The sequence below is a fragment of the Cupressus sempervirens genome, chromosome 5, assembly GCF_028749045.1.
Source record: "Cupressus sempervirens isolate cs-2001-9-10 chromosome 5, ASM2874904v1, whole genome shotgun sequence".
In the NCBI taxonomy this organism is placed as follows: Eukaryota; Viridiplantae; Streptophyta; class Pinopsida; order Cupressales; family Cupressaceae; genus Cupressus; species Cupressus sempervirens.
The window spans coordinates 296,152,771-296,213,718 of NC_143122.1; the positions used below are offsets into that span (position 1 = coordinate 296,152,771).

General features: G+C 35.0%; 1 protein-coding gene and 1 long non-coding RNA gene across 2 annotated transcripts; one reads left to right on the forward strand and one right to left on the reverse strand.

The window, feature by feature from the left end:
- Window positions 1-26,698: 26,698 nt before the first annotated feature.
- Window positions 26,699-29,010, forward strand: LOC149555739 (stearoyl-[acyl-carrier-protein] 9-desaturase, chloroplastic-like). Its single transcript, XM_089829885.1, has 3 exons — window positions 26,699-26,964; window positions 27,248-27,749; window positions 27,973-29,010. Exons 1-3 carry the CDS (start codon window positions 26,786-26,788, stop codon window positions 28,531-28,533), a joined length of 1,242 nt encoding a protein of 413 aa, XP_089686011.1. The 5' UTR covers window positions 26,699-26,785; the 3' UTR covers window positions 28,534-29,010.
- Window positions 29,011-33,123: 4,113 nt separating this feature from the next.
- On the reverse strand, window positions 33,124-54,512 carry LOC149555740 (uncharacterized). The gene is made up of 2 exons (XR_016364553.1): window positions 53,935-54,512; window positions 33,124-33,814 (listed from the first exon to the last, which is right to left on the reverse strand). It is a non-coding gene; the product is annotated as an uncharacterized LOC149555740 (long non-coding RNA).
- Window positions 54,513-60,948: the final 6,436 nt, after the last annotated feature.

Consider the following 60,948-nt stretch of genomic DNA (forward strand, 5'->3'; position numbering starts at 1 on the left):
AAGATGCTACATGGATTTCTCAATCTAAGTTGGATTCAACTTAAGTTGTGACATCTCAATGATTCAAGAGAATCATTTCCTTCTACCCTAGTTTTTTAATGTAGGAGCATCCTAAGTTGCATTGTCATCCTTCATATTTTCTTGTTTTTTCTATTGTTGTCAAGTTGGAGTCTTTGTCAAGCTCCAAGTTGGTACTAAATTCTTAGTATGTGTCAAGTTCCTATTGGTGTCTAAGAGTTATAGTTGGTGTCAAGTTCTTAGTATGTGCCAAGTACCTATTGGCATCGAGCTCCTTATTGATGTCAAGTTCCTGTATGTGTCAAGCAGTGTCAAGTGCTAGTTTTGTCTAGATCCTTGTTTGAACGAGTTATTTGTGTCTAGTTCCACTTTGGGCTGACCTTACATGATGGTGTTTAATATTTGATGTGAGACAACTTGTGGCTTGGCTATGCATTTAATGTAAGGATTTATTTAGCTGGCAATTTGTAACAGGTTGACTTGTGTCTGTGCAAGTATTTAAGGAGCTCTAGGATCAAGTTTTGGTTAGTCGAAGGAACTTAAGGATAGTTTTGTCTAGAAGAATGAGATTGTGAAGTCCTTCATCAAAGATCAAAGTTTGAATTGTATTTTTGGTCGTAACCAAGAAAGCCTCATAGTCAGGAATGTATGTGGATTATTTGATGAATCAATAGAAGTGCTTGTTCTCTCTCTCCTTGGTGTTGTTCTCTTTGTTGTTTGCTTCCATTATGTTTACTCTGCAAGGTGGTTTGGATAGATAGGTGTGCCTTTGGCCCTAGTTCTTCATCCCTCCCTACACTACTTAATATCAAATATAGTAATTGCTAAAGAATTCTTTTTGAAATAAAAATCAATTAACTTATTTATCTCATCAATAGATATAGCAGAAGAACCTTGCACACTCATTGCTCGAAGTCATTCAATCATGACTATATAGCCTTGTCTGTAGGCTAATTTCTTGTCCTCTTAAGAAATTCTTTTTTTAAACTCCATAGCCTACATTTTTGCTTGGTATCATGATTTTTTTTTTGTAATCAATTTCATCAAGGCCAAATTGTTTAAAATTTATAAATATTTGCATATAATTTTTCATTTACTTATACTTACAATTCGTGCAACAAGTTTTGAATATCCACCAAAGCTGAACTTATGATGCCCGTGCTTTTGTTTCTTACTTCGATTGTCTTTGATGTGTCAAGCAACCTATGTGAAGTTTGAAATATGTTAGATAACATAAGTATTAAGAGTAATTAGTACATAATTTTATTATTAATATTATGGCATACCTTCTTTCCTCAAGTGGTACTATTTCTCCACCATGTATTATTTTTTCTCAATGGCATCCCTTTTAAGATTCCCCCACTCAATAATAGGAATATAGGGGGGCCACTCATAACAAGGGTTGTTTTTCATTTGGGTCGTATATTTGTACCTAATATACTTCAAAGTTTGGTCTGCTTTCTCAAGGAGCCTAAGTCTTTGAAAGATGTTGGATCCAAAAAGTGTTGTCATGGCATCAATGAGTTTATCCTTTAACTCTTTAGTGTGCAAATTCCACCTTTTAAGAAAAGAAAAAATTGTTAGATTCATAAATGAATTGAAGCTACCTTTTAATTTACTTGAAGAAATTGATCAAAGGAAACATGATCTAGTAACAAAATCAAAATATGATACCCTGTGCATATGATCAACCCATATATGTGCAAACATTCATCATTATGTTTTTCATAAAATAGATTATTCCCTACAAAATAATAATGGGATTAGTAGTTATTGCAAGGAACTTCATGGGAGATTAGTACATTTGATTATGAGTATAAAATTGTATAGTAAAAGAAAGGATCAATCTTTAAAGTACCTGGAGGTTGGGCTACTCTTAGGGGAAGACCATCTTCATTATTCACGAGCAATTGATCACAATTCTTTAGTGTTCTTGTACATCTAACACGGGTATACCCAGGAATGTCCTCATCACCTCCTATATAAAATGAATCCAATATTAAAAAATACCCCCCAAGAAAATAGTTCAAGTGAAACAAACACATGAAAAATGATAGAGAAGAAGAGGAATCTACTTACCAATAGGCATTATCATCACATTTGTGGCCATGCTACATGTTACCGACATTGCAGTCAACATTATCACTAATACAATTGGCATCGATTTGCAACGGCTAAGTGTCGTAATTACAACTGCAATGTGTCGCCACTGCAACAGTAATAGAACTCATTGTTTTTTAGTTGCAAATTATGACGTCTATCCTCTGTTGTCACAATTTTGACACCCATCCGTCACAATGAAACCACTTTATAATGGCACAAATCCCATTGCAATGCATGCAGCATACGTCACAATTTTGACGTTTGCCCCAAGCATTGTGACGGGGTCGCGACAGCATCTGGCCATGGGGTCGTTGTGGCAACGACTGTCCCAATACTTGCTCTAGATGTCGCAATTGCGACGTCCACAGCAATTTGCGATGGGGATGCGTCGGCACCTAGTGACGAGGTCGTTGTGGCGGCAATGCCGACGACCATCACAATGCTTGCATGTACGTCACAATTGTGACGTCCATGCAAGCATTGCGACGGTGCCGCTGTGTCTGTGATGCAAGGGCCATCGCAATGGTCAGGAAGACATCACAATTGCGACATCCACAGCAAGCACTATGATGGGGCCGCTTTGGTGGTGACGCCAACTGCCGTCGCTACCATAGTGACCCTGCCGCAAGCATATTTAGCCTACTGCTTAAGCCACAAACATTAGCAATGTTACACCCATTCTAAACCACACCAGCTGTAATTTATGATGTCTCAGTTTGCTGCACAGAAACACAACCATTTATTTTGTTTGACAGACCCTTTCCACAGGATTTTTGTGGATACTTAGAAGCGAGTAAACATGCAAAACTTTTCACAGTTGGATACTCTTTTCTAGAAGGCATTTTTGTAGAGCGTTTCTACTTAAGAAAAATGTCAGCCTTCTTAAGCTATAACTTTGTGCATTTCTTCCTTTCATTGGATCGTTTCTTCCTCAAAATATGCATTGCTCTTAGAAGAAAATGCCCCCTGAAAGATAATGCTTGTAAAAATTGAGGACATGGAAGATGCTTCATAAGCTTCAATCTGTTTTTACTAACGAGGTAGTGGTTGTCCTCATGGTGTTTTTGGTATTTTTCGCTGGAAATACATTTAGTTTCTTGACTATATTTCTGAAACCTATGTGGATGCATAGCTTTTACACATGACCCATTCATTTCCCTTTCCTTATAGAGAAAAGTACCATTTTTGCCTCCCTGCCAAAAGGAACATATAAAGATTCATTAGGACTAAAAGCAATTTTCTCAAAAACAAACATATACACTGCAGCATTAATACAAAAAACAAGCACCTAAAATAAGGAACCATCTTCCAGGGATAGGAGCTTAGCAGCCTCACTCTCATTATCTATAGAATTGTAGACCACACTACCATTCTCTAGATGCTCACCAACTACAAATTTACCATTTGAATCATTTTTTGGAAGTTTAGTAGCATGATGCCGAGTAATAATACCTGTCAAACCATTTGTAGAATGTTTGACATTCTAATGATCTGTTACCATTAATTTTTGAATAAGCTTCAAAATTTCTACCAATATAGTTCTCATTATCATTGCTCACATCACAATTTTGAGAATGTCTAACAACCATAATATTAAAATTACCCATAGAATTAGTTCCCTTTATTTCAAATTCCTGCTTCTTAACATTATTATTAGACCCATTCGATGTGCATCCATTACTTATGGTATGACTTGACTAGAAGACATTATTTGTTTGAATACCATTGGTTCTTGGAGGCACCATTTGTAATGTAGCATCATGATCTGTTGATAATCTGGATTTACTGCATGACTGGCCAGAACTTGTGTTCTTTTCTAGACTTTTTGAAATGAAATTGACATTTGACAAATTTTCTACCTGTTGGGGTATCTTGTTTACACCTGCAACACTTAAAGAGATTGGTGTCGTTTGGAAAGAATGCATGTTTTCTGTCACCTGGGGGGCATATGAATCTTGTAAGTGGTTTTCCTTTGGATGTCCAATGTTCAATGACACCCTCTTCTTTAGTTTAGAGCCATTATACTAAGATTCAGACCCACCTGCTGTTTGAATGCTAGTTTTCTTATCTCGCATATAGAATAGCATGTAAGCTTTCTGGGAAAGCACACTTTTCTCACTGACTGAATAGACCTAGAGTACAAAATGTCATAACAATAACTTCAATCAGTCTAAGCAACTTCAGTATAATTAGTGTTACCATATAAAGAAAAGGTTCTACATAAAATTGTAGTTCTTTTGTGTATTCTATTATACACAAATTATAATGAGCTTGCTCCACAAAATTAAACATGTCTTCACAACTGTACCAAATGTATACCCAATTATCATCTAAAGCATGCCAGATGCTTGTGGATAAACGAATAAAGTAGAAATAATGACCTAAATGTGTGCTCCAGCCATCATGAACAAGAACACCATAAAGAGTGTACTTAAAATTGCCCTCTTGTGATTGATCAATAGACAGAGAAACTAGAATATCATTCAAATGTGCAAAATTTATTAAAAAACTAGTAGATATTACAAAAACTATATTATTAGATTCCACTAAAAATGTGATCCACTGGCAAATAATATTGTAAGGGCTACTTACATGTAAACTGCTAACAAATGGTTTGAGATCCAACGTACAACCAAAGTCTACTTTTTTGTCAATTTTTCCTCCAGATCCAACTACACTGAAGTGCTTGAGATGAATTGCAAGAACATGTGGTGCTTTATCAATTTTGAGTTGTTTTAGAGCCTTCACTTTTACTTTGCATCGTTCACATTGATCTCTTTTCACACCCCTATCTAACTACTCCACTTCCGTGTAATGGGATAATGCTTTCAACAAGGAATCTGCTTGAATGATCTCTAGGCTCAAATCTAAGAAAGGATCAAATTTATTTGAGCAATAAGAACATTGTGTGCACTTCACCTACAAGCCAGGTTGAAGCAATTGTTAATGAATAAAATACTTTTCTAAGACTATAACCTAGAGTTCCCAACATAAAAATAATTTTAAAAGGTTTAAGTGAGTCAAAAAATCCCATTTATGAAATGAACAATAAATCTTGGAGTTGTCTATAAGCCCCTCTCTATTCCCTCGCTAATATTAAAAAAGATGATGTTTAGATATGAATAACTTCTTCTGATATCTTCTTACATTCACTCATCCTTGTTAACAAAGTATGAAATTTTTTCAAAATATAAACACCTAAAAATCACAACCTGACTTATGAGTCAGCCACCAAATATTTTATGTACTAGACTCTTCTCATAAGCAACAGGTGATTCAATTAAACAATATAGATAAATATACTCATACTGGTGAAAGAAAGTTTTGTGTTTTATGTGTTTTATGTCTACACTCATCAAACACCTACTTTCCTAAACTTTTTGAATGACGAGATTTCATCTTTGGACCACAAACTGGACATGCAAATTTCCCCTTCGTTTGAAGACCTACAAAATAATGATATAATTGGATTATTAAATATGTTGATTTTTACAATTAGAATTATCGTGCGCAACTTGAATTCACTATAACATACCACAAAAATGTGTTAGCTCGGGGCATCATGTATTTTCCATGCAAGTATTGCATGTAATTGAAATTGTCTTTGTCCTATTGGTCTAGACACGTCATACATAGTGACACCGTTCCATAACTCCACCAACTCGTCGATAAGAGGCTCAATATATACATTCATATCTTTAACTTGATATTTACCTACTTGAATGAACAGTAACATTACATAATTATTGTGATTGTTTTACTGCAAGATTTGTAAGTACATGTAAATTAATAACTATCAAATGATAAGATACTTGGAACAATCATTGCCAACATAATGTGCTCCCTCTTTATTGACATCCACGGAGGAATATTATTGTTGATAACAAAAATAGGCCACACCGAGTGAACAGATCTCATCTCTCCAAATGGATTGACACCGTCCGCTGCTAATGAAAGCTTGAGATTATGAGGTTCTTCTTTGAAGCGAAGCCACTTTTCCTCTATGTGCATAAATGTTGAACCATCCGTAGGGATTCGAATAATGTCATCTTGACTTCTATTGTGTGCATGATAATCCATAAATTGAGCCAAGCTACTACACCTGAATAATTGTCGCATCCGTGGATCAATGGGGATGTAACGAAGAACCTTTTGAGGCACCTTTTTTGTTAGTCGATCTATTCGATATCTAGTCGTATGACATACAAGGCATTGTGTTGCAAATTCATGTTCTTTATAATATATAATATGATCATTGGGACAAGCATGTATTGCTTCATGCTCCATTCCAATATCTTTCATAACAGCAAATAATTCTCGATATGAGCGAGGTAGAATATTTGATGGTGGTAATAGAAACTCGCCTATCAATCTACAGCAAAAAATATAAGTTGTTAATATAAACAATATTAGTGGTACATTATTCACCCTTTGTTAACTATAAAGACATATATGGCATACCTTAACATACGTGACATTGTTATGTTGGATAAACCATTCATAACCTTCAAGTTCAACAACAACAATACAGTAGAGAGAAGAGTTGTTTGGGAGTCTTTGTATAGGGGCTTGTATGCCTTCTCAAGTAGAGGTACATCGAGGCTATCATCATCATCATGATCAAATACGCTTGGACTAAATGTTTCATGGATCAATGTATTTATACCATCATCTTCAATTGTGTTTTCTGGCGCATGATCGTCATCTTCCATGGGATCATTATCTTCACCTTGGATATTCGCACCTCCATGTTCCTCCACTTCGAAAACCATATTCTTTGGATTGTTGTGGTTCATATCATGTACTTCCCTAGGGAGATCAACCTATATAAAATTGATCAACATAAATTAACCATGATCATCAACTAATCATCAAGTGATTTCATATGTATATAAATTGTTAAAATGATATAATGAACAACTTACCAGTGGATGATAGTCATGCCCCCCTTCAATGTGACCATTCTCCCTACAATGTCTCTTAACTGTTTTGATTAGCAGTCTTCTACGGTTTAAGCCCTTACAAATTTTGCAAGGACAATAACATTTTCCATCACCTTTTCTTTTCAAGTTAGACCACAATCTATCGATTGTCTCCCTATTTTGTTCTTCACTTATATTATCTGACATGATCATTATTTACAGGAAGCAAAAATCGAGCTATGAAAACTTCGGTCTACAACTTTCACAAACTAAGCAAAACTGTCGAAAGTACACAAATCTTCTTAGACCTGGCTAAATACTTTAATATTTTAAAAATAGTTTCTTAATTGACTTTATTCCTAAGACATTTAACCCAATCACCTTTTATAAAATTCAGTCAATTGCTCTAGGAAAATTTGTGGATAAGATTATTTGTAAAACTTTGACCAACCGCCTGAAGGTCTTATTTCAAGAGACCTTACGACATTAAGCCACTAAAAGAAATTCCAAAACATATAAGCTAAAAGTCTAGTTAAAATATACATTAGATTAAAAAATATACAATTTTCATACTGAGCGCGCGGCTATAACTCGTGCAACGGCCTTCTTGCTTAGCTGTAGAAGCTCTCTAGCAATCAAATTATACAAGTTACAAGGCCTAACAGCTATTTCAAAACATATAAGCTACAAGGCAAGACATATTACATGACATGGCAAAAAGAACAAAATTTACAAGCTTTACCAAGACATATTAAACGACATCATAGTGCTAGAGAGATCACAATTATATGAGTCAAACATAGTCATGAAAAAGCACATAAATTATCTGGTTATTGATTTGTTGACATATTGTTGTTGATAATGTTGTGTTATTATCTGGTTCGAAGATTTGATATATACTCACTGTTGCTGTTTAAATGCTATTTAAATGCATATATTTAATTACATTATTATTATGATGGTTTAAATGGTGATCAGATATGAAAGGGTCAATGTCCTAACATTTGAATATATAAGAATGATTACGTCGTCCAAATGCCCCTTTATTGTTATGTAAAGGGTGATGCTGATATCTTGGACTAGTGTAAATGATCTTTGCAATAATATCTGAAAAAACAGGAAACTTTATTTTTAAATTTTAATTATTAGAATTCGGCATTATTAATTTTAGGAAGATTTTTCAATTATTAATTTCATTCTTCAACATGCTTCTGAATTGTCATGTTGAAAGGCAATGGGTAGTGTGAAGTCGTTTTTCCATTCGTTAAGTCTTAGTTCAGAATCTGGAGTTCTTAGAATTATTGCCTCCATTTCAAATTCTTAAGACAGATCTAACCAAATTCTAATTGGATAATAATGAGTATTTAAATGTCATCTCTTATGTTCTAGACTATTTAGTACTACAACTTGCATTTGCTGGAAGACAAATTATAAATTTACATTGCTTGGTTTACTGATAGAGCATACAAGATCTTGGTTTTTTATTTGACTTTTATATTGAGAGTGTCCCCTCAAGATTAATGAACAAAAGTCTAGAAGTAACATGTTGCTAAGTGTTCACTAATATTGCAATGGGCATTTTGGTATAGGCTTCAACCTATAGTATCCTTGATCTGCATCGAAAACAAAATTTTGCAAGCAAAAGCGCAACAATAACACTGTAAGTTTGGAGTTTCAGTTAAAATATCAAGTTTGCAGATTTCATGGAGCTCAAAGATTGATTAAATATGGATATGTAGGGTAGCGATTCTTCTAGCTGATTTCCTCATAGGTCTAGAAAGGTGTCTCCCATTGGTTATACTAAATTAGAAACTTAATTGTAGCTCATCCTTTGGTACTCCAATTCATGACATGTTGTAGATGGACAGGCTCTCAGACTTCTTGTCAATACTAGATCTAGTTGTCAGTCTCGTCATCTTGATTTCATTTCCAGGTTTATTTTCTTTCTTCATTGATTCAAAGCATTGTTTATAAAGCATCAAGTTGAGAAAGACATTCATAATTAGCCATAGATCCTTAGATCAAATTGCCTCTGCACTCTCTTGAGTGTCCTCAAGGTGGGTCTTCAATTTGGATGGTCCTTAGACCATCGTTGACTTTAAAATAAATGAACTAAGGATTCTCCTTGGGAAGTTGAGGCTATATTGTCAGCAGTTAAAAGTTGAGTTAGATATCAGCATCACCCTTTATCATTGGTTAAAAATTGTTTAATTGGTAAGCAGCTACACTTAATGTGTGTTGTAGTGATGGCAGGTACTTGAAATCAACTCCAACTAGCTTCATAGGTCTACCTATGTCTATATCCCCGACAGTGGTTAGAGGATATAGTCACATTGGCCCTTCATAATCTATAGCTATTATCGTTTCCGTTTAGGTCAATGTATCTTTGTTTAACTAATTGCACCTCTGATTACTGTATATAGGTAAAGTCCATATCAGTTTTATTAATTTCTAAAACTAGTTTTAGGCCATGAATGGCATTTTATTAACACTGGATTTTGTGCATTGTGATATTTTATCCCCATGTGGAGCATTGGGTATAATTGTTGTGGAATTTTCATTTCAGGTGCATTGGGATCTGAACTCTTGGTATAGAGGTCGATTGAGTGTGCATATGTGCATGATTGGACATTTGTCATTTTGAGGTTATATTCTTTGTGGTAATACACTTAAACTTTACATGTGCTATTATATGGCTATGTGATGTGAAATGTACTTTGGATCACTTAGGGATTCATACCCTTGGTTGAGATGCCAACTGAGTATGCTTGTTGCACATTGCCTTTGCTTGTAAAAGGGGATCTATGCGATGTTGTGGATATTGTGATTTGGTATATTAATATATTAGGATATTTCTTGGTAATGTGAGATCTTATTGAGCTCCACCCTCTTGGCATGTTGGCCAATGGAGTCATGTTATTATATTGTAGCCTTCCAATAGATTCTTCCTCAAAGTTTATATATACATTCATTATACATGATGACCTTCTATTATCAATATGAAGCGATGCATAGATTCATACGATATTTCTGAAGAGCAATATTCTAATCATTAGCACTGATCAATAACAACTATGTCCCTGTGCGTATTTAGTCAGATGCCTGGGTATTTCTGTTGTAGTAATTCAGGGGTTCTCATAATAATCTTCAAATTTATCCCACTATGTTTGATAGTCACTATTCCTTCTCCAATCATTGCGTAAAGGTATGTACAGCTACACACGACATGTATATATTTTAATCTCTAAAAACTAGAGTGTTTGAAGTCTTTTCTGTCATACTCTCCAAGTGTAGTTATTTTCAATGATGATGTGGGAACTACTGCCTTTGCTCACCGCTTCAAGTCCATCTACATATTTGAGCAATCGTTATGGATATCTTATACTTGTTTTAGTCTTGTCAATATTTGTCGCAGGTAGAGATTCATATTTTTGTGTATTTGTGGAAAAGTCCACTTGAATTTTTAGAATTGATTGAATTAAAGTCAAATGACAAACTGAACTCCTATATTCGTTGACTGTAGTGTAAGAGATGCTAAGCATGTAATTTCATGCTACCAGTTTTTCCATACCAAAATGGAAGTTCACAATCTTCTTCCTTAAGTTTTTCTCTTTCCAATATCTGACTGTGTGTTAATAGTTCCTTTGGTGAATTTGATCTGTATGAAGAATCGCATAATATGTTGCCATACTATGTTGGTACATATGTTTCAATAGATCACCCCTTGAAAAACTTAACATGAATCCTCCATCGTTAATTATGCTTAGTTGTAATATAGGAATTGCATCTCTTCTAGTCCTCATTTTGACATTGATGCTGACACTTGTGATCTGGCTCACACTTTTGACATTAATAGCAATATTTAATCATGAATCTCTAACATTCTCTTAATCAGTATATTGTTTGAACATAAGTAGTGGGTAAGATCTAAAAATTGATCATTGAGTGCATGCATCAAATTGGTTTTTAGGATTTAGAATGGCAAAAAAATGAGGATTTACATAGTCACACATGAAGATTCTCCCCTTGGCATGGTATAAGGGACTCTAAATGTGCCAAAATTTAGAGTTCCATAATGTGGTCTCACAGATCTAGCATGCCCTGGGACAAGAATACAAAGCGGTCGCTTTGTGCCTCTGACAGGGAAAACAGGTGAGTAGAAGTCAATGATATGTTCATCCAAAACCTAGCTCTGAGGGAAGAGCAACTGTAAGATGTGATCATGAAGATGAGTAGTCTCTCGGAGGTAAAGCGCTAGACAACGTTGATCGATGTATCTAAAGAAGGTCAGCAGGGATGTATAGTGTCTAAAAAGACAATGAAATCTCCCTTTGATCTCATGGTAGGAGGGGCAACAGAAAAAGAAGTGGGTCTCTATTTCCATCTCAAAAGTATGCCGACTTTCACAAGGCTATGATGACTTGTGAGGGTAGTTGTACGATTGAATCTACGAGCCTGTCGTGGGCAGTTTCTCTAGGTTGTGAGTGACTTGTGAGGACAGTACGCATAATAGAATCCCCAAGCATGCCATACATGCTTTTACAAGGCTATGGGTGACTTCTGAGGGTAGTATGCATAATAGAATCCTCGAGCACACCATAAGCGGTTTCTCAAGGCTATGGCTGAATTGTGAGGGTAGTTTCACAATTAAATCCCCAAGAATACCAAGAGTGCTACCTCAAGGCAATGGGCGACTTGTGAGGGTAGTTTCACAATTAAATCCATGAGCATAATACCATGAGCACTTCCTCAAGGCAATGGGTGACTTGTGAGGATAGTTGACACATGTATGGGCATGTGATGACATTCCCTATGCACTGTACTCAACCACTGAAGTCCTAGTAGTAGGAATAGCACCTCTTGGGTATTGGTTGATTGAGTGTGTTTAGATATTGCATTGTGGTCATTGCTTCATGTTGTGTTGCTCCATGTTTTCTCTTAAATAAGCCTATGATTTATTTGCACTCTATATACATTGATTGGTGTGAGTATGCTTATACCTCCTTGTATGCCTTGTGTTCTTGTTTGGGGCTATGTGACTATCTCCACAAGCATAGTGAGGCGGACCTAAGAGTACCACATGATTGAGTGGTGTGACAAGGCACTGTTGGGGACCGGTGTAAAAGTATTAAATCAAATTTAGTGGCACCTACATGAGTTCCTTTTGCACCTCTCTCTCTCTCTCTCTCTCTCTCTCTCTCTCTCTTCCAATTTTAGTAAGAGTCATGCATGTATTCATGGATATTGTAATGTAGCAAATTGATGTATATGTATGTTGTTATACTCAAGTGATTTGGCCTTGACAATCATGTTATTGGACCCTAACTGAAGAGGATGTTATGTATTCAGCCATATGTTGGAGTTAGCACAGTCTTGGGTGAATATTAACTCATCTTGTGGGCAAGTTTGCTAGATTAATGTCTCCACCAATATTTCAAGACATACATTAATCAGTGCCTCCAACTGGTAATTGGCACCTTCATCCCTACTAGTCCGAGAATAGGCCATTTGTGTCAGGCAAAACAATGGAATGTGGGAACAGTTTAGGGGTCCTTGGTTGTAATGCACAAGCACAAAGTGATAGTGATTTTTTGTTCATTTTTGTTCATGTTGTTAGCATTGTTGTCCTAATTTAAGTGTGTAATGATGCAATTGCTTTAGCAATTGTAATGAACCCGATTTAGGGGTCCATCGTTTATTTCTGACTTAATCTCTTATTTGTATCCTTGTATTATATTTTCTCCAATCCATGCTCTACGGTCTCCTCAATATTGTTCTTTCATCATCACCGAAGCTTGTTCTGCATCTTCAACAATGGTGAGCCATGTATTTTGTTTTAGAGAATAGGTTTGGGAAGAAGGTGGAATTTTCAGCAAGCACAAATCTGTCAAGTCTTTTGGCAATGAATTGCTTGCCAGATCTTTGCTGGTCCAAGAATATTTTCCTTTGATAGGAGGGATTTAACCATGTTTAAATGAATCCATAATATCTGCCACTGATTCACCATTTAGATTCTTCACTTGAAAACTTCCTTTTTTCCAAAAAAATTTAGAACTATTTAGGCATGTGACAATTTTAGCATACTTGAAGAGATTCCAACAATGTTCTTTTCATAGTTGGTGGCATAAATGTTAACAATGGTAAAGGGGATGTTGACTTCTTAGAGTTTGAGACTGTTCAACGTGTTGAGCATGCTCCTTAGAGTAGGCAGTGAAAAGACTTCTAGAAGCTCTTTTCCTTCAATGATATGTATGAAACTGATTTTCCATGGAACTCAGAATACAAGAGACAAGAGACGGTAGAAGGGTCCATTATTAGATTTTTCTACATGGGGCAAGGAATTAAGGTGTGATATGTTATATTGTCCCCATACTTCCAATGTTCGGCATTTATGCAATTTGATAACTTTAGTAGCCTAAAATTATATTCAACGTCTGACAAAATTGGAGATACTATTATTTGGAGAAACATTTCAGTCACATTTTATCAAAGGTAGACTCTTGGAGGCGTGATATATTTTTTAAAATGCATTGATGTGAATGGCCATTTGTGAAGAATCAAACCTTAAATGCTGAACACTATAGTGGTTGGCAATAAATTAGGTCCAACAATTATTAGGGCTATTTGGATGGTTTAGAACTTCAGCATCTGCATTATTCATCGATTGCATCTGAGTTTCATTTGATTATATTGATTGGTGTTGATGTCTATATTATGTTCACCCACAAAGGTTTGAATGCACTGCAAAATCCCTCAAGTCTTCATTTCAGCATGCAAGAAGTTCCCAAATGCACCAATGTACCCAGAATTGTGACATTTTTCACCATAGGTCCCACCTATTCTCTTAAACAACTTAAAGCTTCAGTGACAGTTTGATTTGACCCTACAACTACTAGATTCAATTTGAAGGCTCCAAGAAAATTGTCCTTTATGTGGTTGGCATGAAGTTGAAGAAAAATTGATGCTCATCCATGCCACATTTATTAGTGCATGACCCAAAGATTTACATATCATCTCTAGGCCACTGTTTCAGCTTCTTTTTTTCCAATGATTTCATCATCATTGCACAAAATTTAACACACCATCAAGGGTATGGTGAATGTATAGGAGGCTCTTCTAACAGGCAACAAGTGAGATTGCAGATTTTCACATGTAGACACTGGTGTTTACAACTGTTTGTGCACAAGCACAAAGTGATAGTATTTTTAGTTCATTTTTGTTCATGTTGTTAGCATTGTTGTCCTAATTTAAGTGTGTAATGATGCAATTGCTTTAACAAAATCCCCTACATGTTTTACACTTAGTTCCAAGGGTTCCTTGGCGGGGCACTACATAGCCAGTACAACCAAAATACTTTCAAATAGAAACTATTTAGTAACCAGGACAGAAATTTTTTCTAATAGAGAACACTACATAGAACCAGATCTAAGACACTATCATGCATAGAACTGAATGTTATGGTTGTGATCTTCTTTTCAAATCTATGCAGCACAAAACATTATACTTATGTGTATAGACGCACTTCCTGTATGCGATCCAAAGCTGGTATGTTATCAAGTGTGTCCAATGATGGGGAGAGACATCCGTGCAAGCAAAAGATCTGCAATGAAACAAAAGAAAAGAAAAATTTCTTATAGTAAGAACAAGTTTGTTGTGCTGCACAGGGTACCAAAAAAATAGTGTATAATATCTTTTTCTTTACCTAGCTTTCAATAAGGGCTGTCAGTGGCAAGTAATCAAAGAGATCTATAAAATACTTCCATACATTTGCATTTCCATATTTTCTCAGACATTCATCGTAAAATCCATACCTGAAATTGCAAGAAAACAAAATAATTCTTGAACACAGTCGAAAAATTAAGATAAATTACAAATAGATTGACAAATTTTGGTCAGCTTTCTAATCTTCCATTCAGATATTAATATTTTGCCTCCCATAATTTAGATATAGCCTCAAATGGCAAACAATGTACGTGTCTACTTTAAGCATGATGATACGAAGAAATACTATAGTTAGTGTATGTATCTGCCTTGTCAAATATCAAGGGTATGAAGGGGCTTTCAAATTTCCATTCTGTGATTTTTATCTAGAAAACTTGATTCTGAAGGACATGATTTATGGTCTTCGCTTAGCTATTATTAGTTTTCTCTTCAAATGGTCACTGAGGGGTGTTGTTGCTTGTACAATCATTCTCAAAATCATCACTTTATCCTAGATATTGACTGTATCAAATTAATACCAACAATAGTTTCTATCTTGGATTCTTTTGTGCCAGATAACACCAAGGGACCAATGCCCAAGCATCAGTTTTTAATATTATCTAACAATCTCACAAGGATGGAAAAGTTTATAATAGCTCCTTGATTCACAATGTTAGAAGACAAAAGATCAATTTCCAAGAAAAAGGAAGAAAATTGGTTGGTGATCAAGTTTTCGACTCTTTGACTGCTGAGTTATATCTTTCCCACTTTACCAGTTGCAAATAACCTATGGTGAATGCGAATTTGCCATGGGATAAATGTAGGTTAGCCACTTCTGCTGATCATTTAATATTGTTCTTTTGGTGGCTGTCACTGTTGCATATGGATTCATAGTGAGGCGCCTTTTGTATTGAAATGGCACTATTTTTCGAAAGCATATCTCAATATGCAATCAACTTTAACTTTTTATTCAATCTTCATATTCATCTTGCCCTTGATATAATCGTATTTGCTAGGTTTGGTTGAACAAATATGTCTTCTTTATGGAATAATAATAATGATGATTGGAGAAAAAAGGATTCTAAGAGTAATGGGTTTGTTTGTTTTGCACCTTGCCATCATCCTCCTCTGAATGTTGCCCTTGGCCCTTTCACCGCAGAGATCGCCATAGAATAGTAGGGCAAGCAAGCAGTTAGCAGATGCGGGTCTCTACCCCTCTCAATGCCTCAAGTTGAGGGAGATAGATGTAGGCTAGAACGAGAAGTCTGGACGTAGATGGTGATCAGGCTTTTGCATTGAGTCAACTCATTGCTGAAGTCTCCCGCCTTTCCTTTTCGAAGAACCAAGATACAATGAACGTCGGTCCCTGTGTCGATTTCAAATGAGCATTTTTGGTTTTTTTTTTCCTGCTTCTCTAACATCCTTGCTGCGGAATAGCAACGTTTAGAGCGCCATTAGGCATTTACTCATAAACAAGCAGCCTCTGAAAGCCCTCTGCATAGAATCCTCGAAGACTAACCAAATTTTCAAATGAGCATTTTTGGTTTTTTTTTTTCTCTTATATCATATTAGCATCGCAATTGCGACATTTTCGACTTATAGTTGAAAAAAAAGGGTCAAAAATCACATAACATTTTTTGCCATCGCAATTCCACTCCATTTGTATTGGAGATAGCGTCGCAATTGCAACGGCATCAGGCTAAAATTGAAAAAAAAAAAGCCAAAAACACATTACACTTGAAAATGAGATTGTTAGAGTTATTTAAAAAAATATTGTTCGAGAAAAACACAAGTGTAACATAGAACATGTGATGTACTTAAAACACCTAAAGTATCATCCTCTGGGACATTGTCCTTGAACCTCTTCAGCATCCTCTGTAAATAACACATGTGCATTTTATTTAACGACATAAATAAAAGAGTATACTATAAAAACTATTATTGGACTTTTGTTATAATTAATAACTACATTAATACTTACTGTATATGTCTCAACTAGGTGCATCAACTCATCCTCCCTCTGTTGTATTTTAGGATTCTAAGGTCGAATTGATGCCAATTGCTTTAACCTTAATGATAAATAATGAAGCACCTTTTGCACTACAGTCATAGGATCAACAACTGATGCAAAATCAATCATGAATTCATTTGGATCATCATGTGGCTCCTCATGAACTAGTTTTGCCTTTCCCTTTTCATGATCAGCATTTGTTTGTGAGAACAATATTATTAGCGTTATATTTAAAATCAATCCAAAATAGTAGTGAAGAATAAAACATTAAACAAATACGCATTAACATATTTTTTGCATCTTAATTTGTACAACAATAATGAGTTTTACTTGTCAGGAAGAAGTCCTCTGAGAACCATCGTCATCGTGTGTATCCTATGGTTGTTGATCCATACTATAGCCCTATATTTTTTTAAAAAAATTGAGACATGTTAAAACACGTGTTATTATTCTAAGTTAGAAAAACAAATAAAAAAATTAATTGTGTTGGATTCATTGATTGGGATTGATTTTAAATGTGCATAGTACCACCTCGCCCATGATAGTGGCTTTTTTTGTATCTATGTGATTCAAATTGTAATCAATAATAAACTCTTTGCCTCCATGTATTGATTTTATTACACATACAAATGATCGATTTCTCTCACATGCCTCAAATATGCAATTGGATCGCTTCTTAGTTGATGCAAGTCATATACTATTTATAAAACCTGCAATATTCCTAATGCTTTTGACCTTCCATCAATGTATATAGCTAATATTTTACTTTGTTTACTAACTTTTGGTTGTATATAATTTTCTGCGACTTCATGCCTACACATACTTTTTTTATATCTAACAATCTGCATCCAACTACTCTAATTATAGCAAGGTCCAACATACTCCATCAATTCAACAACCTTGTTGTAAGAGACCTTTATGTCATCCATGAAAAATAGGCCCAAATCATGTAATGAGGATGGTGTTATGCAATATATCCTCTCTCTAACACCAAAATTAGTGTTTATTGGAGGAAGTTCGTTGGGGACCCATTGTTTCTATAGATGTTTATACCTAAAGGGCACATTGAAGTCACCTTCACTATCATCATCATAAGAAGATGACCCCCCTTGAGAAAAGAAATGCTTCATGCGCTTATTGAATTTCTTTCTGATATTTTGACCTAGAGTTGATCTCTTTGATTTAGACATACTAAATGTCTCACTTTCTTCTTCCATTCCTACATTTTCGTCGCTCAAGGAAGACAAATCTGACAAATACCTATTTGCCGGTACTTGCACTCCATGAAATGAGAGAGATATTTTACAAATTGTTAAAGATATTAATCTCTATGTGTTGTATTAACTTATACTTGATGATCCATAAGATTGTGTGTGATGCTCGTGAAAGGGCTTTGGGTTTCTGCATATGTAAATCAATTTTCTTATGTTAGCTTAAAAAATTATGATACATATACTCAAAATTACATCAAAATTAGCATCACATATGAGTTACAAATAGTGAAAGGTACATGACAAGTTAATCAAATTAATCATTGATCTATCAAGAACTAAATATTGAATAACATAGGCATTGATCACATAACTATACATTTCATTTTTGTCATTGATAATCAAACCCCCTCCAATGTTAGCTAATCCAAACCCCCCCTTGGTCATTGATATTATTCTTAATCCATCTCATCATCAAGATCATCGTCATCGTTGACATCGTCACCACCACTATCATTGTCATCATCATCGTCATCGTCGTCATCATCATCATCATCATTATCATCTTTGTGATCATTAGAAACATCATCATCATGATCAGTAGCAGCATCAAGAGCATCATCAACTAACTCTCGATCATGATCCACTTCTTCCTCTTCCTCGATATCTTCTTCTTCCATCGCACTATGCTTTATCGACCTTCCTCTTGGATCATGTCTAACAAAAAAAGACCAACCCAATTTATGTGGAACCTCTGAGTAAAATACCTACTCACATTGGCCTGGAAGAACGTTAGGATCATCCCCAACTGGCTCAAATAACCTTGTATTAAATATTGGAAATCCATTCTTATGTTCAATAATAGTTATATCAAGATCATTTTGATTGAGTCGTAGTATGTATTATTTGATGACGAAGAGAACTAATTTGAAGAAATTAAAGTCACAGTCAAGTATATCAACCAAAATTCCATAGTATCGATTTTGATATTCTCGAGGATGTAAGTCATTTCTAGATGAAATATTGACCACCTGGAAGACTACACTTAATCACAAATTTTCTTTATGTCATCAAAATATTTGATGTGTAATTTATAACCATTGCATAACATAGCCTTGTGGTGTTTCACCTACAATAATGTCAAACATGTATAAATTATTGCATCGTGAGTTCAAAAACATATAGGTGATTAACAAACTTATAAGTACCTTGAGATCTCTTAAACCATATGCAAATCTATTTCCTTTTCTATAACATTGGGATCTCCATTACAATGGGCTTGTATAACCAATGAAGACACAGATTCTCATTTTAATCTATGACCAGAATGTTGACATCATTCAATCCATACCGCCATCCAATCTTGATTGTTTGCAATAAATAAATGTATTGCATCTCACTCTTTAGTAACTGTACAAAAGTAAATAGATGACTTACAAAAGATTTATTTTGAATATTAAGAATTAAATAAATACAATAATATCTCATAATTTATTACCTTTCACTTTCCTAAATCTATTGTTCCCCACCAAATACTCCCCTTCGAATTTTTTAATGGAGTCGAGATCCCAAATGCAATCTATTTGGGTCTTTGTTGCAAGATTAGGAAGATATTGAGAAACATACACTATCATATGTTATACCATATATCCCTCAACCATAGAACCTTTGAGACGTGCTCTTTGTTGAACCAAACCCTTCAAAAAAATTAAGTGTCTCTCAACCATCCACATTGACCTAGGTTGTACAGGTCCACACAATTCAATATCCTCAACTTGGTGTATGAGGTAGTGTTCTTGTGCATTGAAAAAAGTTGAAGGTAAACACTTTTGCATTTCACACATTAGTAGACAAATTCTTTTCTTCCAATATTTTATATCTTTTTTATGGATTTCTTTAGGTGACAACCACCTACAAGGGATTCAAGACACAAAAACATATAAATATGAGGCTTTACAATATATTACTTATTTGATATATTGAACAAATATCACTGCTTACCTCATGTATTTTTCAAGATCATATATCACTTGTTTGATATTATTTTTGAAGTTGTCTGGGAGCGATAGAGGTAGCACATACTGCAACAGTTGTCAACTGATCATTTCATTATTTTCTAACGTAATACAATGAAAATTGAATGTTGTTTCACAAATATATTGTAAATACAAAAGATCATGACTTACCTTGATGAAGGTATGCCAATCATGTGTTTTCAACCCTGGCCCAAATTCACCTTTCTTTGATATGAGATTGCTAATATTCATAAGAAATCTTGTAGGAAACCAAATTTTTTGTATGACTTCTTTTATGGAATTAATTTTTTGCTTCAATAATAACCAAGGAAGGGCACTTGCATTAATCTAGTCTCCATTACTATTTGATTCAATGATATTTTTCATTGCATGACTGGAATCATGAATGTCACTACAAATTTTGGTAATTTTTTCTTTGTCATGCCGTCCATCCAATATTTTTCACAATGTCTCTATTACATTCTTTCCAATACGCATAGTATCAAAAAAATGCACAATTTGTAGTTGATCGCAGTAGGGCAACCTACTAAATTCTTTGTGATAATAGTTCAGTCCCTTTGGAAGGTGGTTAGTGATGCCTTGATGACCTTCATGATCATCAATTACATAATTAGCCAACAAAACACAATCAAAATATATAATTTCCAAATATAAACAATTAGGTGGAGCGATACTAGCTCGAATTCTATTATATTCCAACTACCATAGGTGAGGTGTCATTCTTCGTAGCTTTGATGTAGTCTCTTCTTTCCCATTGAAAAGATATTTTTCAACACTTTGATACTTATGATTTCTGTGGAGGAAGTGCCTATTCTCATCAAACACTTGTTTTCTTAAACTTTTGGAATGATGAGAGTTCATCTTTGGACCACACATTAGACATGCAAATTTTTCCTTTGTTTGAAGACCTACAAGATAACGATACAATTAGATTAGATATGTTCATTTTTGGAATTATTATTATCGCGTACAACTAGATTTTAGCATAACATACCATAGAAATGTGTCAACCCTGGGGCATCATGAATTGTCCACACAAGCATTGCATGGAATTGGAATTATTTTTGTCCAATTGGTCTAGAGATATCATACATAATGAAACCATTTCATGACACCAGCAACTCATTGATAAGAGGCGCAATATATGCATTCATATCTTTCACTTGGTACTTCTCAATTGAATGAACAACATCAAATAATTATTGTGAACATTTCACACCAAGAATCATAATTACATGTAGATAACAATAAAATAATAAAATATCTAGGCAATCATTGCCAACATAATGTGCTCCCTCTTTATTGACATCCATTGAGGAAGGTTATTGCTGATAACAAAAACAGAGCACGCCGAGTAAACATATCCCATCTCTCCAAATGGATTGACATCGTTAGTTGCCAAAGAAAGCTTGAGATTTTGAGGTTGTTTAAAGTGTGGTCACTTTTCCTCTATGTCCATAAATGATGAACCATCTGTAGGCATTCAAATAATGTCATCTTGACTTCTATTTGATGCATGGCAATCCGTAAATTGTGCCAAGCTATTACCCTTGAATAATCACTTAAGGTGTGGAATAATGGCGATATAATGAAGAACCTTACGAGGCACCTTTTTTGTCACTTGATCATCTCGATATTTGTTTGTATGGCATTCGAGGCATTCTGTTGCATTTTCATGTTCTTTATTATAAATAACTTGATCTTTAGAACAAGCATATATTGGTTGATACTCCATTCCAATATGTTTCATAGTGGCACATAATTCTTAGTACGAGCGAGGGAGAACATTTGATGGTGGTAACAAATAGTCACCTATCAATCTACAGCAAAAAATATAAGTTGTTAGTATAAACAATCTTAATGGTACATATTTACCTTTTATAGACTATAATGACGTATATGACAAACCTTAGCATATGTGACATTGTTATGTTGGATAAACCATTCATAACCTTCAAATTCACCAACAATGATACAATAAAGAGAAGATTTGATTGGGATCCTCCATACAGGGTCGTGTTTGCCTGGTCAAGTAGAGGTATATCATGGATGACTTCAATGGCATCCTCATCATTGTCATCATCATCATCATCATCAACACCAGCACCAGTATCAAATGTTTCATGGATCAATGGATTCATACCATCATCTTCAAATGTGTTTTTTGGCACATGATCATCATCTTCCATGGGATCATGGTCTTCTTCTTCAATACTCACACCTCCATGTTCATCCATATTCACACCTCCATGTTCCTCCAAGATGTGGTGATCCATATCTATACTATCCTGGGGAGATCGACCTATATAAAAATGATGATAATCAAACCACCCTTCAATGTGACCATTCTCCCTACAATGTCTCTTAGATTTTTTGATTTTGATTCTTCTTGTCTTTAAGTCATTACAACTCTTGCAATGACAATAACATTTGTCATCGCCTTCTCTTTGAAAGTTAGACAACAATCTAGCAATTATCTCCCTATTTTGATCAAATTCCCTTGTATTATTTGACATGATCCTTCTTCATGGGAATAACTTATTTGTACCCTTATTGAGTTGGTTGTACTTAATGTTTCATATCTACACATGGTTTAAAAAGAAAAAATTGGTGTACTTAATGTGTATATCTACAAAAATATTGGAGGTGTTATACTTAATGTTTACATATGCACATGGTTTTGAAAGAAAAAATTAGTGTAATTAATGTGTATATCTGCAAAAATATTGGAAATATTGTACTTAATGTTTATATCTGCACATATGGTTTTGAAAGAAATATTTTGTGTAATTAATGTATATATCTACAAATATATTGGACAAGTTGTACTTAATGTTTATATCTGCACATATGGTTTTGAAAGAAAAATTTGGTCACCTTGCTCAAATTCACCATTATTCCTTTTCAACATCTCTCCTTTGCATTTCATCCTTATTCATCACATTTCTCGCCCAATGATCGACCCATCTCACCCCTATAAATATTCTCCATTTATATCTCCATCTACGACATCAACAGAACTCCCATTTCATATTGATTACTTATTTGGACCATCTTTCTCCCATTGATAAGTTTTAATAGTGGTAGAGAACTAATTATCTTAGTTGTTGATGAGAACCAATAGACATTATTGTCTAGCTTGGGGACATAACGAGAAGATATGGGTGCTATGAAGGAAATGTCATAATTTGTGTTTCATTTATGCCTCTTCATTTTAATTTTGTTCAAGGGAAGCCCGTCAATGCTAATAGAAAACAACAATGCATTTTCTAAGAGTTTACAACTGTTCAACAAAATTAATCTTTCGCAAGAAAATGCACCTAAAGAACTGTTAGCTCAGAAGCAAGAACATGGTGTTGAAACAGTACAGAAAGTGCTTGACATGAGAGGTCCGCAAGTGAGGGTGTGGACCAATCTTGAAAACTTGAATGCTAAAATGAAAGCTATCGAGGATCAAATACCTATGCCAAAGTTAGAACATAATGTGAAGTTGATTTTAGATATGGTAGAGGCAGATATTCAGAAGTTTGATAAAAAAATTAAGGCGTGAGAGAGAGTATGTGGCAATATACCAGAAGGAGAAGAAGCGGCTTTAGAAATAGACTACATGGCAGAAACAACAGCTAGACAACATAGAGTATATTATAGGAGCACTGGATAGAATCTAGGAAAGTGTTGTGGTAGGTACTATGACATTGGAATCACTTGCAAGTGTCTTTGAGAATTTATAGTCCAAATATCGGGAGGACTACAAGTTGTGCAATTTGTCATGTATTGCATCTGTTTTTACTTTGTCATTCCTTATAAGAGTGTTTCAAGGTTGGGAACCACTTCAACATCCTCTGCATGGTTTAGAGCTAATGTCATTGTGGCATAAGCTTCTGCAAGGGAATAAGCCTCGTGATTATGGCATTCACATAGAAGCAGAAATTGCTTCTTCAACTCCTTACACTCAACTCTTCATGGAAGTTATTCTTCTAGCATTGTGAATAGTTGCTACAAATTCCTAGGAGCCAAGGGATCATGAACCTATGCTACATTTTATGGAGACATGGGAGAAGTTACTATAGGTTTTAGTAATTCATAACATTCTAGATTATATAGTGATGCCTAAATTAACAATAGTAGTAGATACTTGGGATCCTAGCAGGGAGACTGCGCCAATAAATGCATGGTTACATCCTTGGCTTCCATTGTTGGGTCAATGTATGGAGCCTTTATATCCAACCATTCATTATAAGTTGGGGAATGTGCTTCATGCTTGGCATGCAAGTGATGCATCTGCATATGCAAATTTATCACCTTGGAAAATTGTATTTGATCCTACTAGCTGGAAATAGTTGATTGTTCATTTTATTGTACCTAATTTGATGACAATTCTATAAGAATTTGTAATCAACCCAACTAATTAACAACTAGACCAGTTTAACTAGGTTATGGCTTGTTTCTTTCTAAAAATATCTACTATGATATGTTTTTGTGAAATTTCTTGCAAACTCTGCTCATTTTTCCTAGTTTGCATTATTTTTGTGCAGGATCTTGAGGTAAGTCACTTAGCACAAGTTGAGTGAGTTTTATTGTTTTATTATTTGGTTTCTGGAATATGCATGCAACTAGATCAATTTTCTATTGTGCTAAGATGTAATAAGCACCTTAAAAAAGACCTCTATGTATATATAAAAAGATACATGTTTAGAAGGAAATATAAAGAGATACATGTTTAGAAGGAAAAGAAAATAACATTTACATAGGTACCTATCTCCCCTTGAAGAAAATCACAGGGCAAGGGCACAAAGATCACAAAGGCATGACACGACAACGAAATCACAGAGCAAGGGCACAACAATGAAATACAGAGATCACAAGGGCACGACAACGAAATGCAATGATCACAAGGGCATGTCAACGAAATCTCCACTGATCTCCACCAGCGTTCAAAGTTGTCCACCCTCGTTCGAAGCTCTCCACCCTCTTTCACAAAGCTCTCCATAATCGATCAAAACAAATGGGAATGATTAATGCCGTGCTTTCTTTGTTTTTTGTTTATAATCACATCAAAGTCACAATTACAATGCCAAACTTGGTATTGTGACAGTGTCGAGGACAATTGCAAAAAATAAAATGAAAATCACCCACAAATTACACCGTCGTCGCAATTTGACCCCAAATGTTGAGTGATGTTCCAAACGGAGCAGTGGTGATGTGGGAACAAAAGGAGTAAATATCAATGGGACACTTTATTAAGTATTGAGAAAATAATGTTTATTAAATAAATCAACCATTAAGAGAGCTATTAAGAATAATGTTTCTTGAAATAAGAAATAAGTTTATTATAAAAGGAAGGCTATAAGAATATAATGTTTAAGGAGAATTAATTAAGTACATTATAAAAGGGAAGAGTATGATTTCTTGTATCAGTATCAAAGACAGGAACACTCCCATTTGGCTGATGCAATAAACGACTCTAATGTTAGTATGAGAGATGGGCCTAACCACCCATTTGGTTGACTTCATAAGGAAGGATATGTAAAGTGTTGGTATTAGAGATGGGTATAGTGCACTTTGGCCAAAACACATATTAAAGGAATACAACCTCTATAATGTTGGTATGCGAGTTCTAAACATGTCTAAGGAAGTATAATGGTAAGAATATTATAATGGTGTCAACATATACACATGGGAGCCTTAAAGAGAGCACTCTAGAAAAGACAGTGAAATAACTAAGGTTAGGGAACCCGATCTAGAGACGTCTTTAAGGTTTGTGATTAGGGTAAGGGTATAAAAGTATAATAGGGTATATTATTGTTAAGATTCTAATTGTTGTTTTTGCATGTTTGTCTAAATCTAATAGTGTGGACATTACAATGGGTATCACATTGATTGTCCAAAACTTGAATAGAAATATTTTTTTTTAAACCATTTTTAAATATGACAAATTAAGAGAACATATATAATTCATTAAAACCAATTTGATATTAGCTTAAAATTAGAATTTATATGCTAATGTTCCTTTCTTTGCAATATTGACAAATATATTTATTTATACAATATTTCTATACCATTGACATGATCACAAAGACAATATATTTTATTTGAATAACAAAACAATTTAATATATTTTCGATGTATTAATATTTAAATAAGAACAAAAGATTTGATAAATTAATTATACGAGGACAAGTAAATACTACAATACTCAACATATTAAATTTTTTTTTTAATTCATTTTTTCTTAATTTTAACATACTTTTTTTCCGATATTCCCCCAACCATAAAATTCATTATACCAATTAAAAATACATCAATTTTCCACCATTTTCAACAAATATCATTAAAATCCAAGATGAACCAAACAAGCCAAGAGCTCGAAAGACTAGGAAGTCGCGCACTGAAAGTATATTTTTTCTTAATTTTAAAATACATTTTCTTTCGATATTCCCCCAACCATAAAATTCATTATACCAATTAAAAATACATCAATTTTCCACCATTTTCAACAAATATCATTAAAATCCAAGACGAACCAAACAAGCCAAGAGCTCGAAAGACTAGGAAGTCGCGCATTGAAAGTATCGAATCAAATGAAATGAAAATATCTGTAGAACCCTCCGTTAACGTGTGACACAGAGGAGAGATACGTGGGGAAGAGGGCAAGTTGAAGATTTTTAAGTAGGGTAGAGAGGAATACATGCGCTTGGGCGTGTGGAAGCCTATACTTCTCTCGCTGCTTCTTGAGAAGTTGTAACTGGTTGTTTTTGGCGATATTTATTTAGCATCTGCGAAATGGCATCTGCGTTTGCTGTGAAATGCAGTACGGCCCCTAAATATGGCAGAAATGGAACCTTTTCTCCATCTTCTTCAGGTCTTAATGGCGCTAAACTTGGAGGATCTTCGTGGCGGCTAGGTTTGGCGGGTAGATCTCATAGGGTTTTGATGACTATGACACTTCCTCCTAAGCCGAAGTAAGTTTGCAGGGGAAATCTTAAACCCTAATACCCATTTTTTACATTTCTGAAATGAAGATGCAATTTTACTTGTTTTAGCTATATTTCTATGATTATTACATTGTTTTTTATGTGTTTTTCTACACTGGGTAATTGAATAGTAATATGCCTGATGGGTAGTGTCAAGGTTGTACTCTTCAAATTTCTTTTGGATTTGAATGTCAGTTTTTAAAGCTTTGTTTTGTGGAAAGAAGATTGCTTCCGAGTTTCTAATGTAATTTATTTATTTTTCGGTTCTCAGGGAAGCTGAAAACGGTAGAAATCATTTTTACAAACGTGAAGTTCATGAACAGGTGCTTCATTCCATGCCACCCCAGAAGATCGAAATATTTAAATCACTCGAGGGTTGGGCAGAAGAGAATTTATTGATTCATTTGAAACCTGTTGAGAAGTCTTGGCAGCCTCAAGATTTTTTGCCCGATCCTGCTTGTGAGGGCTTTATTGATGACGTTAAAGAGTTACGGGAGAGATCTCTTGAATTACCAGATGATTACTTAATTTGTCTAGTGGGAGATATGATTACAGAGGAAGCTTTGCCGACTTATCAAACTATGCTCAACACTCTAGATGGTGTGCGGGATGAGACTGGTGCCAGTCCCACACCCTGGGCTTTGTGGACTCGCATGTGGACAGCCGAGGAGAACAGACACGGTGATCTTCTGAATAAGTATCTTTACTTGTGTGGCCGCGTGGACATGAGACAGGTTGAAAAAACCATACAATACCTTATTGGATCAGGAATGGTCAGTATTCATTTCTTTCTGATCTTCTAATTTTCGCCTAATTTTCCACTCATCTTTGTAAAAGGCTACTACTTAAGGTTTTTATTATTGTGGAAATTTATGTCGATGTCATTTAGATATTATTACTGTTTAGATCACCTTTTAAGCTTCATTTATCCTTTCTAGTACCTTAGTTAGGATCATATACAATGTAATAAATTGTCTTGGGTTCTTGTCTCTGTAGGATCCTCGCACTGAGAACAGTCCCTTTCTTGGTTTCTTGTATACATCTTTCCAAGAAAGGGCAACGTTCATATCCCATGGTAATACTGCAAGGTTTGCCAAAGATCATGGTGATCTCAAGCTAGCTCAAATATGTGGAACTATTGCCGCAGATGAGAAGCGTCACGAGACTGCATATACCAAGATTGTTGAAAAGTTGTTTGAGACTGACCCAGATGGGACTGTCCTAGCCTTTGAAGACATGATGCGGAAGAAGATTTCTATGCCTGCCCATTTGATGTACGATGGGGAGGATGATAATTTGTTTGATCACTTTTCAGCTGTTGCACAGAGGTTAGGGGTATACACAGCAAGGGACTATGCTGATATTTTGGAATTCTTGGTTAAGAGATGGAATGTGGAGAAACTGGAAGGCCTTTCAGGCGAGGGAAGGAGGGCTCAAGATTATGTATGCAAATTGCCCCCTCGTATCAGAAGGCTCGAAGAAAGAGCTCAAGAAAGGGTAAAACAGGGCCAGAAATGTGGTTTTAGCTGGATATTCAATAGAGAAGTGATGCTGTGAAAACTTTCTCGGGGTGCTACCAAACCCTTCTTGTTACAAGGGATGATTGCGGAGAGAAGAACAAATAGTAACAATTTTGTAGGATGAATGCTTTGTCTACATCTAAGGTTGTCTTGTCAGTTTACAAAATTTCTTCACAGTTCATTAAGTGTTTTCCTGGATGGACCGTTGGCTGCTCTTCCTGAATTGCTAAATTTATTCTGCTAGCATATAATGGGTATCGAGCGAAGGAAAGCTAATAATTATTAGTTGGTCTTCAAGTTCGCAGGCCAATTGCAGAGGCTGTCTGGTCTTAAGGTCTGAGTTTGGTGTATCAGTTTGTATAATTGAAATTCTCATGTTGTGAGAATATTTCTGCTGCTTCAAATGGGAGTGTGTAATTTTGTAAGATTGCTTGCAATTGGTATAAGGCTTTAAGATTCTTCTTGTCTGTAGACTTTTCCAGCGAGTAATAATTGAATTGTCTTAATAAGACTATTTCCTGTCCCAATTAGAAATAATTGTAGCATTTTAAATTATAAATCGGTTGCTCTATCTTGTGCGATGTGGAGACAGTTTTGAATTAATCATTCGTTAATGTCAATCGTCAAAATTTGCTTTCTATTGTTGCCCGTACTTGTTAAGTTAAATTCTCTGTCTTGATTTTCCGAGTCTTGATCCGTGCAGGGATTTTGAATTCTAATCAATTGTGAAGGTTTGTCTGATGATTGAAGAGAATCTGATATTGAAGAGATTTTAGGATGTTATGAATTTTGAATGCCAACAAAATTAATTAAAGTGAATAACTATTTTGATTAGCCTGGCAAGTGAAATGGCTGTGGTTAGATTAAACCCCAGTTGAATGGTTTCCAAGTTGATCTTGTGTTGTACTTTTATCGAATTGACCAATTTCACTTGTGTTTTACTTTTATGGAATTGATCAATTTCACTTTAAGTAAATGTACCAGTCGATTAGAAATAATTGACAAAAACCCCAAGTGCTTTGAAGTCTAGAACCATGGTTTAATTGACAAGGAATCAGTTAGTGTCTTAATACTAACTCTTAGATACACGTTGTTGAAGGCCTGTTAAACGGCCATTGCTAACTTTCACTGTTTGGGAGCGTGTCAAAATTTTGATGTGATATGACCTCAATCTGCTGTAGCTGTCTTGACTCTTGATGATCATTGCATTGAGTTTTTAAGCAGCATGTCAATCATTGTTAAAACGGAGTAAGGGTAGGACTTATAATGATAAACTGAACAAATCAAATAAAAATTGTTATGGAGGTTAGCCTTAGGTGATTTAGTTTTATATGTATTCTGAAGACACCATGCTTTTGATTTGGACGCCCCCTGATTTTGGTGGGGAGATACACTGACCGTCTTGTAACTTTCAGCAGATACCTAAAGCATACAAATCTAGATTAATTGGGAAGAGGTAGTTCCTCTGACAATAGAGGATATTTGTATTCATGCCTCAGGACCAGTTTATAAAATTTTATCCAAATGTATTGAATCTTAACACATGAATCTTGTACCGTTTAGGAGAAAACATCATTTGCTGATAACATTATGAAGCCCACCTCTTGTGGATGTCAAAGGGGTGCATTGAAATTGCCTTTTCTTGATGCACGGGAGATTCGAAATTATCCAATCTAATAATGGTTCCCGTGTTGTAAAGGTTGTGACACGTTTGTATTCAGTAAGAACTATATCTGGGGAATTTCACATCCCGTTATTCATATAGTATAGAGTTCAGTTGGCGTAAGTATTAGCTTAAATATCTGTATGTGTTGCATAAATTAAAATGGGTGGCCATATGCTAAGAAACTCCTGAGGGCATATCAATCATTGGACTGGTGTGTACCATGCCATGTTTCAGAGACGGTCAACAACAATAGCGTCAGTTAATAGTCCAAGAATAAGAAATCCTGAATAATATCACATAGAAACAAGAAGCAGAACATTTGAAGACTAATATCCAGCAACCTCTGTTCTTTTATATATCTATGTAAAACTGTAAATTACATCTTCTAATTGCCGATCTCTACAGTTTCAGTTGCCCCTTTATCATTACCCAACTCCTAAATCTACTCCTATGGCGACTGCAAGGTAAACTGTAGATTAGCTGAGAATTAATTCCTGAATTTACTCCTATGCAACTCTCCCTCGACTTACATCTGAAGCTTAACAAACATAACACAACAGCTAATGAAGATGACCAATCTAACAACTGGATGTGTTAGCAATTAACTTACAGCTGTTACTCAAAATGCACTGCATCATTCCCCCCTTCTTTTTAAAATTTTGATTCAAAGCTTTTTTCACATGGAAATAAGCTTCAACACTATAACGCTTTTTTTTGGTGATGTGGGATTGCTATTTATCCCAAGATGCTACCCATCAAAACATGGGAGAGAGTTTTGAAATGGATGATAGAATCGTCCATTTGACTTAAAACTAAGCCACAGTGTTCCTTCCACCAAATCAGATATCTTTTTAGACCATCACATTTTTACTTCTCTCACTTTGAAACACTTGATGAAATAGAGATCCTCCCTTTCCAACTCGTTGACTTCCCTGTTTTCCAACTACATGAAAGTTTAGCTATTCTCCTCCATTGAAAATCACCATTTGTATCACCTGCACAAAAATCATTATAAATAGAAATAAAGCTAATGGAATAAAAATCTTCCACAAGTGTGTTCTCTTCTGCATTCTGCTATTAAGACATGTGCTCCATTTCATATATTGTGCGGTGGCTTCCATTTCTAAGCTCAATGTGATGTTTCTCATAAGATAGATCTTTTTGGACATTGTTCTTTATATTATAACCATTCATATCTTTACTCTCACCCTCTAGCATCATTGTTTCCTCCATGGGAAAGTGATGATCTACTCCTGTTTCATCACTACTGGGATTCTCAAGACAATTCTATTACTACTTCCAACAATCTCTAAAACCAATAACTCTATCTCTGCTGCAGCTTCCTCTCCCACGTGGACTACTTCCACAGCTACAACCATTTGAGCCTCCTGTTGTGATAGGCTGCATTCTTTCTCATTGCACTTCCTTTTCTCTGAATAGTACTCTTAGTGCAACTCAACAGCTTTTTCAAAGTCAACTATCTCTTCATCTCCGTCCCATTCATTTAAATTCTTCTATTTGTAAATCTTGGAAGATGTCATCCAAGCGTCTTTCATCCACTAATAGTTCTGCCAACTCTTCAATGGATTATATTTTTCATTGTTCTAACAATGCCACTCCTTGTCTAATTCTTGACTCAATGGCTTCCCTCAGAATGACTCTTGCTTTTAACGTGAATGATTTACTTCATTCATTTTCAGCTTCTCATTATTCTTCAACATCTTTGTTGTAGATTTTTTTTTCTCTGGCTTCCTGTTGCTGCATGTCTCATAATCTTCCAATATACACCATAACTCCTCCAACCCAAACTCTAATTGTTGCAACTCTTCTTGTTGGCCCTTCGTTAACTAACTCCATTATCTTTGTCTTATTCTATCTTCCAACTTGGTCATCCTGTTTTTTGCATCATGGTACAGCTCCATAATCGTTTCTTCAGCTTTAAGACAAAGCTGTAACTCTCTGCTCTTATTTCCTGCAAATTAATATTTTGCGGTCTGGTACTAGATATCTTCCAACTCTTTGCAAGCTTCAACTAAGAAACACTTGAGACCCATAAGTTGTAATCACAAGAGATCCTCTACAATTCCTTGCAACACTCACAAAACTATTACCTAAATTTATTAAAACTCTGATATGGCAGTCCTCTCATTGGCATGGTACAATTGAAAGGGAAAGATATTGAGAGTACAAAGCTAGGCCCATAGAGAACTCATGCCCCCAACTATTTTTGATTAAATAAAGTCCACTTCTTACCATTAATGCTCTTTAATCAATCACAACACTCATACCATATGTTGCAGTCCACCAATAATTTATATAGCAATTGTCTATCTCTTCACAATTCAATGCTGCTCAAGTTCTACCATTCAAAACAATTGAGAATATTTTTCAATAATTGCGAGGATTGACTCTATTCTCCATTCTGAATCGGCATCCTCCTATGATGACTACCAACTCAACAATGTCTACTCGCAACAATCAAACTTTCATATATAAATAACTCTTTTACCTCAGACAACTTGATGGCCCAGAAAAATGTCGACAGTTGCAGAAATTCTATGCCACTGCTAACACTAGTCTCACAGAATTTGGTGCAGAGCTTTGACATTGTGTTCGCTCATATTATTTTTCTGTATTTCAACCTTTCCTCCAAAAACCTCACAATCCTCATCGCCACTCCATTCCTGTCATGCTAAAATGATAACAAAGGGACTGCTTAATAAGAAACAAATATTAAAGACAAAACAGACGATCATGAAGATTTCTTGGCTTGGGAATAATAAATTGCTCTGATACCAAACTGATGCAGACTCTCAGCTCAACACAGATCCATATTTGAAATTTGGCATCATAAATTAAAGAAAAGCATTTCAGGATGATAGCGTCAGTCAATAGCCCAAGAATACAAAATCCCAAATTATATCACATAGATACAAGAAGCAGAACATTTAAAGACTAATATCCAGCAACCTTTGTTTTTTTATTCATCTCTGTAAAACTGTAAATTACATCTTCTAATTGCTGAACTCTACAGTTTCAGCTCCCACCTTTATCATTAAGAAACTCCTAAATTAAATCCTTGATCAAATCCTAAGCCCCTAGATTAACTCATACAAATACTTTAATGAAACAACAGTCTAAAACATAAATAATTAACTCCTAAATTTACTCCTATGGTGACAGCAAGGTAAATTATAGATTAGCTGAGAATCAGATCCTGAATTTACTCCTAAATACTTCTCCCTCAACTAACATCTGAAGCTTAACAAACATGACACAACAACTACTGAAGATGACCAGTCTAACAACTGCATGTGCTGGCAATTAACCTACAGCTGTTACACAGAATGCTCTGCAAAAAAACATGGAAATCCTCCCTTAACGTGAACCTCCTCTTGCTGATCCTTGGCTATCATCTTTATTGCCTTATTCACCATATCTGACCGGTGAAACTGCACTGCCTACTCCATGTTCTTATTCTTGACATCCTCCTCCTCAGATGATGCGTCTTCTCATTGTCTTCATCATATAAATTGATTGCAGAACCTCCAAAACTATTCTCATTAGGTAATGGCAAATCTTATAATATCTTCTCCATCCTCGTCCTTGTCCTCCTCTTCATTCTTATTGTTACTGTCCTCTTCCATCAGCCCTACATTCCAAAACCCTAGTAAAATAACAGTAAGCTTCACTTAAGCCAATGGAATGATGTTTTCAATACAATGAATTTTATCGTGGGAGGAAACAATACACACAACCCTGCTATGAATTTTGCGAATTGGTTTGTCACTAGAAATTTGAACCACGGGTTAAGTCTTTTAACTTCAAAATTTTTTTTATTTGCTATTTTAACTTTCAAACGGTCCTCTCCAATATGGTGTAACACAGCCAATGGATCCTCTAGAAAATATACATGATCACAAAGGTCATTATGAAAGTCGAGCAAAATTACCCAAAATCACGAAGTCCTTGAAAAAGTAGGAAACAAAATCAGAAACCAGAAAATAACCACTATGAATTTCGACAGACAAATTAGTGCCACTTTAAGGTGTCTCTGTTGGTGGGTATAGAATATGCCTGGAGAGAAGTTTTTAGATTTAAAATTTCAATTGTGGACTATAAAAGATCCCTTTCCTTTCCTGTGCACTAAAGGCTTCTTCCATGTCACATGTGAGCTTCTGAATGATAGGGAAACATGCTTCAGAAGGGCTCTTGGTGGTGGAATATCTCCTTTTTGGGCATGAAGCCCCTTTATAAATAACTTCATTGCTTATGTAATACGGGTGTGATTTCCAAACATGTCATTACATTTCTGGGAATCTTAATGCTAATGTGTCATACACAACTCTATTGGTGAATATATTTCTAGACCAACATCTTCAGGTGATCATTCTCATTTAATCTATGATATTCTTTAACAATTTACATGAGTACTTATGGAGAGAGATTTTTTTCATCCCTTTCATGTAGAGGTTTAAATCAAATCTAGCTCCAAATTTCGGAATCAAATAGTGGAGCTAAAAAGAAATTTGAATCATGATGGCCTAGACCCCATTTAATAATCAGCCCAGATGTTTGTTTTGTTCTGGTAGCTCAAGTGATACTAAAGGGGTTGTACACAGATCGAAAGAGCTTTCTAATTGAGAGTTGGGCTGGGTACTTCTGAAATGCTAGCCGATATGAATTCCCTGGAACCTCTGCTCTGGGTTTTCCATGGATGGCAAATTCTGTTTCTGATTTGTAAAGAATTTAATCTTCAAACCAGAACATGGCGGAGTATTCCAGATATGCATCCAGCGGCCATGTCACTGCAGACATACCTTCCTTGATTGCAATAATGAATGAGCAAATTTATGATGCAAGAGTATTCAGATAATGGAATAAAATAATAAGAAAGCCTGTCCATCAAATTTGTTGGAAATATGCATCCAGCGGCCATGTCACTGCAGACATACCTTCCTTGATTGCAATAATGAATGAGCAAATTTATGATGCAAGAGTATTCAGATAATGGAATAAAATAATAAGAAAGCCTGTCCATCAAATTTGTTGGAAATATTCCCCGTGAGAAGCTTCAACAAATGACTGGGGTCTCACATTTCAGGCCTGTGTATTAATGGCATCTCACCCCTGTTGGAGAATGAGCACAATGCAATGTGCTGAAATTGAAGGAATATGCAGTAGTTTTTGTTTGTGATAGTGCAATAAAGGGTTGCTAAATTTTTTTTACTTATGCCTATCAGGTCTGTTTTATTTATTACTTGACCTACTGTACAAGAATACACCTATTTAATGGTGGCAGGTATGATGTTTTATCACTTTGTCTTGGCAGAGGGAAAACTGGCATATGTAGTTTGATTGATGCCAATTAGTTCAGATCTTCATTCATCAATGGTAGTTTGAGATCACTAAGCAAGCAGACTATATTTTTGAGGCATTCTCAAGTTGACGTTCTCCAATATGTTTTCCTTAAATGGTTAGCCTGGTCAAGCTTCATGATACTTGAAGTTACTGTAATGCAGAACTGAGAAGTTATGAGAACTCTCTCGTTTCCTCCATGTAAAGGCTGCTACAGAGGTATTTCAACAGCAAATTCTGAAAAGGTTACATGGATTAAGCACTAGAAGCATATTTTTCTTCCAACATTCTTTACTGACTTTGGGTCCTTAAATTATGCACAAAATTCATAATATTGTAGAAAAGTGACTTTAGTGTGACAATGAATTTTATCTTGTTGTTAGTGATGTTTATGTATTGTTGTTTGTCATTAATTTTCTGTATTCTGCATATGGTCTGTTGTTAATGTCACATCCATCCACCTTCAATTGATATCAGAGCCAGCGTTCAACAAGCAAAATCCAGGGATAAATAAGTTGAAGAGAACAGTTGACAGAAAATAAGGCCGCCACAAATAAGTTTAAGCAAGCAATTTGCAGAGGTTTTGTGTTGCAGTCACCAAACAGGAAAGAAGTCCACCGTGTAAAATGGTATGTTGAATTGGTAGAAATTTTCAATCTTTGGAGAAAAGAATTTAATACTGTCGAGAAGTTTAGAAAATTAATGTCAAGCCATTGTTTGGTCAGAAAAGATGTACAACCACATCGGAAATACTATTAAAGAGGTGAGCTATCATTAAAAAAAATTGTTTGAATCTTATAAAGGTGCAAAACAAAAAGGCCACAGTATTTTCAACAAACTAAGGTGATCAAACCAAGATTGAAAGTGGGAGAATTTTGAAGATTGGAGTGGCCAGAAGGTAATTGGTAGGAAGGTCAAACAAGTGTGGAAAGACTGAAATAAAGGAGTATGAAGGCGTGTGAAGCCACCAAACCAATCATCATCAACGAAGAAGATTTAGCAAAATCAAATCAATTTCATAAGCAACTAGTTCTTAATCATTTATCTTAATGAGGAAGTTGGTAAAAGAGTAAATAAAGGAAAAGATATTTTGGAACAAGAATCAATAAATGTGAAGAAAAGCAATTCAGAATTGATAGTGAACTTAAGAGATAAAGAAAGTTCTGAAAGTTCATGTGTAAACAATACTCTAAGAAAAGAATTGGTGCAAGTCAAGAAGAAAAATGCAGAATCGCAAACAAATCAAAATGGTCTGAAAAAGAAAATGAATAGCTAAATGAATAGTTTGAAGAATTTTGAAGATTTTTCAAGAAAGTATGAAGAAGTTTGGATAAAAAGGTCTACAGAAGAATTCGTCAGTTGAATCAATTATTTGCAACATTTAGGAGGGAAAGTGCATATTTAAAATCAAAGCTTTCAAAGCCAGTAATGCTTCGTGTGATCCAACTAATTTGTCATTTGTGTAGTCCATCAGTCAATCAGTTGTTTTGAATGAAAAAAACTATTTCTGCTAAAAACTTAAAAGTGGAAGGATGAAAACAATAATTTATGTGAATCTGTAATGTTGCTAGCTACTTTGAAAAGCATGTTGATTTGGAAATAATGAAAAGAATGGATTAAAAAGAGAAAGGATCGCGAAAGAATGGGCAAGGAATCAAAGAACCCGTCAAACTAATAATGACATCAAAGAATGAAGTCCTTGAAATTTTTAGTGAAACGACAAATGTTGTTATAGATGTTTCAAGATCAAATAAATTAGTTCGACAAATGCAGTTTATGTAGTCTCTCATTGCCATAGACGAGGACATAAAAAGGAATGTATATTCATCTGTGTGAGATTGTGGTTTAAGGAATTATTTGTCAGAATAAAGAGAGGAAGAAGAAACATGTGACAAGTTATATGTAAATAGGTTATGGACGCAGTTATGGATCAAGTTAGCAAAATATTTAAGGCATGGTCAAAAATTTGTTCAAGTACAAATGTTCATATGTTGATAATAATCATGAGAGGTCTGAATATAAGAAGTCAAAATGGTTTTGATCAAGAGAAACCATTGTCTTACAAGACGCATATAGAAAGTGAAGGTATAAATTTTTTTTGAACTTGTGTAACTTTACTTTCTACAGATGTCTTGTGAGACAATGATTACCCTTGATCAAAAATATTTCTTCTTCTTGAAAATTCAAACCTCTCATGATTATTACTAACATATGAACATTAATATTTGAAAAAACATATTTACCAAACTTATACTCCTTTGCCAATTTAATGCATTACTCCATCCACAGTCCGTTTTGATGTAATTTGTCATATATTTTTGTTGGCATGATGATGATGTGCGACAAGATTAAAAGTGTCAAATTGGTTGGATCAGCATTCCTATGTTGTCATTTCTGGCAACCAGATTATCTACAAGTCACACATTGGCTATACCAGTGAAAAAAACGAATCAGATAGACATAATGGTTAAAGTGTAGAGTGTACCAGGTAAAACACAGTCAGTTGTAGTAAATTGGATGTGCGGTAGTATAGTTGATGAATTATGATGAGTGGTCTATAGGATATGTCTTCCAAAGACATGTGAAGTGATTTGTGAAAGAATATCCACTGGAAATTCAGAGGAAGTGATGATTTGATGAAGAGTACAGATCACAGAGTGCAAAACAGTTAACCAACAAAGTATACTTCTATAGATTCAACAAACTGGTAAAGTTTATGTTTATTGAAAGGTCTAAGTGGTTAGTTATCATTGGGCTGACATCAAGGCACAGAATTCAAGGATTTAGCACTCGCTCATGGAATTTGAACTGCTTTTGGAGAACTAAGGATAACACATTTAGGGTTTTTCCACTGCCTTAAGAACAAAATAAAAGGGATTGAAAGATCAATGTGTGGTAAAAAGTTAATGGACAGTTGGTGTTATTTTTATTTTTGTGGAAGCAGCACAGTGTGTTAGACGCAATCTAGAGCATAACAGTGATCAAGAGCTTATTGGAGCTGTGTCATGCATTCAGTGCAACTTTCAATCAGCCATCAATTGTTGATTTTAACAGATTAACAAGCTAAATCCCCTAACAGGGTCACTCTTAACCGAGTGTGCAGGTCCTAACAGGTCTGAAGATTAAAATCCTTAAACAAGACGACTCTCAGAAGGAGTCCTAAAATCTGTTAACCGGGTAGATCCTAACAGGTCTTTGTAACCAGCTCTTGACCGGGCTAAGATACTCTTAATCGGGTATGTTGTTAACTGGGTGGATGTAATGCTCCTAACAGAGCAACTTATTACTGAAGTAGTGAGAATTTGTGGGTACTAATCCCCACCGTAGTCTTCCCATCTAACCAAGGGTTACGACATAAAAAAAGATTTGTGTTAAAATGTTGCATGTGTGTATGTTTGATTTACTTTGATTCTATGTTGTTGTTTCCATTGCATGTTATATCTTGTGGAAAGTATTGATGAAAGTATTGGAGGAGACATGGAGTCTGTTGGGTATGTGAGGAGTCTTGAAGATAAACTTGCAAAAGTTGAACATACAATTGAGAGGTTGAAGGATCAATTGATACATTCAAGAGAAAAGAGGAAAGAGCTGTGATAAATTGGAAGAATATAGTAATGGTGATTCTGAAGAAGCTGAGACTATTGAAGCTTTTTCATGAGAGGTTGAGAAATTGCAGAAGGATAAAAAGAACCTCAAGAGGGAGTTAGAAGATTTGTCCATCAAGATGGGTCAAGAAATGTAAGCCAAGAAAGCTACTGAAGAAGCAAGAAAGATTGTAGAAGATGCCCTAAAAGTTAAGGAACATGAACTCTTCAAATATGAACAAGTAATTGGTATTTTCTATTCACGTCTTCATGAGACTAATAAGGAAATGTAAGATCTAAGAGGTGAGCTCAACAATCTGATGATGAGTAATGAAAGTTTGGGTAGAGAGAATGAAAGACTGCAGAATGAACTAGATGTTGCAAAAAATTGTTGAAGAAATTCAATGAAAGTTCTGCAAAGTTGGATGAGCAACTTAGGAATCGAAGGATGCATGCTTTAGGTTATACCGGTTTTAAGTTGGAGAATCATCTAAATCCAAGAAACCTAATCAAGATGACAAGTCTCCACCCAAGGAGAACAAGAAAAGTTCTGGTAAGAAAGCGTACAAACCTGTTTGCTTTAAATGTCATAAGGTAGGACATATTGCAAATATGTGCAAGAATAGGCCAAGAACTCCTACATGCTCAATTTGTCATGAGTTAGGTCAGACTGCTAGAGTTTGCAGAAATAGGCCAAATGTATTCAATGGTTATACGGCTGATGAGTGCAGGACAAGACTAATCAATTAAAGGACATTTGTGAACCGGCCGGAGAGTCCTTATCACAATGAGAATAGGTGGAATGTTGCTCACAGTGCCACAACCATGGCCATATGATAATCAATTGTAGATTGAGAACCAACAAAGGAAATGTTGAACCTTGGAGATTTACCAAGATGGTATGCTTTCACTGTCATAAGATTGGACTTATAGCAAGGTTCTACAGGTTAAAGAACAAAGGAAAACAACTGGTAAATCAAGATAGTGACATGAAGGGAAAGCAGATTGGTATATTTGAAGAGACAAAGAATCAGATGAACAAGATATGGGTCAAGAATGATGACAACAAGTCATCAGAAGGGTCTGCATCTCCATCGAGTGCAGAAAATTCATCTGCTAACTAAGCTTATATCAGCTTGGGGGGAGCTTCATTGTCAAATACATTTATGAACCCCCTAGATACATGTGCAGTAGGTTTTATCTACATAATTGGATGCATAATGATGTGTTATGATATGGTATGAAGTTTGGTTGCATGCTGATATGATTTGCCCTACCAAGAATATGATTCTTTTAGCGAAGCAGTGCTAGGTTTAACTAACGAATGAAGCATTTATTGCTGATGTGCAACAACTGATAAATGGCGCCTTTGACTTTATTTGTCACTGACCCATTCAGAGAGCAAGCCGAGAAGAGACAAAAGTGATTTCCAGAGATACAGAAGAGATCTAAGATACAAGACGAAGGTTTTACTAGCGATGTGGTGCAAGTTGGAGTGCAGTGTTCAAGTGTTCTTGAAGAAACCCTAGTTTTGCAGTCTTAAGAGGTATTTATCAAATCTTGACGCTTGACTTGTTGCTAGAATTGTGGCAACTCCAGTACTTATTGCTATTGCCGAAAAACCTTGCCCTAAATTTAAGAAACATCCTTACAAATCAACTGAGGTCAATCTGATAGGTTCCCTACATTGTTATGCATGTCAAGGACATTAGAGCTTCTATACATTGCAAGATTGAAAACCTAAGTGCTACCACTATATTTGATCAGTATAAAGATCTGAGTGATGATAGCCTCATGTTGAAGGATGAGTTTAAAGTTTTGGAGAGCAAGGTTTTAACCCACACTATCCAGTTCTCGAGAAATTGTGAAGATGAACAGATTAGATATGTGTTAAGTCGAGTACATGACCAATTCCTCTAGTTGGATAGGCCATACAAGATCACGAAGGAGGCTATACAAGCAGTAATCAGATATTGTGCTACCGGGGAAGTCCTTACTGTTAGAACTATTGGACTAACCACCAACATTCCCCTTCAAGATTTGTGACATGGCTTAATCGCCTCGTGTTCTATCAGTTAAGTAGTTGTATTGGGCATTAACAAGTCGATCTTTTGGTGCAATAACAATCCTAGATTCTAACAAGTGGTATCGGACCTTGGTCACAGGTTCAAATCTCCTTGGGTAATGTCAAGGGGGGATTGTTGGAGTTGTTAAACTGTAGCTTCAGCAGAAGTGAAGAACACTGTATATAAGTATATGATTCTGTGATTTAGATATACGCACACACACACACATATATACTAATCATTGTTTTGTGGTTACTAATCTATACTTAACATTAAGGCTTTCAATTGCTATAAGTCTGTGGTTATTGGTTACTAAACCAGTTGTTATCCTGACTAGATCATGAATCCGTAGGGCCATGATCCTACATGGCCTTTGGCCATGTAGAGTCGTGTCCCTACAGGAACGTGACGCCTTACTTGCATACATAATAAGCAATAGCCGATAGAGAGAGTCATCAATCAAAATCAGTAATGATCTCCTTCCTTCAGCGATTTAGTCTGCAATCATAAAACATTATCAAGTCGTACTCAGTCAGTATTATAAATCAGATATTATATATTTATCGGTCCTGAGTTATAATTGAATTCAGAATCGGTGAGCACACATACTAGATTGTTTAAATACCATAACAGTATTCTGCCAGTTATAATCAGAACAACTAAAGGTATATACATGTATCTCTCTATCAAATATCCTTCGATCTTTTACATGGTATCAGAGCCACCCTAATAGAGAAATTCAGCCACCCTGATAGAGAAATTCAGATTTATAATAACTTCTACATCAGAATTTATATAACCTTAATTCAAAATGGTGAATCATGTAAGACTAGAAGATAGGCTTGAAGAAGCCTCAAATTTTGCATCATAGAAAATCAGAGTAATGATTGTACTATGTGAAATGGAGTTAGAAGAATTAATAGAGGAAAATAAATCTATGCCAGAAAATGATCCAGAGAAAACAACTTGGAAAAGACACAACAACAAAGCCATGAAGATCATCATAGATTCAGTTAGAGATCACATTCTTCCATCCATAGCAAATCTTAAGACAGTCTTTGAGATGTTCTCCACCATAAGGAATACTTTTGAAATTAATAACACAAGCAGATTGCTAACATTAAAGCAAGATCTACTATACATCAAGATGAATAATGGAGAAACTATTAGATCCTATTTCCTAAGAATCTCAGAATTGAAAGATCAACTTGCGACCATTGGAAATCAAGTAGATGAAAAAGAACTCAACATTATAGCCCTAAAACGACTACCACTACCTTGGGAGAAATTTATTCGTGGACTATGTTCTCGACCAGAACTTCCTAAGTTTGAACTACTAAAAAACAAATGCACTCAAGAAGAGTCAAGATTAATTACGAGGGGAATCATTTCAAATCAAGAGGGAGAATTTTAAGCTCTTCAAACCAGTACCAACAATAAGGGAAAAAGAAAGGGAATTCATCAAAACAACAAGGAATTCAACAAATCATACAAGAAAAGAGATTGGTCCAAAGTACAATACTTCAAATGTGACAAATTCGATCACACTCATAACATCTCTCCAGAATGGAAGAAAATTCAAGCAGCCCTAGCAGAAGTTGAGTATGAAAAGGATGAAAATCTTGCATTTTAAGTAGTTCAACAAAGAGAAAAAGTGGATAAATTTAAAAAGAGAATCTCAAAGTGAGGAATCAGAGGGAGAGTGATACATTTCCAAAGTTTGAATACATAAATGGCATATGCAATGCTGTACTCAGACCTAAAGATTATTCAGTTTTTCTCTATATCGAGATGTTCTCGAGTTGGTTTACATAAGTACAAATGAGCAAACAGTGGATATTCATACCAAACCTCTTACCAAGGTTAAATTGGAATATTTCCGAGATAAACTTGGTATGATCAAATTGTAATTGTTGAATATTGAAATTGAGTTAAGTACAGATGAGCAAACAGTGGATATTCATACCAAACCTCTTACCAAGGTTAAATTGGAATATTTCAGAGGTAAACTTGGTATGATCAAATTGTAATTGTTGAATATTGAAATTGAGTTTTTCAATTTTATATGTGTGTTTATGCTTCTAGTTGATTAGTTGCATCAAATATGTAATGAAAGATGACGATCTTTCAGAGACATACATTCAGAAGGTAATCATCGTAAGGTGACGATCTTACAAATGATAGGCCTATTATCATGATAAATTATGGCATTGATCCGGATACGCTAGAAGTCATTGATAACAAACGTATTATGATCATTCTAATTATTGATCCGGAAATGCCAAAGATCATAATACATGTTATGATAGTGTTCATAACATTGAGATTATGGTTATTTCACAAGTCACTATATTTAGAGTGTTCAAGTCAGATAATTTGTTTGTTCAATGAATATCATTAATATTGATATTATTATATTTTTGAGTTCTTAAGATCTCCTTGATATTTCACTTCTCCCTTGCTAGGAGGGAGTGTTAAAGTGTAGCTTTAGCAAAAGTGAAGAACACTGTATATAAATATATGATTTTGTGATTTAGATATACACACACGTGCACACACACCCACACACATATATATACTAATCACTATTTTGTGATTACTAATCTATACTTAACATTAAGGCTTTCAATTGCTATAAGTCTGTGGTTATTGGTTACTAAACCAATCATTATCCTAACTAGATCATGAACCTGTAGGACCATGACCCTATGTGATCGTAGAGTCATGTCCCTACAAGAACATGACTCCTTACTTGCATACATAATAAGCAATCGCCGATGGAGAGAGTCATCAATCAAAATCGGTAATAATCTCCTTCCTTTAGAGATTCAATCTGCAATCATAAAACATTATCAAGTCGTACTCAGTCAGTATTATAAATCAAACATTATATATTTATTGGTCCTAAGTTATAATTGAATTCAGAATCGGTGAGCACACATACTAGACTGTTTAAATACCATATCAATATTTTACCAGTTATAATCAAAACAACTAAAGGTATATATTTGTTTCTCTCTATTAGAGGAGTAACTGGCAATGTTCCCCTTTAGAATTCCTGACATTGTTTAACCACCTCTTGTATTCTATAAGTCTAGTGGTTGTATCAAGCATTGGCAGGTCAATCTTTTGGTGCAACAACGACCCTAGCTTATAACAAGAACAACTCAACAAGACGAGGTCACCTGGTTGACCAAGTCCAAGTGGGATAAGAGAGCTATGATTGTAAACAATATAACTGATTCGATAATGAGCTTTGCCTCAATGATCATCGAGCACAAGATATTCTAATGTAGGTGGATGAATAGCATGTCGGGAAGTGCAATTCTAGCTGCATATAGAATGAGCAAGGAGAATGTTGATTTTGACCTGTGTGAAGCACTAAGCAAGTAGTTTTGCCTGAACTCGAAGAAGATCAAAACAAACAAAAGAAACCTATCGAGTATGGATAGGAATTGATGGGATTATCCTTTTATTTGCAAAATTTCTTCCAAGCATTGGAAGTATTGCATGGATATTAGGTACACCGGCATAGTACACATCAAGAATTGCATTGCAATACTAGGAAATAATTTTACCAGTGTGGCATGGGACTAATTTAAAGATTTTTGACAGAAGATATATCAAAGAGAGAGGATTCTATCTGTTGTGGTAGAAAAGTATAAAGATTCAATTTGTTTCATGGTGGACACCAATATGTATATGATAGAGGCAATGGAACCAAGAACTTGGGTGACGTCAATGGGTTGTGAGGTAGAGGCCGAATTGCTAATAGCCTATGTGGAAGTTTTACTATCTAAGCCCAAAGATCCTAATATGCCAAGATTCGGAACATATGAAGAAAATGATATGGAGATACATAGGAAACTCAATCAATCGGAGGTTGAGAAGAAGAGATTCTATTAAGCATGGCTTTACAAAGCATGTTGCTCAACAAGCTGGAACATCAAATATTGCTAGAACTAAATAAGTGGAAGTCATTTCTTCATCCAGGAAAAGCAAAAGTGGAAGGAAAACTAGAAGTGAAACTTTGAAGAAGGAAAACGATACTCTACCAGTGAAAGTATATACAAAGAGCGAAGGTAAAGTTGCTAACACTAATAAGCTTGAGCCCACAAGGAAGACAAAGCAAGTTGAACCAATCAAGACTACCAGAAGGAGAAAGAAAGAAAAGGCACAAAGGGAAAAGGTGAGTGAACTTGATGAAGAGGAAGGAAAATAATCAGATGAAGGTTAGTAGGAGATAAGAGCAAGTGGGAAAAGACCAAAGTGCTTGACCCTCCAACAATAAAGACTATTCAAGCAGAGATAAGTATCATCCTAATAAGTAGGAGATATTTTCCACAACAAGTCAAATAGTGAAATTGCTACCAAGAATCAACTATAGACAAAATTGTTGATCAAGTACAAAAATGGGGTATTATGGCAAATGTCAAAAGGTGCTACAATAGCTTTAAGGAAGATGAACAGAAAATAATTGAAGATACTTTTTATAGTATGAATAAGCTTAGTAAAACGTTAAAAGAATTGGAAGGCCAAATTCCTACATCACTATATGACAAACTAGAGGGCAGAGCGAAGTCAGCATTAAAACAAGACAAGGAGTTGATAGAATATGTCCTAGTGCAATTCCAACCAGAGTTATCATCAGAAGAACTCAAGGAATTATTGATCAAACAAGGAAATATATCAAGACCAATTAGAGATTAACTAGATTTCTCTATGGTGAATCTCAATCGGTTCAAGAGGAGACTAGGTAAATATTGACTAAATTTTTGAAGTTAGATGGAAAGAAGGAAGAAGAAGAGGTTCAAGTAATTGATGATGAATCGAAGAAAGAAGAACAATAAATAGATCCAAAGGTTACTCATTGATATAGGAAGGGATGTTGGAGGAGCACAAGTAACCGTTAATGACATGGATGCCCAAGAAACTCTAGAGGAACCAATGGAAGTACCAGACATGGCAGGGATAGACCAAGTAATGAAAGCATTATTTTTTTTTGATACACTGTCAACACCACTACCGAGGAGCAATTGCAGGAAATAGAGAAAGAGGCTACTAGTAATGATGGAAAGGAGAATGAACAAGCACAACCAGAGAGAGTGCAAACTACAAAGGAACAAGAGAAGCCTGTAGAACCAGAGAAGGATACTAGTGACATGGGGAGAACAGGAAGATGTCATTGCAATCCTATCTAGCTTGAAAACAAATACTACTAATGTGGAAGATAAACTATCGAGTATCAAAGGAACAATTAATGTAAATGCTATGAGCCCTAAAGAGATGATGAATGTTGCAACGGAAAACAAATCCAAGGCAAAGAGAGATCAAAAGAAGAAAGAGGAACAAATTATTGAATTTGCCAGAGAAATTTTATCAAGTTTCATGCCAGAAGCAAATTTTGATGATAAGGCCACATCAATTGAACAATTGGGCCAATTAGTGTCAGCAACTGATGAACAAATGCAGTGTTTGGAAGAAGTTGTCATTACATAGTATTGGAAGAGATTATGAGAAGAAAGAATCTCATAAATTGACACAACAAATTGTGTCAAACCGAGGATCATTGACGATGAGAATTAATCAGTTGAAAGAAGCATTGAAAGTGGATGGTAAGATACTTCTATTTCTGATTATGCAAATTTTATCAAGGATGTTGATAGGAAGAGGTTTGAAGCTCATTGAGGATATGTTTTAAAGTGATTTGTGAAAGAATATCTACCAGAGATTTAGAGAAAGTGAAGATTTGATGAAGACTACAGGTCACATAAAATAGTTAACAAACCGGTAAAGTTTATGTTGTTTGTTGAAGTCAAAGCAATTAGTTATGATTGGGCCAACACCAAGGCACATAATTCAAGGATTTAATGCTCGCTCGTGGAATTTGAATTGCTTTTGGAACTAACCACGAATAACACGTTTAGGGTTTTCCCACTTCCTTAAGAATGGTATGAAAGGGATTGAAAGACCGATGTGTGGTAGAAAGTAATGGACAGTTGGTGTGATTTTTGTTATTGTGGAAACAGTAAAGCATGTTAGAAGCAATCTGGAGAAAATCAATGATCAAGAACTTATTAGATGTGTCATGCATTGAGTGCAACTTTCAGATCATCCATCATTTGTTGATTTTAGCATATTGACAAGCCAAATCCCTTAATAGGGTCACTCTTAACTAGGTGTGCATGATCCTAACATGTCTAAAGATCAAAATTCTCTAACAAGGTGACTCTCAGAAGGAGTTCCAAATTCCCTTAACCGGATAGATCCTAATAGGTCTTTGTAATTAGCTCCTAACCGGGCTAAGATACTCTTAACCAGGTATGCCCTTAACCAGGTGGATGTAATGCTCCTATTGAGGCAACTTTTTTCTATAGTAGTGTGAATTTGTGGGTACTAATTCTTAGCGTGGTTTTCCCCTCTAACCAAGGGTTTCCACATGAATAATACTTATGCTAAAGTGTTGCATGTGTGGATGTTTTATTATTCTGTTGCTATATTGTTTTTTCCATTGCATGTTATGTCTTGTGGAAAGTACTAGTGAAAGCATTTGAGTTTTTGATCCACCTCCTTTACTTCACATTAACTATCATCTATCTTGGCATTGCTTCATATTTATCTATAAATTGTTGTTTATCTAAATGTTTAACATTTCTATTGTTACACCACTCTTGTCTTGTAATTTGAATAATTCTAAGCAATCGACTTATTCATTTCATCTTTGTATTGTCATCTTCATCTTCTAATCGATGTAATTGAATATTACCACGTAACAAAGAGTTCCTTCTACTATCATTTTATTCCTTACTTGATGGACCATTTGTTGTGGGGTTTTTACACCATTACCCCATTGCAAATGGGGACCCCCTCTTTTGCTCTTGGTCTTTTCCTTTTGGCTTGAGTTCTTGGTAGTTTTGGGCTCGATCCTCTAAGGCCCCCTCTTTTGAATGACAATTGGTAAAAGTGGTCAAAAGTGTTTTCAATGTGGCTCCTAGATTGGGAAAAGTTTGCTTATCTGAGAATTGAATGTCTTGACATACATACCATTTTTAGTAAATTTCACTGCATCCCAGATTGAACTTATTTTGACTTAGTGGCAACTTACTATTTTAGAAAGTCTATTTTTAGTAAGCCTATTTTTAGTAAATTTCACTGCCTTACGAATTGAACTTATTTTGACTTTAGGACAACTTACTACTTTTAGAAAATCTATTTTTAGTAAGCCTATTTTTAGTAAATCTCACTACCTCCTAGATCACCTTATTTTGACTTCGGGACAACTTACTATTTTTAGAAAATCTATTTTTGGCAGGTCTATTTTGGCAACTAGTGAGCTCTGGTTGATAAGGAGACAAAATGGTATCTATTTCTATATCCTAAAGAATGAGCAAGAAAGGAAATCAATCAAAAAAGGTGAAGTCTAGAATCACCCTTGAAATATCCAAAAGTGGAAAGGAGTGAAAACATCATGAAAAAAGGTTTTCGCAGAATTTTTTCCATCATGGACAAAATTCCTAACCACTCAAAAAGAGCCTTGGAGAAAAATTGGTTGTCGAGAAATTTCCAACATGGACAAAATCAATGGCCACTTGAAAATCCCACCTTGGAGACAAATGGTTGTTGCGGAATTCTTCCATCATGGACAAAATTCATGACCACTCAAAAATCCTGCTTTAGAGAAAAATGGTTGTCGAGGAATTCTTCCATCATGGACAAAATCTATGACCACTCAAAATTTACGCCTGCAAGAAAATCATAAATCTTAGAAAAAATGGCAAAGTGTTAAAAATTCTTCTTCATGGAAGAAAAAATGGCAAAGTGTTGAAAATTTCTCCCTCATGGAAGAAAAAATGGCCCGAGTGTCGGAAATTTCTCCTTCGTGGAAGAAAAATGGTTGTCGGAAATTTCTCCTTCATGAAAAGATGAAAATGGTTAACTATTGGAAAATTTCTCCTCCACATCTCAAATTCCACCCTCTTCAAGAGTGCATCCACGACAGGAGATGATTGATGATGATAAACAAAAGAGGCAAATTATTTGAAAACATAAGAAAAGGCATAACAAAGTGAATTCAAAGCATTACAAGAGAAGGTGTGAGGAGAGAGAAATCGATACTTGTTGGAAAAAGAAAATATCTTTCTAGAGAGAGAATATGTACCACGTCTACATGTTTCATTTTAAATTTATTGCACAACTCTTATGTCAGTTATTTCTATTTTGTAGGAGGCGAAAGCTCCAATTCTAGAAATTCAAGAAGGATGATCAAGTCCCAGTTTCTAGTCCCAACATCAAAGACATCCAAGTACTGAGTGATCCAATCCTGGGTGTTCAAAGATCAAAGATCAAAGTTCAAATCCAAAAATCCAAGAACATGGCAAAGGAAGTTCAAATTGAGGAAATTCTAAAGTGACATAACCATTAGCAAGGGATTCCAATCCATTTCAGGGAGATAAATTTCCAAGCAGGTTACATGGAAGATGACAATATTTGAGGAGAGATTTTTACAAAAGTCAGTCAAAGTTAGATCTTTGTTAAAAAGCAACACAGTTGAAAAGGAATCAAGCTTACATGGCATCCATCATATTTTCGTGGTACCTAGTTATCTTTACAGTTGAGTCTAAGTTCTCCAAGTCAACTTCTCTGCATTCAGGGAATGGAATCAAGAATAATCTATTCAAGGAAGACTAAGCATTTATCGAGAAATGGAAATGCATAGTGGACAATTATTACACCCCACTCTCTTCCTGAATGAGCATGCATAGTTGGTATTTATTACCCACTATAGTAGTGGATTCCATCTTGCATTAATGTAGATTCCCTTTCTTTGCCCTAACACTAATTAGGGTTGATGTGGTACGATCTGGGTCATCGGTCAATATAAAGGCTTCACTTCTCATTCGTAAGAGAGGATTTTTTGAGATTGATGCTATGCGCTACTAAGATAATCGAGTTTTCATTAAAGCTCAGTGAACACTTGATGTGTCTTGATGCTTGCTTGTTCTCTTATATTCCCTCATTTAGATTGAGATTAGTTTAGTTAAAGTGTTGTGATTGCAATGGAGAAGATGTTGTATTGACGAATTCTTTTGGTTCATACTTTTGACGTTTTAGTGATTCTAAATCGTTGTGCAAAGTTAGCCTGAACCTCTTTCATGCATATGTTTAACTTCTATCATTCATATACATTGTTTTTTATGAAGGTGTATGTGGTGGTATGAAAATCTTTTGCATACCCCTTGAAGATTGCACCAGTTCACACATAGTTGTAGTATAACTTGGCGAAGCAGAGTTCAGAAATTGAGGAATTTGTCCACCGGAATACCATTTGCTGTTATCACTACCCTTAGGAGTAGAATAGAACCTCTAAACCCTATCCCATTTCATTTCTGCATATTTTGTGAAAATCCCCAAAAAAGTACTTCATTGCAAAACCTTTAGATAGCTCCCACATCTAGTATGGCTTGAAATGAATTTATGTAAACATACGTAAGGCCCCTTGTGATCATTAACAAATCACATCAACCACCAAACTTATCCACAGTCAAGACTTGACATTGAAGGAACCTTGGAGTCATCTTATGATCTTCTTGCAATCTAAGCATACACGAGACTTTGTTAAAGAGAGGATAAGATATTTCGGTATATTGTTCTACTGTTTGGTGGGTCATAAAACTCACATCAACACCGTCTTTTTTTAAGTAATATGCATCCAGGAATATTTACTTAAGAATAAGGTATTAAAATGTTTTTCTGCATTTGCTGCTTGAATTTGGTAACATATATTGATCGACATGTATTCTCTAGATGATAGACAATCTATTGACTGAGAACTCCGAGGTCTCCATTGTCTGTTTTTGAGGTTTTATAGATGAATGGGTATCTCCATGGCTGATATATTTCTTACATCTCTGGTTACAGTGCCCAATACCAAAATTTATTGAGGATTCTGATTTAAAGATTAAATAATTAGCAAATAGCTCAAAAATTAAATTAATAAACCATAAGAAGACGAACATAATTTCGGAAAATAGAATAAGATTCTCTATCCTATGGGCAGCAAGTGACCCATCTAATGGGAATTATGGTGCCCCTTAGGGTACTTAAATCTGTGCCAATTCCTGTCTTTAAACTATGGTCCAGGTGAGGATGAGAAAAGAGAACACATCTGAAGATGATGGTGTGAAGGATTATTAAAAATGAGAGTAATGATTATCTTGTTCATATATCCCCAGGAATTAATAATAATTAAGGACTTTTTATGGTATTAGTTTTGCCAAGCATAAGACCGTTTGAATAAGAGTTTTGGTTATTACATGAACTGAATATTATAACAATGTACGAATAATGTTAAACTATGACTACCTCCATAGCAATTACACCTTTTACTAATTAACGATGTGTACTGCAGGGCTGGGTTGTGATGCCCTGTATATTGTGTCCAGCAAATTCAGTCATTGATTCGTTAAAAACTGATGCAGAAATACAATATCAAGCACAATAAAATAAAATACAAAGAAAACAAGCTATTATTCACAGAGAGCTCATGGGATAGAATTTATCTGTAACATATCCTTAACCAAGTCATAATTCAGCTTACTTGTTTCATCTTACTCTACACCATTAGTTTCTCCCAAATAAATACCGTTAGGCAATACTAACTTCGTCTCCATTTATGAAATTACTTCATCACTTGTGTACAAATTTTATCTTCTACCATTTTCTGTAATTTTCAGTTTGTTTAACCCTTGTTCTATCATTACAAACTTTCAATATTCACAATTTTATTTATCTCGGAAAGAACTTATATTGTAATCATGGATATATTTAATATTTATATATACATTTCAACTAAATATGCTAAGTCAAACTCCGTCCAGTTTACATATTCTTCAATTTACCACCACAAAGTTAAGAACACCCCCCAAAATGACTTTTGAACTAAACCAAAAATAATGGATTAAGCTACACAACCTATCCTGAAGTCAAATATTTCTATTGTGAACCCTATGGAACACACTTTTCCCCATTCAGCTCTATGGAATTCTAACTCTTGTGAGGATATGAGATTTTTTATAGAAAAAAATCCGTTGAAAAACATTAATCCACGTTACAAAACTCTACGAAACGCACATTCCACAGTCAACCCTACGCACAGGAAATCTGATATTCGAACTCAAAGAAATCTGCTATAGACAAAAATCAAATCAACCCCAAAAATACTTCAAGACCTCTCTCGAAGCCAAAAGTTTCAATTGTGAAACCGTAATTCACATCACAAAATATAGATCTGTTATAGGCAAAAAAAATCAATTTAGCCTCAAAATAATGAAAGGAGATATTGAGAATAGTTGAGACTTTTTCGGACCAAGCTTAACAATACAATTTGGAAACTCGATAACTCGATATTGAAGGCACTAGTAAAAATAAGTCAAGTCCAATTGCTTTCGGTCGGATCCTGTGAAATAATCTTAGCTCTCCCATTGTCCTTGGATTGGCCAAAATGATAATAAGCTGAAGCTATTATGATGGATATTTTAGGTTCCGCTAGATAGGTTCGCTTTCTGCTGAATGAAAGGTGACTCATATTACTAATACTTCGAGGAAAATTCTTTTGGGTACTGGCAATGAAGATAAAGATTAAGTGCTCAAGGCTCTTGATAGTATTCTGTTGGTCACCATCCATCATTTTCTGCGCTTGACCGATAACACAGTAGATTGGTTCGTAAACTGATCCACATCAACAATAGATTTTAACGAGTATAAGTTTCCTTGAGACGAAATCAATCAACTATAGTAGATTGTTAGACTTATTTAGTATAATGTGAATATATCTGCTGCTATTTGATTTTTCCGGTGTTTCCTTCAAAAAAATCTTTTATTCCTATATGCTTATTTCGACTTCGATACCCTACAATCTGCAACTTATCAGACCTCTGTCATTTCCGGTTGTAACAGAAAATCACTGATTATATGAGGACAATTTTTTTACTAAATAAAAAATTGAAACAAGTTCTAAAGCTAGAGATAGATCCTGAACTCAATTATATGAAAAGCAGAGTTCTCGACCATCGAAGCCTCATCTACAACAATAGAGACAAGGACTGAAAATTGCAGCTTTGATAAAAAAAAAAAGACTTAGAACACTCTTTGATTTTCCGTAATAATAATATCTAGACAAATAGGATTTTACTCAACCAGAAAATTGATAACAAACTAAGCCTAGTGAAGAGCCCGGATATACATTTGATGGCTATGTCACCGTATTTATGCACTTTTCCATAAATTATGATTGTGTTTTCTGAAAGACTATCACGTGAATGGGGAGTATTTTAGGATGAATTGTCGAAAACATATATTGGAATTTTCTTTTGTGTATCTATTTTCTAAATAAATACCTATTAATATTTCAAAAAAATTGCTTCGACAGACAGGGTCGAGCATCAATTTGAGGGCCTCATCTACACCAGAACGTTTCGAACGGAACCCTCGTAGTCTCGCACTCCGCGTAATACAAATTTCCATTTTATTGGGACCCCAAATTACATAATTTTATCATTCCATTCATGTATCAGGTCGAATGCTGGCACGCATTTTGTGCCCTTTGCCTCGAGCAAAAATAAAAATAAAACGAAAAGACAGACTACGATAAATATTTGAACTACTTTTAAATATTCCCTACAAGCCAAGTTTCCCAATTAATTCACCGACCAACCAATATCTTCTCGTCAATAAAAGAAAGAAACAACATAGAGCGAAAGAGAGACCTGAGAAGTGCATTGATCGCCTTTTAAATAGCGTCCTATTTCACCATTTCTCTTCACCTCTGTCATTTGGTAAATGCTTTCTCGCTCTCCGCTAGAGCTTGGAAAACAAGGGTTTCAAGTTTCGTAAGTTCCATGTTACATATCAGCTTCATGTTGTACAAGAGGACGGGACATACACAGTCAACAATGCATTGAACTTCTTCTAAGACTCCAAAACCCTGCCTCTAAAAAAGTTTGCGATTTTCATTGGAGCGAAAGAAATGCATTCCATTGTCAAAAGCTTCCGAAACATTACACCCCAGCGATTTCCCACGTTTACTGTACAGGATTTGACTTGTTTTCAGAAGCGTATCATCAACGTAAACAGTGAAATTTATGCAGGAAGGCAGCAAATGATTTCGTGAAGAATCTCATATATAATTTCGGTATGCAACTCTCTGATTGTATTGCCATGGATCTAGTGTGGCTTGAACAACTATGATACCAGTCCACTCAAGGGATATATTACAGGTAGATTATGACGAACACACCCTTATCAGTGGGGCCACCTCTTAATTTCGATAAATGGGGAATTAGGATTTTACATTCAAATAGAATGAGGTTGGAAGTCAATGGATTTATGAAGTTATGGTAGTTGGGGAAGTTGAATGGTTCTTAACAAGTTTAGTAGGACTAAGTTTTGTTGAGTGGAAGGTTCTAAAATAGTAAGAAATAAATTTGGGAATCATTTTTGAGCAGCTAGTTATATGTCTAGGGATTATAGATTTTGTATTGTTGTTTGTTCATTTTATAACTACACATTTATAAATACGAATAAAACTTCCAAAAAGAATGTTTGTAACACGTGCTTGATTCTAACATAGAGTTAATGTTGTTGTGTTTGTATTTATTCGATGTTTTGGTTGCTTTAAGTTTCTGAGGTATTTTGAACATTGATCTAATTCAATTATTGTAATGAATGTGAGAAGCTTGCTTGAAAGAGAAGGTGGTGTGCAAAGTCTAGTAAATAGAAAAGCAAAGTTGGAATTTGTACCTTAGAAATAATGGTGTGTGTTTGAGTAATGAAGTTTGTGTAGTTGAAGACATTTATACTTTGTGTAGATCACAAAGTTGTGGTAATTTATCACCTTATATTGAATCTATATATTGACGAGATGTGTGTATCATTTACATATGTGGCATTGAATTTATCTTTTTTAAAATTATTTTTTATCGTATCTCATAATTTTTAAAATAGAAAATAAATATATTGTTGTGTTCCTTTTTAATATAAATTTGGATTTTAAATTCATTTCAACATAATTGATAAACATATAAACCTACAATTATATAGTGATTGCTTTCTCAACATTGTAGATGGGTTTATCTAAATGTAAGGATTCAAATACATTACATGTATTCTGAAGTGTTCTAGTTTGTTAATAAATAAATTTGTTATCTCTTTTATTCTTCCAATTGTGATTTGTATATTCTATTTCTTACTTAAGATATTTTTCAATCAATTTTGAATTTCTTTCCTTACCATGAGCCTTTTGCACGTCTCCTTGAAGTTAATAGATTGAAGACCCTACAAAGATGTTAATGGGGCATAGAGTGTGCCATCGATTGATTCATTACATTTAGAGTAATCTAAAGTGTTTTAATTGTTTACTTCTTCAATGATTACCACTATATATAAAATTAGAGCTCACTTTTGCCACTACTTCATGCTCCCGTTGTACCTCATTTTCAAATATGTGAAAAGGTTATTTTTATATTCTATAAAATGTTTCTTTATTTCTTATCTCATAATTTTTTAATTGAGAAAAAAGTTTTATAATATTTTTGAATTTATGTCTAGATAAATTAAAGTATTTTTTATATAATTGGTAAACATAAAATAAACCTACAATTATATTGAATGATTGCTTTCTTAACATAGTAGATAGGTTTATAAGTGTTGTAGATGTAGTGGGCCAAGGACTCTTCAACCTATTTGTGACAATGTTTGACAAAGCACTTGCAATGTATTATGTTTTTAAGGGCTACTAGAGGCTTGAAAGCCACAACTTTGTCAAGGCCTTTACATAATGCGCCAAATGGCTTCTTGGGTTTCTCCCAACCTGAACTCCTTAAATCAACCCACTTGCAAAGTTTCAACAACCCATTCTATCGGCAAACCCAAACTACTGATACACTACGCCTACTAGCAATTAGGCATCTAGTGACTAAAAATAAATCTTTTCTCCAACTTTCTCAAAAGGATTCTTTAAAAAAAAAAATCTTTTTGGACACCCATTTGGCTCTACTTCAACATGATAAAATATTTCCACTGTGTGTTTTGGACCTAACTACTCAACCATTCAATTGCGATTGCTTTTGGCCTTAAAAAATGGCACATTTACAAAGGAACGATGTGCTAAATTCATCCCCAAACTCTATGAATCTAAAAAAAACCTTATGTTGGTCCCAATCGAAAGAGTCCTACATCAATTTGTGCCTATAGGAAGTCTGGACCCAAAAGCCCCAAATTTGTTACCAAACCCTTGCCAAAACTAGGGCTTCTCCAATGTTGCCTCTCCCAGTCAATTTCTAAATAACCAAGGGTTGATTCTCCATCCCCTTGACATACCAAACCTCTTTGAATCATCAAATCTAGGCCTCCAATGGCCAAGTAGGCTACTTTTATAGCCAAACCTCCAAATTGTATTCCTTCAATACACAAACTCTGATGGTGATCACCAAATATGTTCAACTTACTTGAAAATCCATATTATTTTTAAATTGTACATTTAAGGATATGATAATCTCATGGATATCAGGCTCCTACATCCATGAAATAGTCATGGTTCCATGAAAAGCTTCAAAACTCATTAGAAAATAAATAATTTCCCAAACCCTGTCAGCATCTTATGGAAAGAATAAAGCAATAATGGCTTCATAACGTTCAACAATGTTATATTAGGGTTATTTGATCCTTCTAAATCATTGCATTGATAAGAGAATGGAAAAAAATCAATGAACCATAAGAAATTGTAAAAATAATGAACTTTTGATTGCATTTCCTCAATTAGTCTATATATTTGCTATCCTATTTCATACCATATCATTATCCATATGCCTCGACCAGGATATATAGGGTGTATTTCAACTTCCTCAATTGATCCCAATTGGGTTGAATGTATTACAAATGTGTTTAAGCCCCTTAAACAACTTTCCCTCCATTTTGCAACTAACCGTCAGAATTTGAAAATTTAAATTTCTAGCTTACATTTATTTGCTTTATTTGATTCAAAACCTATTCAAATTGTTTCTATCTTCATCCTAGAGTTTAATCAACCTATTTAAGACCCCCTTAAACCAATTAGAACCTAATTTGACCCTATTAGGTATTATAATCCTTTTATACCTTCAATTTTTCCTAAGGTCCTTATAAGAACCTTTAAGAATTAGGGACTTTACATCATCTTTATTATTACATATGGCTATAATTTGTCTTAATACATTCCAATTAAACTTAAATTGTGTCTCCATGCTCCTCTCTATACTTGTAGTCTTCATGTGGTCTTGGTATCCTTTAGGTGCTCCTATACCATGCACCCGGCTTGCAAAATAACTCTTGCCCCAAGAGTTAAAGGGCTTTGTCTTCCTACCACCAATCTTCCTTGATGATACTCTAAAAATTGTCTTCCTTCTATCAAGAATATCCTTATTCAATCTAACTGAACCTACACACACACTGTTAGCAAAAATAAATATTTAATGCATTATAATTGTTATACTGTAATTTTGAACAATCATTGGCATCTTGCTTCAATTCCTTCCTTTGCAATTGTTTGGGATCCAATTGATCCTTTCCTTTGTATTCTATAGATAACATTCTTTATCCCTTCATTGGGAAAACAAAGGGGCACCATATTGGACCAACCATCAGTCTATTACTAATCCTCTGTCACTACCCTATTGCAACCTTGTTTACTTTTCCCTTAACAATATATCCTTGCATTTCTCTATTAGATTTGACCACCAATAGAGATGTTCATTTCATAAGACTTCCTACTATAGGATTACTCTTCAACTGCTCCTGCAAATTAATATGCTTCTTCTCCCAAAAATATATGATTTTTGACTCAAAATTTCCATTACTTTGCAAAGGTTTCAAAACACGCCTTCACTCATCCTTGTGAACAATATAATTGTTCTTGTAATCATGGATAGTCCTCATTTTCTTATTGACATGGTCTCCCTAGTAGTATATGAAAAAATGTCATAGGGACTACATCAAAAGGTACTATCTCCTAGTACTCACCAAGTCTAAAATCCACAAAATTTTGTTCTTTAATTGAAATGGCATGCTCACCACTCACTCATGTTGCTTTTTATGGCTTGGGGTGTTCAAATGTCTTAAAGTGTAGTTTCTCAACCATTTCTCTTGAAACTAGGTTGTCAAAAGATCCTGAATCCATGATCATCTTACAAATTTTGCCTTGGCTTAGGCAATTGGCTCTAAAAATTGAAACCTCTTGATTTCTCTATTTCAAGTCTATTCATTTCCTCATCATAAGGAAATCTCCTCTAGAATAAGGCTCTACATCTTTGCACTTACCTTTCTCTACAATTTCTTTGCATTCCTCTTCCACGAATCCTTGTGTCAAGGTTTGCTAGTTCTCTTTGTGTCTTTATCAGGACATTTATAGAAGGGATGCCCTTCCTCTCCACATGCATAACATTTCCCACTAAACCTACTAGATCCTCTACCAACACCAAACTTATTTCCACCTCTTTGTCCATTTCTATGCTCATTTGTAGGCTTTTTTCCTTTGTCAAGGCTATTCTGACCTTATCCTTTGCTAAACTTTCCACCTCTACCCTTCTTTGCATGATTTTTTCCTCCAGCTTGTCTCTATTGTCTTTACCTTAACTTCTCCTCTACTCTTATTGCTAACTTTTAACATTCTTCAACTCTATTAGGATCATTCAGACTTATTTCATCTTGAACCTCAAACCACCAAAGTATTTGGCTACTTTATCTTCCTCCTCTTCATTGCGTACAACCCTTATGTCGAACTTATAGAGCTCCTCTATATACTTTTTGACATCCATGTCCTTTTATCTCAAGTTTTGCATCTTCTTATATAAGTGGATCTTGCAGTCTCTTGGAAGGATTTTTCCCTGCATCCTACTCATCAACCTTTTCCATGAAGTAATCTTAGGCAACTTCTTCTTCCACCTTTCAAAGTAAATCATGTCCCTTTAATCTAGACTTTGCAATCTTCACTTTGTGCTCTTTCTTCACATCTTCACAATCAAATTAATTATCTAGTACATTAATCCAATCAATGTCTTCCTCCTCATTCATTATTCCATCATACATAGGGATATTTGATTTTCCCTTGTAACCCTCCACCTCAATAGATTTGACCAACTTTGCCATCCTGACATCATCAGGATCTATCTCTTCTCTGGGTGTTTTTTCCTCTTCTTCTCCTTCTTCCTCTTCTAATTCTTCATATTCATCCTAATCTTCATGATTAGTTCCCATCTTTTTCTTCTTGTTTCCCTTCTCTAACTCTCTTCTTGTCTTACCCAGTTGTGTCTTCATCTTTTGGATCTCTTCAACCTATTGTCCCACAAGTTTGGCCAATTCTATGTTTGTCATCCTTGGAGGCATACTTTGAGCCTCTTCAAAGTCTCCTTTTGACATGTACTCACTCTCCTTCCCCAAAGATACCATTGTGCTCTGATACTACTATGATACAAATGTAGTGGGCCAAGGACTCTTCAGCCTATTTGTGATAGTGTTTGACAAAGTACTTGCAATGTAGCAATGTATTATCTTTTTAAGGGCTACGGGAGGCTTGAAAGACACAACTTTGTCAAGGCCTTTACTCAAGGCTCCAAATGGCTTCTAGGGTTCTTTTCCAACCTGAAATCCTCAAATCAATCCACTTGCAAAGTTTCAACAACCCATTCTATTGGCAAACCCAAACTGTCGATACACTAGATCTACTAGTAATTAGGCCTCTAGTGACTAAAAATAAATCTTTTCTCTAATTTTTTTGAAATAATTCAAAAAAAAAAATCTTTGTGGACACCCATTTGGCTCTACTTGAATATACCAAAAGATTGTCACTAAGTGTTTTGGACCAAACTACTGAACTAGTCAACTATGACTATTTTTGGCCTAAAAAGAGGAAACATTTATAAAGGAACTATGTGTCAAATTCATCCCCAAACTCTATGACTATAGAAATAACCTTATGTTTGTCCCAATAAAAGGATTCCCACATCAATTTTTACCTATAGGTAGTCTAGACCCAAAATCCCCAAATTTGTTACCACGCCCTTGCCTAAACTAGGGCTTCTTCAATGTCACCTCTCCCACTCAAATTCCAAAAAAAAAGGGTTTCACCACCCCTTTGACATAATAAACCTCTTCCAATAATCAAATGTATGTCTCCAATGGTCAAGTAGGCTACTGCTATAGCCAAGCCTCCAAATTGTGTTCCTTCAACACACAAGCTTCAATGGTGATCGTCAAATATGTTAAACTTTCCTCCAAATTTATGTTATTTTGACATTGTACATGTTAGTAAATTATCATATCATGGGTATCAAACTCCTACATCCATGAAATGGTCAAAGTTCCATGAAAAGCTTCAAAATTGGTTAGAAAATAAACAATTTCCCAAACCTTATTAGCAACTTATGGAAATAGTGCAACATAAATGGCTTCAAAACATTCACCGGTGTTAAATAAGGTTTATTTTATGTTCGTAAATCTTTACAAGGATAAGTAAATTGAAAAAAATTAATGAACCATATGAAATTACAAAAACAATGAACTTTTTATTGCATTTCATCAAACAATCTATACATTTGATGTCTAATTGCATACCATATCATGCTCATATGCCTAGACCAAGCTATATAGGTTGTATTTCAACTTCCTCAACTAATCCTAATCGATTTGAATATATTAAAATGTGTTTAGGCCCCTTAATCAACTTTCCCTTCATTTCGCAACTAACCATT

Bases quoted from the DNA above. Each gene is read 5' to 3' on its own strand.
- LOC149555739 (XM_089829885.1), top strand. From the start codon at position 26,786: ATGGCATCTGCGTTTGCTGTGAAATGCAGTACGGCCCCTAAATATGGC. The intron at 26,965-27,247 runs GTAAGTTTGCAG...TTCGGTTCTCAG, and splicing joins ACACTTCCTCCTAAGCCGAA to GGAAGCTGAAAACGGTAGAA. The intron at 27,750-27,972 runs GTCAGTATTCAT...TTGTCTCTGTAG, and splicing joins ACCTTATTGGATCAGGAATG to GATCCTCGCACTGAGAACAG.